The sequence below is a fragment of the Hemicordylus capensis genome, chromosome 2 (assembly GCF_027244095.1).
Source record: "Hemicordylus capensis ecotype Gifberg chromosome 2, rHemCap1.1.pri, whole genome shotgun sequence".
NCBI classification, from domain to species: domain Eukaryota; kingdom Metazoa; phylum Chordata; class Lepidosauria; order Squamata; family Cordylidae; genus Hemicordylus; species Hemicordylus capensis.
Window position 1 is genome coordinate 260005482 of NC_069658.1, and position 61296 is coordinate 260066777.

The window sequence follows — 61296 nt, forward strand, 5'->3', positions numbered from 1 at the left end:
ATGTTGTTTTCCCCTGTGTGTGTACATGTACTAGGAGCAGCCCTCTACCCTGCCCAGTCACTCACCCGTAAGGAGGAAAGGTCTATGTCCCCCACAGGAGAGTCGTTTGCCATTTTCTCCTTTGGTTTTATTTATTGTGTTCTTCTCTATCAACAGGAAAAGGGAGGAGGGGGAAGCGCTACTATTCCAGATTGAAAATATAAAGCACTCCCCAAAATGCTGTCTCCCCCTCTTTTCCTCTTGCTTTCTCTCTCCCCGCCCCCCCCCATCCAGAAGCGTATCTAGGGGAAATAGCACCTAGGGCAAGCACTGAAATTGCACCCCTCCAAACATCTGATACTCATCTTTCAGATAACTTTACCATAATATCAGCACAAAAATACATCAAGCCCGTGACCCCATCCTTAGTAATATTATCAATGTTCTCTTAAAATTATTTAGTGTAGTTGTCTCGTATATAATCAATCACCTTTCTTTCCATATTTTTATCTATGAGGACTTCCTGTATATGAAATGGTTTATCTTCACCAAAAGCACTGATAATAACTACACCATTAGACAATTCAATGGAACTAACTCTAAATGAAATGCAATAATATCCAAGAACTCATACTACACATTTCTTGTTACTTTCTCAAAGGATCACATTTGCTGACTCCAACTGGGAAGAAGGCGACGTTTTTGGATTTTTTTTAAAAAAGGAAAAGCTAAACCAGTGAAGAGAAAGCAAAGGCAATGAGGAAATGTTTACATAAACTGATTTGAACTCTGGGGGAAGCAGAACAAAACTGTTTGTGCAGATGAAAGATATTGAGATACAGTAGTTTTCTGCAAAATTAAAAGGTAGCAAGAAACTCTGGGGAGTTCCCAGAGACTACAGCAACAGGCAAGAGACTTGCCTAGTAACAAAGCAATAGTTAGCAGAGGAAGGATGCATGTCAACTAACAAATGTGCCAGATTTCAAACTTCTTGATTACAAGGTTCACTAGGGCTCAACCCTGAAGACTTATGGTCGGTTTCAGGAATCTGATCTGAGAGATGCAGCTAAATGAAGAGGTACAAAGTTAATTTCCATGCCTGCTAAGAAGCCACAGCTTCTTAGTCACACACAAACAGGTGGTGGGATTCATGAGCAGGGGTTTCCGGTGCTAAATGAGCAAAGAAGCACCTTTGGAAGTGGTGATTCTCTTTATATTTAGCAATGGGAGAGCAACTGACCCTCATCCAGACACCAGCAAGCCACGGGTGGGATGCGATCTTATGTTTTTGTTTTCAAGACTATGAATCCTTTGGGACACAGAAGAACCCTCTTTTTCTTTGTTTTTCTGTGTAAAACGCTTTGAGAACTTTGGTTGAAAAGTGGTATGTAAATATGCACAGTAGTAACTTCCAGGTGGAGTGTGGGACTTCCAGACTGACCTGCTCACTGGCACCTCGGCCTTCTATAAGCTACTGGCACTGTGCAAGGTTTATTCTAATGTGCACCGAGACATCTTTCATGCAGTGCAAAAAATAGATATTGTGCAGTGGCAACCATATTCTTATTATAGGGAAGTAGGTTGTTAAAAAAGAAACAGAAAATAAAGATGAACACACTTGCCTTTCAACCTTAATACCCTTTTACAAAAGCAGTATTAGTCCCTAGCTTACCCTCTTTCTTTCCCTTCCTTCCTTCCTTCCTTTTTTTCTTTCTTTCCAGGGGGATGTTGCCAAAATAGGCCCTGGCCTATTCTTAGGAGATCAAATCAGCAGTCATTCCCCCGCTGAATATTTACTTAGGATCTCTAACGGGGATCATCATAGGGCTCTTTCAGCGACTAAACTTAACGCCCTTCATACAGCAGTATTGGAAGGACGTTTTGGGAAGGTGCCCTACGATCAAGAATTATGCATGCCCCTGCCAGAAAGGTGAAGTGGAGACTACGGAACATCTGATGCTGAAGTGCAGATTTTATACTGAATTAAGGGGAAAGCTTCTCTCCCCACTACTAACTCGTTACAATTCTAATTGCCCTTCTGATGGGGACAAAGTCCTTTTCCTGCTTACTGCTAAGTCAGAGTATGCTTACAGGAGGGTAGCAAAATTTCTCTTCATAGCAAGCAAGATTCGATTTAGAGTGATTGAGGCATGAGATGCTGGGCTGTGCACTTCAGATTAACCGGTTTTATTTGAATGAAATTAGCCATGTATATGGTATCTGAGGTATTAATGTTTTATGTATTTTATGTATTTACTGCTGTTGTTGGGTTTTTATCTTTTTGTATTTATGCTGGCCTTGGGCCGAAATAAACATATACATACTGCACCTTTTACCGTGGTGATTCTCTTTATTTAGCAGGGGGAGAGTAACTGGCCCTATCCACCCCCAGCACAGTACTTCCAGTGACTGTTGCTGGTGTCTATCTTATGTTTTGTTTTAGAATGTGAGCCCTTTGGAGACAGGGAGCCATCTTATTTATTTGTTATTTCTCTGTGTAAACCGCCCTGAGCCATTTTGGAAGGGCGGTATAGAAATCGAAATAATAATGATAATAATAATAACAACAACAACATCCACAATAATATCAGCAGCCAGTGAAGCCGTTTCAAAACAGGCATAATATGGTCTCTCCAAGTGGCCCCGGAGACCAGCCTGGCTGCTGCATTTTGAACTAACTGAGGTTTCCGAACTACGTACAAAGGCAGCCCCACGTAGAGCGCATTACAGTAGTCAAGCCTGGAGGTTACCAGCTGGTGCACCACTGTTCTGAGGTCATCCTCCCCAAGGAATAGACGCAGCTGTTGAATCAGCCTAAGCTGATAAAAAGCACTGAGAAACCTGAGAAAGCAGGGTGAGGTCTGGATCCAGGAGTACCCCCAAGCTGCGTACCTGCTCCTTCCAGGGGAGTGTGACCCGTCCTGCACAGGGAGATCTAACTCACCCCTCAGATTCTGAGCCGCTACAATGAGCACCTCCGTCTTGCTTGGATTCAGCTTCATTTTGTTATCCCTCATCCAGGTAAAATATTGTTTAAATCATGAGGATCCATAAGCATTTGTTACTTAGATCTTCAAATCCATTCATATTTTATTTATTTATTTATTTTGAAATTTAACATATTTTTATATGCAGTTCACACAAGGGAAATAAAAATAAAATAAAATAAAATAATATGCTTATAAAAATGATAAATGATAAATTAAGATGATAAAATAAATTAAATGATAAATTAAAATGAAATAAAAATGATAAAAACTCAAGAAAAACTTCTATAAAAATAGTAGCTTATACAACTTCTAGTACACCATGTATAGGCATTATAGCATAGACAAAGCTTAATACATTAAAACATAGCATCTATTACACAGGGCATTTCATGAAAAATAATTTCAAGGAGCATTGGTCAAAAGAAGTATTTTACTCACTTACAGACTGTAAAGTAAGCAAAGAATCAAGTGAAGCAGCCCAAAGGCAACCTGAATCTGGATTTGGATCTCAATTTCTCCCCCTTTTTATCCTAAAATTTATCATCACTATACAAAATCGTGTCAACATTCTCGCCCTTTCGTAACAGGAAACTAGTGGTTAAGTACAAATTTGTTCATTGCTTCTTCTTTGATCTATTGTTACTTTAACTGAAATTTACATTAGCCTCCTCACGATCCTTATGTTTGCAAAACAAGAGCAAACTTAGATCCTAAAAACACATCCTGAAAAACAATTAAGTTGCAGGAGCAAAAACGTAAGTAAAAGGTTTACAGGCAGGTCATCATTTCTAGGCCTATGTGAATCAAAGAAAAGATGAGAAAAGGTTAGAAAAGGTGGGGTGATTTTATACCTAATATCCATGACACAAGTTTTGCCTTGGCCTTTCAGCTCAACTTTGGGCTAGAAAAGGATGTGTCCAGACAGAAATTCAACAGATGCAGTTTCCCCAGACACTTGAGGGGAGAGCTGCAACAATGTATATAGGTCTCTGTGTTGTTATATTGAAGTATTAATGGGGATGAGAGCCAACCCAGGGAGTTCCTGATCCGTAGCCGGGAGAGTAGCTACAGTTGAACAAAGGGGGACAAATGTCCCTGGGCTCTGCCAGCTAGATGGCCGCTTCCCCTTTGCCCTCCCCCTTGCCTCTCTGAAGAAGAAGGTGGGAGGCAGGTATCATCTTAACTTTTTGAGAGGAGAGCTGGTCTTGTGCTAGCAAGCATGACTTGTCCCATTGGCTAAGCAGGGTCTGCCCTGGTTGCATCTGAATGGGAAACCACATGTGAGCACTGTAAGATATTCCCTTCAGGGGCAGTGGCGTAACTAGGGAAAACGGCGCCCAGGGCAAGCACTGAAATTGCGCCCCCCCGCCGCCACCCCCGCCACCCCCCTCAACATACATCTGACTGACACACATGTTTCAGAAAACTTTTATTTTAAAAATTTAAAAAATTACAAAAATTACCAATATCATACATGTGGTCAAGCTCCTATCTACCACTTCAGATTTATTTTTTAAAACTATCCAAATTGTGGGGCTATCATTAATTTGTTTGGATAGCTCAGGTTAAAATGCTGGAAAATGACAAATTTCAGTATGCTGGGGCTCATGAAATCCCCAAATATTATACGGAGTTGTACTTGGAAAAACTAAAAGAAGTGCCTGTCTAATTCTCTGCTATGCATTGTAGCATCACCATTACATAAGTTTTAAAAATAAATGGAGAATTTGACTTTTCCCAGATACTCTGAAAATAATTAAATGATATGCAGAGTAAACTGTGTCACTGCTTGGAATATATTCTAGTATTTCAGAAAGACAGTAAAAATGAGAGAAAGAGAAAGAAACTCCCAGTGGGCCTTAATACTAAGGATTTCACATTGATTCAAAGACAAACTGACCATTAATAGCCATATTATTAAGACATCACATTTAACTCACTTATCACAAGAAGCAAAGTAAGAGCAAATGGATACAATCTTAGCTCATAAACTTCAGCTCAGTATTCACAAGCCCTTATTCTCTGTACATAGTGCCAATCTGAATATGTGTACAGTGACATATTATTATTATTATTATTATTATTAAAAAAAATTACCTGTAGCCCCTTTGGGGGACATCTTAAAGGCTGTGCGGGGTCTGCAAAGTTTCCCCCTCCTCCCACTGGCCTCTAGGGCCTCACAGGCACCATTTGAGCATGTGCGGTGGTCATTTTTAAATATATATATATTTTAAAATGGCCGCTGAAAACAAAATGGCCACTGTGCATGCTCAAATGGCCTCTGTGAGGCGTTGCATGCCCTAGGGCCTCACAGAGGCCATTTGAGCATGCCCAGTGGCCATTTTGTTTTTGGTGGCCATTTTTAAAAATTATTTAATTTTAAGAAATTGCGCCCCCCTTCAAGTGGCGCCCGGGACACGTGCCCCCCCCTGCCCCCCCTATAGATATGCCCCTGTTCAGGGGATGAAACCTCTCTGGGAAGATCAGAAGGTTTCAAGTTCCCTCCCTGGCTTCTCCAGGATCGGGCTGAGAGAGATGCCTGCCTGCAACCTTGGAGAAGCCGCTGCCAGTCTGTGAAGACCATACTGAGCTAGATAGACCAATGGTCTGACTCAGTATATGGCAGCTTCCTATGTTCCTAAGTATGTCACTGCTAACTTGATTTTCTGACTTAACAATTCCCCAGAAATGAAGTTCCGTAGGTACTTGCATTCCAGGGCCCTTGGATAATTGTGGTAATTGAGAACATTGTTGGAATAATTTAAGAAAATATTTGAAATACTGCTATTTTTACTAGGCAGCAAAAGGCGTGTTGATATTTGTATATTTAATCTGCTGCAGAATGGTGTTAACTTAGATCAGGGGTTTTAAACCTGGGTTCCGTGGATTCTGGGGAGGTCATGGGGTAGGTCCAGGTGGCCTGCGGAAAATTAAATACCTAATTCAAGGCATCTCCATCAAAACATCATTTATAATTAAACATGCCATGCTCTTTATTTTTCTGGAATTTTAATTACATCTTCATTATTGACGAGAGATTCCAGGCTATAAACAAGTTCTACTGTTCTCAGCTTTTCTCAGCAATGATGTTGTAGAACAAAATAACTATTCTGAGTATTCCCGCCCCCCCTCTATTTTTTTCTGGAGCCTTATAGATATGCTTATATGAATGGGTTTGGGTCCATGCCTAATACTTGAGGATCTGTGGAGCAGGCGTAGGTGCAAAAACGCAAAGACCCGCTGGGTTAGATTGTCTGGAATGTCTTGGTCACACCATAAACTGAATTTATGCAATTGGAGGATTTTTTTTTTTTTAATCGCTCTTTTCTTTTTCTTGTCTCCTTTCCGCTCATTTTGTAGTTTATTTGCAAACTTGGCGGGGGGCGGGGGAGGGCGAGAGCGCATAGATTTACCTTGCAGACCCGCAACTAACAAGGCTACCCACAGAGTACATTGTGAGATCAGGCACTTCAACTACAGAAACGCACAGATCCGCAGCGAGCCGCTTGGAAACGTCTTCGTCTTGTCCGAGAGTCGAGCGTGCGAACTTAGGTAGCCCGCGCGGTGGAAACGTACCAACCAGTGTAACAGCAAAAAGTTCGGTACTGCTGGAGCGTCCGCAAAGTCTGCTTTTCTTTCCTAATCCACATCCCTTCTCCGACTTTTTCAGAAGTGAGAGATGCTGCCCAGAAAAACCACTGGCAAAACCCAGGATTTCATTTCACACTGTAATATACAGGGAACACACAAGCGCTCGCTCCGCGCCATGGCGAAGAGGCTTCCTCCACGCCGAATGAGATCCGAAGCCATTTGGGAAACTGTCCGGTTGGAATGTATTTTAGTTGCTTCTGCACTGGCCCGGTTGGTTGTTAGATCGAGCAACCCGACTGCGGTCCTGAAAGAGAGAAAGCCGCTGGGAAGCGCCTCCTTCCTCACAAGCAATCTTCGTTTTTACCGAGAGAGGCTAGTGAAACCTGGAGGGAAACTGTGCCGAGAACAAAGAGAACAGCTCGGATCGGCTTCTCCGAGGAGCTCCGGCAGCGCTCGTCGCCCCCCAAGGACGCCCATCGGCACAATGCAGCAGCCTGACAAGGCAGAGCAGGCCAGGAATCCGACCACTGCAGACAGATCCGGAGAAGACAGAACAACCTCTTGGGATTAATCCTCGGCTTCAGGCTTTCAGGATGAAGCCCAAGAGGTGCCAGTGTAGCCCAGCGGATAGGAGGGGAGACTCGGGCGAGGGAAGACGGTCTCAAAGCCCCTTTCCCTCATGTGTATTTGTTTAATAATAGTATTTTATACGAAGGTTCCGGTTTTTAAAATATTATAAGAAAGACAGAAAGAAAGACTGCTCATCTAAGGTGACCCTTGCTTGCTTGCTTGCTTGCTTGCTTGCTTTCTCTCTCAAAATAATAGTATTTTATACGAAGGTTCTGGTTTCTAAATTATTTGAAAGAAAGCAAGCCAGCCACTCGTCTTATATTAAAGGTAGGTTCCAGTATTTACAAAAATCTTGCTTCTTCCACATACTATCATGCATTTTTATAAATATGCTACAATAATTTCAAAAAGTTATAGCTGTCTATTGATATCATCATCTCTCTTGCATGCGATCCCTTCAGTGGCAAATGGGCAGTTCCCCCTAAATCACTTGAAAATTTTCTGCTTCCCTGTTTGCTGTTGCTTTTGAGGGGGCGGGAAGATTCCCAACATTGCAAAGGAATAAAAACAAGAATATGGTTCTGTGTCTCAGACAGGCTCACAGTCACACAAGGTAGATGCCAGCAGCAGCTACTGAAGGGAAGCTGTGCTGGGTTTGAATGGAGACAGTTGATCTCCCCCTGCAAAACATAAGCATGAGAGAACCATTTTAAAATATATCTTTTGGGAAATCCTTTTGGGGGGGCGGGGGGGGGTTCCAAGGACACTCATCCTCAAAGCATAAGTCCCTCTCTGTGCCTTCTCTGCAGTCAGGGATCAGGGGTCCATTTAGTCCAGCATCCTGTTTCCAACAATGGGCAGGCAGCCTGCCAGATGCCAATGACCATTGCCTTAAATACATTTCCCTCGAGTGAAGTCTAGGAGTGAACTCCCTGTCTTCCATTTCCCATCTCAGTGCTTTCTCTTGCTTATTGGGGCCATGTTTTGCACAACCCTCTGCCGCTTTAAGGGGGGCAACAAAGAGGTCATTCTGCCCTGTTACTTTTTCTTTAGCTGTAAAGAGCTTCTCTTGCCAAGCTCTTCTTTTCTGCTCTCCCAAGTTTTCTACTTAAGAAACGTTTGTATAACTATACGTTCTTTTCTCTTTTTTTAAAGTCAGCAGGGCAGGGTGGGGAGTGAGAATTACGCAAGCAACCATGTGAACTGATTCCAGCCAGTCAAGATGAAGCAGCACTCCACCCCACTTTGCAAGCAAAACAACCATTTCCAGGAAAGCAGATGGGAGACTTGAAATAGTGCCCTGGCTCTGAACTGTTCAGTGTTAGCAGATTGTTCGCAAGGACGGAGTGGCATAGTCTAACAAAGTCCTGTAGAAAGAAAACCAAGAATCTGTGTGGGTTGCTGTCAGACCTACAAACGAAAATAAATTAAACATCACAGAAGGCCATTAAGTCACAAGAATGGTTCATAATGGAGCAGCCCAACAGTTACAAAACAAACAGCAGCATTTGTGATTTAATAATGTAGACTTCTGGCTCTGCCCCACACCCATGAAGCATTTAAATGTAGCCTCATAGCAGTCGAAAGACATTCCGTCAGCTCTGTATTCTGCAAAAGGCACCCACAGCATATTGTCTCTTGACATGCCTGGCTGGAGCTGATCAGAAAATGGCTCCTCCTCCTGTTATAGCTGCTGTGTGACTGTGTAATGGCGGGGCAGGATATGAATAAGCTGTATGACTACCACTTACCGGACAAGATGCTATTTACACACATCCAAGCAGAGGTGCACCTAGGTAATTTGGGAGCCTGGCCCTAAAGGAAAAGTCAGAAATACTTCGCAACGTTTTGTAACTGCTCTCCTTCTCATGCTATGTTTTGAATGACAGTACCCTCCCTGCCCTGGATCTAATAAGCAATATCAGCTTCACAACGTGCGCTGAAAAGTCTCTCTCATCTCTTGGTTTACTATAGAGATTATGATTCAGAGTGCCCTGTTGATGCCCCAAGTGAGAAGGGTTGCCACCATATTCAAGCTTCTCAAATCCGGGTGGCCTAGTCTGCGCACAATGCAAATTATGCTGTAACTCATTTGCATCATTTGGTTCACGCATGTGAGCCAGTGTGGTGTAGTGCTTAGAGTGCTGGACTAGGCCCGGGGAGACCCGAGTTCAAATCCCCATTCAGCCATGAGACTTGCTGGGTGACTGGGCCAGTCACTTCTCTTTCAGCCTAACCTGACCACCCCGTCCCAGAACCAGCTTTCAGCTGCAGCAGAGCAGTTGAAAAGGCAAAGTCACATGACAAGGGGGCGTGGCCTGGGCTGCCAAGAGCCCGAACGAGCTCTTGGCGCGTCATTTCAGGCAGGGTCGGCTGCCTAATAGGACGTCTTCCCCTTTGTCTCCCTCCAGAGAGGGAGAGGAAGGGAAAAACGTTCTATTGGACAGTCGGAGCTGCCTGAAATACTTGGCAGAGAGTTTGCCCGCTAGCTCTCAGCAGCCCGGGCATGGGAGGAGGGAGTTCACTCTGGGCTCCTATGGAGCCCAAGCCACACCCCGTGCACGCCACGGGCATATCGGAAGGGGCCGCCGCTCGGCTGGCTCCGCGCCTGCCCTCAATGCCTTGTGCTTATGTTAAAAATAGTAACTTTGGCTAATTTTCCTCATCATGCCAGCTAGTAATAACCATCAGACAATCAGCTGTCCCTTTAGCTTGTGTGCCTGCTGAGCTGTTTCATTACTCACTCTCCTATATGAACTAATATCTTTGTGAAACTAGGGATGTGCACGAATTGATTGTTTTGTTTCAATTTGTACCCAAATCAAATCACCCCCAATTTGTTTTGGGTCTGAATCTGCCCCCATAAAAATCACCCCAGATTTGATTTGTACCTGAATTTTCCAAATCTGAATTGATTCGAGGCAAGGGGTCCCGGGGGCAAAAGAGTGGGATGGGTGGTTGGGCCCAATGGACATATGGGAAGCTACCACGCATATTTCCAAGAATTTGGGCAAAGGGGTGATTTTTAAAGATTTTTGAAGTTGGTGCATCTTTAAGCTTTTCCCCATAGAGAATAATGGGGATTTCAGCTGCCTTATAGCTTCATGTGGAGGGCACCAGAGTGGGTTGTGGTGGGTGAAAGTGCCCAATGGGCGCAAGGAATCTACTACCTAGATTTCAAAGAAATTGGCCAAAGGGCTGATTTTTAAAGCATTTCTGAAGTGTACACGTCTTTAAGCTTTTCCCCACTGGGAATAATGGGGATTTCAGCAGCCTTACTTATAACTCCCCAGGGTGTGTGGCAGCAGGGTGGCCCAGAGAGGGTTGTCATGGGTGGTAGCGCCCAGTGGGTGCAAGGAAGCTACCACCCAGATTCCAAAGGAATTGGGCAAAGGGATGATTTTTAAATGATTTTTGAAGTTGGCATGTCTTTGGGGCAGATTTGGGGCAGAAAGGGGGTTTCTGGAGGAGAAGAGTGGGTCAGGTGGTAGTGCCCCAATGGGTGCCTGCTACCATCCAGATTTCAAAGAAATCGGTGAAAGGGGTGATTTTTAAAGAATTTCTGAAGTTTGTGCGTCTTTAAGCTCTTTCCGATAGGGAATAATGGGGATTTCAGCAGCCCCATAACTCCACTTGGGGGGCACAAGGGTGGCCCAGAGTGAGTGGTAGTGTAGTGCACATAGATTGCCAACCACCCCCAAACCTACAAGCCCATGGGGCACTGGGGTTTGTTGTTTCTGAGGTCTTCTATGAGTAGATTCTCTGGTAGCAAATGATAGTGGGTTCAATGACAAACATAAATAATCATAACTTATTGGATTTATTATTCGTTAGTTTTCTCCACCATGGATTCCCCTGACTGTATTGTGTTGTCTGAGATCCAGTTCGATGCCATGCCGACTGTCCTTTCCCATTCTTGGGATCTGTATTTCTGATGTGTATGATGGACATGGTTTACCCCCCAAAATGTCTTCATGCTTAATTCAGAGGCAATGTGCCTTTGCATGCAAGTTGCAGGGGAGCACGGCAGCAGAGCGGGTATAACTTCATCTCCTGCTTGTCGTCTTCCCAGAGGTATCTGGTTAGCCACTGTGGGACACAAGTGGATGCAGCAGGAGATGGGCCATGACCTGATCCAGCAGAGCTATTCTTGTCTGTTCAACTAGCTGTGTATGTGTGTGAAAGAGATCAACTAACTAACCAATCACCAAGTCAGAAAGAGTGTCCAGCAGCAGTGAAGGCATAAGAACTTATGAACATAAGAACAGCCCTGCTGGATCAGGCCCAAAGCCCATCTAGTCCTGCATCCTGTTTCACACAGTGGCCCACCAGAAGATGCTAGGAAGCCAAGAGGCAGGAGGGCCCTCTCTCCTGCTGCTACTCCCCTGCAACTCTTATTCAGAGGCATCCTTATAGCCTCAGCTATAAGTGGCTTATAGCCCTCAGACTAGTAGCCATTGATAGACGTCTCCTCCATGAAGTTATCCAAATCCCTCTTGTTGGCTATCACCACATCTTGTGGCGATACATCTTGTGTAAAAAAAGTACTTCCGTTTGTTGGTCCTCAATTTCCTGGTAATCAATTTCATGGGATGATCCCTGGTTCTAATGTTATGGGAGAGGGAGAAAAAATTCTCTCTATCCACTTTCTCCACACCATGCATGATTTTATAGACCTCTGTCATGTATCCCCACAGTTGTCTTGTTTCTAAACTAAAAAGCCAAGTTAGTAAGCTTTGTGGCTGCAAACCATAAGAGAACTGTTAGACATGGTGAGAAACAAAATATTCTTGGTATGACCTTTCTCTCACTGCTGTGCAAATATCAGGAAACACATAACTCCTTCCCCTGGCAAGTGTGCATGGAACTATGCAAATAGAGGACAGCTGATTTGTTACTTTTTGTTACTTTTTCCTCACAGTGAGAAGAAGGGGTGCATAAGGTTTAGAATTCACCCCACAAATTTAAAAGGAATAACCCATCGTGAAACAACTGGACATCAGTCCAAGAAAATAATGAAGAGTCTTTTGGCACCTGAAAGACTAATATATTTATTGTGGCAGAAGCTTTCATGGACTCAATCCCACTTCATCAGATGCAACAGGCTCCACACAAGTACCTCTGTGGAAGTTGCTAGGAAGAATGGCTGTTGCTGGTGTCTATCTTATGTTTCTTTTTTAAGCTAGTGAGCCCTTTGGGGAACAGGGAGCCATTTTATTTATTTATATCTATGTAACCCACTTTGGGAACTTTGCTTGAAAAGCAGTAATAAATATTCATCATCTTCTGAAGAACAGCTCTGAATTCACAAGGAGTTTTTGGCTTGTTTGAAAAAAGTTGTATTGATCCAAAATGTTCCTGAATAAGTTTATCTGCATATGCTGTTATGTTGACACCATCCAAGTAGGTTGACACACATATGTTGTTGTGTACAAAGCCAGTGTTTTAATGACACAGTGGTTGAGTCAACTTGCTGTACACCTCCCTTTCTTTTCTTCTCAACATATGCTCTGCTTTCAGATTCTGTAAAGATTAGTTCTTTTTAGATGAAGCTTTAAGCTCCTGGAATAAAAACTCCAGGGAAATATCAGAGCCTTGTAAAAACAGTGGCAGGTGAGTTCAACCATGTTTGTTTGTTTTTAAAGAGAAAACCTGTCTTAAGGGGAAAAGCACTTGGAAGCACACTTGCATGGGTGCATTTTCCTGGCTTAGAAACATTTCTTAACTAATGCACTTACAATTGCCTCATATTCATGCAACATCAGCCATGGAGAACCAAAAGTAAGCCATCACCCAGCCAATGCCCCCCCACCTTTCCTCACAAGCCAAGGGACATTTATCCCACACTCCTTGTTCAATTCTAGCTATGCAGCAGCATAGCAAGGTTGAAGTGGGCCCAGAGACAAGATTTTAAAATGCCCCCCCACCCACTGAAGCTCAGCTCAATATATATAAAAAACCTATATGCCACAACAGAACATCATCCTAAATTATTTTTTAAAAGGTTTTGTAAATTGTGGACGATGCAAGTCATTTAATGGTACTAGAGAAAGACATGCTGTTGTGGTAGCTCCAGATCTTAACACTCACATCAATTTCAGAGGATGAATACAACAGAAGGAAGCCCGGGCGGCTACGCGCCTGGGAGAGTCAATCATGTGACTTGCCTCTGCCACCCCCCAGGCAGTGGGCCCCCAGACAATGGTCTCCCCTTGCCCTATTATAGTTACACCCCTGTAGCTATGGCCGTGCCCCAACCCTGCTTTGGATTTGTTTGTTTGTTTTTATTGGGCGTTTGTTTCTGCTTTGTTTAAGAACCACTATGATGAAAACTCGAAAGCTAACTCCTCATGATTTGGACTTGGTTCTAACAACAGTATTAAAGGACTGTGGACTAGTTCAGATGATACAGTTCCCCTATGCATATTATCAAGTAGTGATTGCGCCAAGAGCACATCTGTTGCAATGACCTCCTGGCACGACCCTTTATCATGGGGAGGGCTGGGAGGGCTGTTCATCCAGCTGAGGGGGAAGGTCAGCCCATCTAAATAGGTGGCTTCTCTTACCAACAAGAAAGGTCAGCTACAGGTCTCTATCTCTTCTCCTCCACCTTTATACTTTTCAGTACGTAAATCAAATCTGAAAATGGTAAGGAATGCGCAGAGCTGCTCTGCCTTGCACCCTGTCCCTTTCAGTCCATCTGGATTGGAGTGCACAGGCTTGTGTATAGAACTTGCATATTTCCATATATAGTATCAGATGCTTAGCCAGCCAGTCATATTCAGTGGGAGCATTCCCAGATGGCTTGTAGCTTGCTTCTCCACTGGAATGGAGGGTGAGTGTTCGCCCATCGGCTAGATTCATGCCAAAATTGTGCAAGATATTAGGGAGCACTTCACACAAGATTTGGGTTTTTGATTACATGTTAAAGTCTAACCTGATTTAGGTCCGGGGTAAAAAAAATCCACTCTTTGCATCGTTGGGGGGTGGGGTGGGGGCAAATTTGAACTCACAGTAAAGCCTCACAGTAAACCAGAAGAGAAGCCTGCTGTCTGGGAAAGCTCCAAGCTATGCTGAAGGTTGATGTTCTGATATTACATATGGTATTTGGAAGCAGAAAACAGGAACGGTGGCTATGCTGAGAGGTGCTAACAGGGCTAACAGGAAAAACAGCAGTTTTGTAATAAGTGCAGTTTCAGCAAGAAATGCAAAAATAACTGAAATTATGAGCACAGCTTTTGACACAATCTGTATGTTTGTCTATTGATCAAAGAGTTGTGCTCACTGAAAGCACTGTAACACATAGCTACAGTACAATCTAGGAAAATCTCAATTCAAACCTTTAAAATAAATAAATAAATAAATTAATAAACAAACAAACAAACAAACAAACCTGAGTGGGGGAATCACACTAATGAACTTTTCCTTTGCTGCCTTCTCATTTCTTCAGCAACCAATTGTTACACTAACACAGAATACTAAAGGAGCTGCTCAAAAGGGGTACAATTTTAGATTCCACTGCAAATGTTTAATATGCAGAAGGTCTCGGGGAAATCCCTGGCATCTCTGCTGGCACCTTCATAGCAGGGCAACTTTGTTCTCAAGGACAGGTGAGGAATTCTAGGAATTCCCTGAAATTCTAGGTCCATTTAATGAGCAGAGGCCACACCGTCCATCAGATCCAAGCTGTTTATTGATCAAGGCATACCGGGTATCTCCCTTTAGAAAAGTTAGAGCACACCCCAAGCATTTGGCAAAAGACTCTTATACTGTAGATATAATAAACCGATCAAAAAGTTACAGGCTAGCAAAAATGCTCCAATCAGCTTTAACTACACTCATCTCACACCAGATAGTTTCAGCTACATCTATTTTTAAAAGCCAGACAAGGCAAACTACTGTCAACAGGAAAGGGGCCCAGTGATGGTAAAGTACCGGCCACCTGTGACCTTTTGAACTTATTCAAGCAATTTCAGCTAGGTTTGAGGGGACAGCCGAATTTTCCTTCATCACAGGTCAGTTTAATTAGCATCATGCATAAGATGGCTGTGTGGCTGAAAGACGACAGAAGACAACAGTGATGATGAGTGAGAAAACACTGTGTGTCTGTTCGAGGTGAAACGGCTTTCCGAGCCAGATTTAACAGTGGTCTATATTTGCCTTCTGTATGAAGCCATCACCATTTCAAGCTTACAGGAGACCATAAGAACAGCACTGGTGGCTCAGGCCCAAGGCTCTACTCCAGTATCTTGTTTCACACAGTGGCCTACCAGATGCCTCTGAGATGCTCAGAGGCAAAAGGTGAGGGCATGCCCTTTCTCCCGCTGTTGCTCTCCTACAACTGGTATTTAGAGGCATCTTGCCTCTTATTTATTTATTTATTACATTTTATATCTGGCTCTTCCTCCAAGGAGCCCAGAGCGGTGTACTACATACTTGAGTTTCTCTTTTCACAACAACCCTGTGAAGTAGGTTAGGCTGAGAGAGAAGTGACTGGCCCAGAGTCACCCAGCAAGTATCATGGCTGAATGGGGATTTGAACTCGGGTCTCTCTGGTCCTAGTCCAGCACTCTAACCGCTACACCATGTGGCTCTTGTGGAGGTGACCTATATCCCTCAGACCCGGCATGGTCCGTGAACACACCTCCAATGGGGGTGGCGGGAGGCTTCTTTAAGTGTAAATGGAGCCAGTGCTCCATGCCGCCCAGCAGCCCCCACGGCGGGGAATCGCCTCCGCCACTCACCTGGCTCCCACAGAGACGAACCCCCGCCAGCAGCCAGGTGAGTGGCGGAGGCGATTCCCTGCCACGGGGGTTAAAGATGCCACACCTGCCTCAGACTAGTAGCCATTGAGAGACCTATTCTCCATGAATTTGTCTAAGCCCCTTTTAAAACCATCCAAACTAGTGGCCATCACTACAACCCTGGTTCTAGTGTTGTTTATGAAAGAGAGAAATTTCTCTCTGTCCACCCTCTCCACTCCATGAATGATTTTATATACCATCTATCATGTCTCCCTGTAGTCATCTTTTTTCTAAACTAGAAAGCCCCAGGTGTTGTAGCCTTGCCTCATAAGGAAGGTGCTCTAGGCCCCTGATCATCTTGGTTGCCCTCTTCTGCACCTTTTCCAGTTCTATAATGTCCTTCTTAAGATACTGTGACCAAAACGATATGCAGTACTCCAGATGTGGCTGCACCATAGATTTGTATAAGGGTATTACAATGTTAGCATTTTTTATTTTCAGTCCCCTTCCTAATGCTCCCTAGCATGGAATTAGTCTTTTCCCCAGCTGCCGCTCACTAAGTCAGCACCTTGAATGAGCTGTCCACCGGGACCCCAACATCTCACTCCTGGTCAGTAACTGAGAGCTCAGACCCCTTCAGTGAATATGTGAAGTTAAACTCAGCCCTCCCTCCTCAATATGCATCACTTTATACCTGCTAACTTTTAACTGCCATTTTGTTGCCCACTCCCCGTTTAGAGAGATCCTTTTGGAGCTCCTGGCAATCTCTTTTGGATTTCACTACCCTAAATAGTTTGGTGTCAAAAGAGCCAGCATGGTGTAGTGGTTAGAGTGCTGGACTAGGACCAGGGAGACCCGAGTTCAAATCCCCATTCAGCCATGAGACTAGCTGGGTGACTCTGGGCACTTCTCTCTCAGCCTAACCTACTTCACAGGCTTGTTGTGAAAAAGAGAAACCTAAGTATGTAGTACACCGCTATGGGCTCCTTGGAGGAAGAGCAGGATATAAATGTAAAAAATAAAATAAAATAAAATAAATCTACAGATTTGGCCACCTTGCTGATTACCCCAACTTCTAGACCATTTATGAATAAATTAAAAAGCACTGGTCCCAGTACAGATCCTTGGGGGAAGCCCACGTCTTAGTTCCCTCCACTGTGCATAAGTTCTGTATATTCCAACCCTCTTGTTTCCTGTAAAGCAACGCTGTTCCTGAATCCTGGCTGCTCGCCGAGAAAAGTCCGAGTTAAGGTCTCTTGGTCAGTTGCTTGTTTGTTGGCCCCTCCTCCCTCCGACTCTCCTATAGGCTACGCCACAAACTCTTCCGTGCCCTGTAACTGTAGCAAGAAGAATTTCTGCTGCTGCAGCTCCGACTTTGTTTCACTATTGCAATGCAGATGCGCAGAGCCGGCCGCACGTAGTCCGCCAGTCCCACCGTTTCTGCGTGTTGAGTCTGACAACGGAACGGTGGGCAAAGGACTTGGTGAAAAAGCGCGACTGCCACTTCATGAGACGGACGGAGTGAGTGAAAGCTATGGAAAGAGCTGGGCACAGGAGGGGCAAAAAAAAAAAAAAAAAAGAGGGTCACGGGCAAGGGAAGTGGGGAGCGGAGGCCTAGCAAATAGGAAAGCGAAACTGCAGCTCTCTGCTCGGCATTTATCGGCGAGGAGGTGCCCCTCGAAGCCACTCCCCCCGCTGCCCCGCCCCCCATCGGTTCAGGCTGCCAACCCCACCCATTCCGTCTCACAACCCTGTGGCGGCTACGTGGCCCTCGTGTGTTACCGCGCGCTGCCTCTTGTTCTTTGTGGCTCTCCGTGCTGTCCTATATTTATCTTAGCGCTATCGCCTCCATTTCGGGAGCAGAGTCAAGAATGTGCCTGGAGAGCATAGGCGAGAGAAGGGCCGGTGTCTGCCATCTGCTCCCGGCTAGCTTCATTGCTTGCTGTAGCACAGTCCGGGGGTTCTCTCTCTCCCGCTATAGAGTTTTTACAACCATAATTTCAAAACTGCTGTATTGTAATGTAATAGAGAGGAAAGAAAGTGGTTAAACCTGCCCCCTTCTTGTCCCCCAAACGTTTAGGCTGGCTGTGGGCCTGCCTGGGGGGCAATAGACACCTACTTTCTCTTGCCTGAGCATCTTCACCCCCCCTCCCCCCAAAAAAACCCTGCGAGAGAGTTGGGGGTGGGCAGCCAGGCAGTGTGGCCACCACCAGAGAGACTGGGGCCTCTTATATATCAGCTTCTTGCTACAGCAAGCAGTGACTCTGGAGGAAGGCAGCAGGCACAGCCAGCTGCTGTCTTCCTTGCACACGCAGCCTTTCTAGACGAGAAGGTGTTTTTGCAGCAGGATCGGTGGTTCTATCCAGAATGACTGCAGACTGTGCAAACACTAAAGCGTTTCCTTGTTCCACCTTCAGACTTCTGCATTTAAAAGCACTCTTAATGCTTCCTCTGCCCACCACAGTAACACCCCCATTTATTCTCTGCCCATCGAGGCTGCCCCCTCTTTTGCTGCCTACAGGCAGTGTTGCATGCATGCCATGGGCAGCTTGGGCAAACAGTATTATTGCTAAGTAACAAGAAAAGGTTTTCTTGATTTATTGTTTGTACTTGTTAGCCTGCTTTCCTTAAGGGAAAGTAAGCTTATGAGATCACTCAGCTTTCTGTGTGTGCGCCCGTGTTTGTGAGTGTGTGTCCCTATGCAATGCCTGGACTCATTTGGACCAAGTTCAGAACTGTTCTGGGAAATCTCAACAGCGGTAGTTTGTGATGATGTCACCCACCCCAATTCGATATGGTGGACATGTGCACATTTGAGGTGCACGTGAGCTAACTTGTGAAGATGGTAATCATCATCAACAGATATTTAGATACTGATTTTCAACAAGTTTCCAAAGTGATTTAGATAGATAGATAGATAAGATGGGTCCCTGTCCCCAAAGGGCTCACAATCTCAGCTTCCTGCTACAGCCAGCAGTGACTCTCTTTATTTAGCAGGGGGAGAGCAACTGGCCCTGTCCACACCCAGCACAGCATTCCTCCAGTGGCTGTTGCTGATCTCTGTCTTTTGGTTTTTTTTAAGATATAGAAGGCTCATGTGCTCTCTCCTCTCCAGCAGCAAACTCCTGTGCTTTATCTGCTCTTAAATGGAAAAGACAAAGCAGCATAAGTTTGCTGAAGAACAGAGAGGGTGAGTGAGAGAGAGAGAGAGACAGACGAGCTAGCAATATTGGAAAACAGTGCTGAATGCAGAGGGAAGAAGAGAGACATTGATTGGTGCTGGGTGGGGTAAAGAAGTGGGAAGGTGTTGAGATGGGGATAGGGCAGCCTAGGCAGCAGCAAAGCTAAGGTAGGGGAGGTGGCAGCAGCAAGGAGGTGAGGTGATACCTATGGGGAGGGGGGTGAGGCAGAGGTCCTGAACTCACAGCATCCTAGTGTAGTCACTTCCTGACGCCATCATCTCAGAGAGCTGTCACTGCTCTTTATTTTATTTTTAGTTCATATTCATATTTTATTTTCCTGGATGTTTTAGTTGGACTGTTTACTGAGCTAGGTGACAATGGTCTGATTAAGTACAAAAAGGCTCCCTGTGTTTGTATGACCAGCAAGAACAGACCACACAGCACAGACTCCGAGACTATTAGACCAAATCATATACCAGTTCTAGCCCATATCTACTGTGGCAATAGGTTTACAGGACCTAATGTCTGCCAGAGTAGCAGGGACATTTACTTGCTAAACTTCCACTGTCAGCAGACTTGTCAGCAGTCTACTCTGCTGTCCTCTTAGGTCAAACAGAACAGTTTCTATGCAAAAGAACAAATTTGACATCAAATGTAATGTTCACAAACCAGCTGAAGAACAAGAATCACTTTTACACATTTACCTGCCTGGGTCCTAAAATCTTAATCTCAGGCTCTGCTCTCTGGTATATTGTGGATGTTTCAGATCTGACTGACTGGGACCAGGGACAGAGTCATTTCAGTGGTGGTGCCACATTTGTGGAATACCATAGGTAGGGGATCCGTCAGGCCAGCAGTTGTGGTTTTCAAACAGACTGTTAAGACACTTATTAAGGCTGACAATTAATATAATTTTTAAATGCTGGTTTTACATTGTTTAATGTTTGTTTTGTCTCTGCCACTTATGCTGTTCTTTTTTCTCTTATGGCTTTATTTAGATGTTTATGCGCCACCTACTTTCCAGGCATAATTAATTTCTTGTTTTATGCTTTAAATTTAAACAGCTTGGACAATTACATTTTTAGAAAAGCTGTATAGAAATACTTTAAGTAGTAAACAACAGTTTTTATCTTCCAGGACACTCTGTGGACGACCTGAAAGTAATCATTCTTTAGCAGAGGAAAGTCAAAGGAAGACTCCTGTGTAAGACTGCTGATTTGGAATTTTTGAACAGGTTTGATTCTGATCCTCAAGCACAGGCTTGAATTTTTTCTCTGCTGCGGGATGAGGACATCTCACTGGGTTATCCTTCCCATGCGCTCTAGAAGGCAGGACTATGCAAATTAAGTCTTTAAGAGCCTGGGAAGGAGAGACCCACCCAGTTCTTCTAGACCTGCATCCAGCTCCAGAGGCAGCTTCACTTCCACCCAAGCTTCTCTTTCTCTTTCATTTTCCATTGAGCCTACTTTACTATCTCTTGCCTTTCTTCTGCATTTATTCCAGTTGGTTTTTAACCTCTTGCTATAGTTTTTCTCTCTCAGCCTTATTCATTCCTGCTATCCTTACAAAAACAAACATTTTAAAAAACAAACACCTCCTAGCTTTTCCCTCCTTTCTTTCTCAGCCTCTGAGGCCCAGAAACCTAGGAGAATGCAAAATTTGACTAAAGGAAGAACCACAATGAGTCCTCTACTTGTTATAACCGTGTGGTCTCCCTTAGCAGTTCTCACCCACTCTGCTGCCCTCAGCACATCGCCAACCACTCGGTCCTCCCGCTGCTGCTCCAGAGGCTGGACAATGCTGCCTTACATAGTGCCACACAGGCACCAATGGATTTCCAGCCCCCAAAGGCCCAAGCCCCTCTGGAGGCCTGGACACCAGCAAATATTCCCACCGCTGCCTCGGTTGTCTCTGCTGTCCCTACCGTCCTTGGCACCTTAATTATAAAAGGTAAAGATTACCTTTTCTCCCCCCGCCTATCCCATGTACTGTAGGAAATCCCCCTGTACTTGGAAAGAAGAATCCTTGTCAGATTCCCCTTTACAAGTATACCCCACCCCCGAGCCAACCTGAGCCAATTCTTTGAACTGGAGGTCGGTCTGGTTCGAACTCAGACCAGCACCCCCACTTTGGGGGCCGATCCGATTCAAACTCAGACCGCCCAATCACTTGATGTTGAGCCTGGCTCAAAGCAAGCAAGCTCTCACATCCCTACTGACAAAGTCAAATACTCTTAAAGATTCAAAAGTCACAGACTTTCATAACTGATGCCTCCTTCGATTCCATCTGATTATCCCCTTGCTCTACAACAGCCATGGTCCTCACGAGAAGAGAAGACATCTATGGCTCAAGCACTGCAGGTCAATGCAGCCTCTCGCATAAACCTGACTGCAGTTCCTTACACTTCAGGGAAGTTGTTTGGAGATGAAGCCCTCAAAGACATCCTTGTGGAAACCAAGGAAAAGTGAAAGGTTCTACCCTACGCAGGGAGGACAGGTGCAAGACAGTTTTCAGCCCTTTTGCTCCTCTTTCCAGCCACATGATGGGGACCTGAGACCACAACGTCCATTCTGGAATCACCAACACAGCAACAACATCAACAGGCCTGCGACCCAGCAACAACAAGCCTTTAATAACCAAGCCAAAGCAAGACAATCTTCTTTCACACTTGGGAGGCCACCAGCACTAACCAGTGGGTCTTCGACCTCCTACTTCACAGCTACAGGACAGAGTTCAGCTCCCTGCCTCCTGACCATTTCCTATCTACACCCCAGTCTCACTTACCTACCAAGCACTCCGGTCTTCTCCAAGCAATTCAACACCTCAAAGCAATGAACGCCATAGAACCAGTACCCTTCTCATAAAGGTGCAGGGATGTGTACTCTATCCTCTTTACCATTCCCAAGAAAGAAGGCTCTCTTCAGGCAGTGCTCGAGTCTCTTCACCATCTCGATTTCATGGTCTCAGTAGATTTGACAGAAGCTTACCTACATGTCCCAATCCATCCACTGAGTTGCTCATTCCTCCGGTTCCAGTATCCGGGCTGATATTACCAGTTCCAGGCTCTGCCATTCAAGGTAGAATCAACACGGAAGATTTTCACCAAGTTGTAGTACCTCTGATCGCCCATCTATGTCTGCAGGGCATTCAAATATTTGCCTATTTGGACTATCTCATCATCAAATCTCCATCAGACACAGCAGAGATAGATGTTCACATCATCTTACAAACTCTGGCCACACATGAGTGAACACTACCAAGAGTCATCTGCAGCTCTGCACCTGATTGCGGCACCTGGGAGTCTTCACTGATACTTCCCTGGATCAGTTGATTCTTCCACCAGACCACTTACAGAACATCCACCAACTAACATTTTTATTTTATTATTAATTATTATAATATTATTAGTATTATTATTTATTTATTTATTCACTCACACAGTCAGACAGATGTTATTGACTGGTTTGTTTTATCCAGGCATCGAGTCCTTCCCAAGGACCTGAGATGGCTGAATTTTATTGTTGTTGTTATAAATATCGTTGCAAAATGTAAGCTGTTCCCAGTAAAGTTGCTTTTTGTAACTGGCTGATGGTAGTTTCCATGGCCTCTATGGTATTGAGGTGCTCTTTAAGGTGTTTGGAGTTGCACCTAGGGTGCCAATTACAACTGGGATTATTTTGGTCTTCTGCCACAACCTTTCAATTTCAATCTGAAGATCTTTATATTTTGTTATTTTTTACTGTCACCTGGTATTGCTATGTCAATTATTTTGACTTGTTTTTCTTTCTTCTTGACTGCAGTTAAATCTGGTGTATTGTGTAGAAGATGTTTATCTGTTTGTAGTCTGAAATCCCATAATATTTTTTCATCTTCATTTTCTACAACTTTTCAATGTTGTGGTCCCACCAATCTTTGGCTACAGGTAGCTTGTATTTTTTGCAGATGTTCCAGTGCATCATTCCTGCTACCTTTTCATGCCTTTGTTTGTAGTCAGTCTGTGCGATCTTTTTACCACAGCTGTTTAGGTGGTCCTCTGTTCCATCTGCTTCTTTACAAAGGCAGTGGCTTATTGTTCCATTTTTCTGCTTGGTTCTTTACTTGTTCTTTCTTGTAGGCCTGCTTTGTTTCATTGGTGTTGACCATTTGAAGTGCATCTTCTTCACTGTCCTTTATATATTCTTCAAGGCCTCTTTTCTCCTCTTCTACTGTTTGATGGACTTGCAGCATTCCTCTTCCACCTGAGCTGTGAGGGAGAAATAGCCAACCTACATCACTGTGGATGCAGTGCATGATTGATGGTCATCATTTTCTTGGTCTTACGATCTAACGTCTCTTGCCCTGCCTGAGTCCAGTCTATTATTCTTGCAGTGTATCTAATGATGGGTATAGCCCAGGTGTTTATGGCTTGTATAGATGTATTCACTTCCAATTTTCCTTTTAACTTCAGTATGTTTGATGTTATCAGCCTGAAGAATTCCTAAGTATTTGTAGTGTTCTTTCTCTTCCAAATTCTTGATGTTGTTTCCATTGGGCAGTTCTATTCCTTCCGTTTTTGTTATTTTTCCTCTGTTCATTATTGATACTAATAGTGTTCTAACTACTAATTAATACTATTAGTAGTTTTCTCTACTAATAGAGAAAGAACACTAATATGCAAACAGTATTTAGCAGTGATTCAATTTCTAATTGGGTCTTTCCATACAACTTCAAATCATCGATATAGAGCAGATGGTTTATTTTACTTGCTGTTTTAGATGTTTGGTATCCAAGGCCTGTTTTGTTTAGTATTTGTGAAAGTGGAGTCATGGCGATTACAAACAACAGTGGGGTGAATGAGTCCCCTTGGAAAATACTTCTAATGCTAACCTGTCCAAGTGTCTCGCCATTGATTGTTAACTGTGTACTCCACATGCTCACTGCTTTTTCAATAAATATCTGAATGTTTTTGCTGACATCAATTATCTCTAAACATTTTAGTATCCATGTATGAGGCAATGAGTCGAAGGCCTTCCTGTAATCAATCCATGCAACACTTAAATTGGTTTTTCTTCTTTTACAGTCCTGAACTGAAAATTGATGTGTGCCCCCCCAGCCTGGTGGACTCGAATGCCAAGCCTGAGACCAGATCTGTCAGCTCATTTAGGGACTCTGTTGGGCAGCATGGTACACCAACAGAAATCCCAGTCTATCCCTGGTCCCCAAACCCAAGTACACACATGGTCAGACTCTTCAACAGGGATCCTGGTAAGGGAGATGTTATTCTTATAGACCACAGCCACTCCACAGACAGTCCTGCAGAGACTCCCCCATAAAGCAGTACCACCACCACGTCTCTTCCATTCCACAAGTCCCAGAACTTCTCCTGGCCAGTCTCCTAGACCTGATGGTTGCATCCTTGGAGACTATCCCTTGGGCTCGTTTTCACCTATGACCATTAGTGTGGTACCTGCTCCCCACCAGAGCACCATTCCAAGCCAGAAGCTTCTCAAGGTCTGGATTCCATCACAGGTCCTATGTTCATTCAGATGGTGGACTCATCCGACCCTCCTTTCTTGCAGAAAATCCTTCCTGGACCATCCCGGGATCATTCTCACGATGGATGCCAGCCTTTCCAGATGGGGAGCCCATTGCTTACACCATGCTCAGCCATCTTCTCTGCAGGGTCCAACTCCTCAGAGACCTGGTACTTCTAGTTGCACCACATTGGCCTCACAGTCCTTGGTTTGCCTAGATACTACACCTCGCAGGAGAAGATCCATGGTTCCTCCCAGTGACCCACAACCACCTCTCCCAAGGTCCCATGTGACACCATGGCCCAGCTTGGTTTAAACTTGCTGCCTAGTGACTGGGCAGAACAAACTCCATGGCTACTCAGCAAACATTTTGAATACCATCTTTGCCTCCAGGCAAGCTCTGACTAACAGGATTTGGCAGTCTACCTGGTGTGTATTTCTGCGGTGGTGCAGACATAAAAAAGTAGCCATAGACAAATACACACTACCTGAACTTCTGTAGCACCTTCAAGATGGCCTTGAGAAAGGTATCAAGGCCAATACTCTGAAATGACAAGCAGCCTCCTTGATGCATCTTCTGTCACCATCATCCAAGAAAGGCCTTCAATCTCATCCTCACTTAATACTTTTTAAGAGCAGCCTTTTCTATGCACACACCACTTTCAGAAATCTGCCCATCACTACAAGCTGGACCTCCATCACTCTAAAATGGCATTTAGCAGATGGGTTAGGGTTAGGGTTAGACCCTGACTCTCCCACCTGGGATTTTTTTAGCTGGGGAATGTCCCAGTGAGATGTCCTCATCCAGCAGCAAAGAAAGGAGCATTGGTTACTCACCATGCAGGCTTCTTGCTGCTGGATTTGAGGACATCTCGACCCCCTGCTTGGGTTGTCAGTGTCTGCTGATGTACTTTGTTTTTTCTCTTCTGTTTTACTACTGTTTTGTATCTCTGCCTTCATCTCTTCTCTATATTATAGACTTGCTATTCAGAACTGGGTGAGTTTCTCCTTCCCAGGCTCTTAAAGATTTACTTAATTCGCATAGTCCTGTTTTCTGGAGCATGTGGGAAGGATAGCCCTGCAAGATGTCCTCAAATCCAGTAGCAAGAAAGCCTTCACAGTGCATAACCAATGCTCCTATTAATTAAAATATGTATACTTATTTATATTTATTAAAACATAAAAATAAAAATATTTATACTCTATGTTCCAAAAGGAATTCAAAGCTGCTAACACAGGATGTTAAAACGATTTTTTTAAAACAGCAGCCAAAACACATGCCAAAACCCAGAAAGGAGAAACAAGCACACCACCCTAATTACAAGTCAGCCCATATTTGCAAATGCACAGATAAAGAGGAAAGTTTGATTTCCATTTACAGTAAATGTGGACCAAAGAGGTGCCAATTGCACCTCATAGGGGGTGCCATAGGGTGGGGGTGACTACAGAGAAGGTTTTCTCTTTTGTGGCTGTCAACTTTTCCTCTGATTGTGGGGAAACTGAAGAGCAGCCTCCTGAAAATATCTCATGGACCAGACAAATGCTAGCAGGAATAGGCATTCCTTCAGATATTTTGATCCTAAGTTATTTTGGGAGAATAACTAGCATCTTAAATCATACCTGGAAGCCTGTTGGTAACCAGTGCAGCTAATACACCTTTGTTTTAACATGATTTGATTGCTGTATGCCTGTCAACAACTCTTACTGCTGCATTCTGAATCAGCTGCCGCTTCTGAAAGGTTTTCAAGGGCAGCCCCACATAAAGCATGTTATGGTAGTCTAAGTCTGAGAGGAGATTAAGGTATAGGTCATTGTGGACAAGTCAACCCAAGCTAGAAACAGCAGCCAAAGCTGGGCAAAAACTCCCAAGCACAGCTACCACCTGATCCTATAAGTCGGGGTGGGGAACCTTGTCATCCCCAGCCGGTGGGAGTTGTAGTTCAAAAACAGCTGGAGAGCCAAGGTTCCCCACCCCTGCTCTAAGTTAAAGGATCTTAACTAAGCAACCTTGGCTCTCCAACTGTTTTTGAACTACAACTCCCATCATCCCCAGCCAAAATTTATGGAGTTGTAGGTCTGCAACATCTGGAGAGCCAAAGTTGCCTACCCCTGCTCTAGCAGAAAGACTGGATGCAGGAGTACTCTCAAGCTACTCTTTCAGCTTGAGACAATGGCTTCTGGTCACATTACTAACTGAGCATAGCTAGAAGACTATTATTGCCAATAACTGCTTTTGCAAATTGTTTCTGTGGAACATCGTCAAGCTGCCTTATACGGAGTCAGACCATTGGTCCAGTGTATTGTCTACACTGATGGGCAGAAGCTCTCTAAGGTTTTAAGCAGAAGTCTTTCTCAGAGCGGCCAGGAAGTTTTTCACATGGGGCTTCTAAAGCCCTGTCACTTGCATCTCCTCTGGAATGGAGGGGGTGCGTTCACATATCAACCAGGTTTACCCAGAAGTCCCTGTGAGTTATCGGGGAGCAGTTCACACACAATTCAGGTTTTTCACTGCGCATGAGAGTGTAGCCCGATTTATAGCCGGGGTAAAAAAATCCATTTGCATCGATGTTTTGAGACAACCTCGAGTTCACAGAAAAGCCTCCCAGTAAACTCATGGTAAAGCCTGCTGTGTGTAAAAGTCCCTGGAGATGCTGCCAGGGATTGAACCTGTGGCCTTCTGCATGTGTAGCAGGATGTTCTATCACTGAGCTGTGGCCATATCTCCTAAGAGTATGGCAGACAATGCTCACAATGTCACCCATCTAAATGCAAATCAAGGCAAACTGTGCTTAGCAAAAGGGACAAATCATACTTACTACTGCAAGGCTGCCACTCCCCCCTAGTCTTATGTTTAAACTTTACATAGAATTGTCAAAGGCTATGCCTCTTGCATTCTGTGGCTGTTTGTTCTCACTGTTTACAGTGATTTTCTCTGTTCTTCATGCATTTCTTCATGCACTTATGGAAGCTTACGCTATGATAAATCTGATAATATTTAAGCTTCTACAAAACCCTGTGTTGTCTTTGCGGTAACTAACACTGCCACCTCCCTCAAAGGAGTAGAGAGAGCCCTTGTATGCTTGATACCCTGGGCACTCCAAAGCAGAGAAAGAGGACTTGCACTTCCTCTCTACAAGGTCAAACTGCATGCAGCATTAAGCACATGCTTAACACTGCTCATTTATTTTACACTAAACATCAGTGGACGGCGGGGTGGGGTGGGGTTCAACACAATCCCCCATCTTGCTTCCACAGTTCTGATCCAGACTGAACCCTCCCATGGGGCTTTTTACCTTAAATCTCATGATGTGGGGTCAAAACACACCTTTCCTGGGGGGAAAGCATATTTCCTAGGGATGTGCGAAACGATTTGGGTACAAAACAAATCACTCCTGTACTCAATTGCCCAGATTCAGGTACAAAGCAAATCACCCCAGATCTGGACCCAAAAAATTCGGAGATTTGGACCTGCATTTTGTGGCCAAAGTGGGTTGGGTGGTAGTTCCCAATGGGTGGAATCTACCACCCAAATTTCAAAGAAATTGGACAAAGGGGTGATTTTTAAAGAGTTGTTGAAGTTGGTGAGTCTTTAAGCTTTTCCCCATAGGGAATAATGGGGATTTCAGCAGCCTTAGTTAGAACTCCCCCAGGGGGGGCACCATGGTGGCCCAGAGAGGGTTGTGGTGGGTGGTAGTGCCCAATGAGTGCAAGGAAGATACTACCCAGATTTCAAAGGAATTGGGCAAAGGGGTAATTTTTAAAGAATTTCTGAAGTTTGCATGTCTTTAAGCTTTCCCCCATAGGGAATGATGGGGATTTCAGCAGCCTTAGTTATAACTCCCCGGTGGGCGGGGGGAGGCACCAGGGTGGCCCAGAGCAGGTTGTGGTAGGTGGTAGTGCCCAACGGGTGCAAGGAAGCTACCACCCAGATTTCAAAGTAATTGGGCAAAGGGGTGCTTTTAAAAGAATTTTTGAAGTTGGCATGTCTTTAGGGCAGAAAAAAGGTTTTGGGGGTAGAAGAGTGGGTCAGGTGGTAGTACCATAATGATTCTACCAGAGAATCTACTCTCAGAAAATCTCAGAAACAACAAAATCCAGTACCCCATGGGCTTGTGGGTTTGGGGGTGGTTGGCACCCTATGTGCACTACACCACCACTTGCTCTGGGCCACCCTGGTGCACCCCAAGTGGAGTTATGGGGCTGCTGAAATCCCCATTATTCCCTATCAGAAAAAGCTTAAAGACACACAAACTTCAGAAATTCTTTAAAAATCACCCCTTTCACCGATTTCTTTGAAATCTGGGTGGTAGCAGGCACCCATTTGGGCACTACCACCTGACCCACTCTTCTGCCCCTGAAATCACTTTTCTGCCCCAAAGACATGCCATCTTCAAAAATTATTTTAAAATCACCGCTTTGCCTAATTCCTTTGGAATCTGGATGGTAGCTTCCTTGCACCTATTGGGCACTACCACCCACCACAACCTGCTCTGGGCCTCCCTGGTTCCACCCCCCAGAGAGTTATAACTAAGGCTGCTGAAATCCCCATTATTCCCTATGGGGAAAAGCTTAAAGACACACCAACTTCAAAAATCATTTAAAAATCAGCCCTTTGGCCAATGTCTTTGAAATTTGGGCCGTAGCTTCCACCCATTGGGCACGAACACCCACCTCACTCTTTTGCCCCTGGGATCCCTTTTTTGCCCTCAATCAATTTGGATTCAGATTCAGAAAATTTGGGTACAAATCAAATCTGGGGTGATTCAGGGGGGCAGATTCAGACCCAAAATAAATCTGAAGTGATTTGGTTTGGGTACAAATTGAAACAAAAAAAAATCATTTTGTGCACATCCCTAATATTTCCTTCATCCCTTTGCAGCAAGGCTGGAAGCAGTATTGTGAACATTGATTGACTGATTGATTGATTAAGTGCTGTCAAGTTGGTGACTCTTAGCAACCACATAGATAATCTCCAGGATGATCTGTCTTCAGCTTGGCCTTTAAGGTCTCTCAGTGGTGCATTCATTGCTGTCGTCATTGAGTCCATCCACCTTGCTGCTGGTCATCCTCTTCTTCTCTTTCCTTCAACTTTTCCCATCATTATGGACTGAGAGGGAGCTAGGTCTCCGCATAAAGTGTCCAAAGCATGATGGTTTGAGCCTGGTCATTTGTGCCTTGAGTGACAATTCTGGATTGATTTGTTCTATGATCCATTTGTTTGTTTTCCTGGCTGTTCATAGTATCCTCGAGTTTTCTCCAGCACCAAAGTCCAAAAGTGTCAATACTTTTTCTATCTTGCTACTTCAAAGTCCTGCTTTTGCATCCATAGAGTGTTATGGGGAAAACGGTGAACATACATATGAAAATTGCAGTTTGAAAACAGCATCCCTGAATAAAATTGAAAGAGTTGTACAACAGCACCATTGTGTGGCTTGACAAAGGATGTGTAGAGATTAGAGATCCTTGACATCTGAATCATCTATACCCCCAAAATAAAAGTCCATAATTAATTATTAGTTTCTGCATTTAAAGATATTGAGAGGCACACTCACTCAGCCTCTTGTTCTGAAGATAAAATAAGAATCAAAATGAAATAAATCACCAGTTTAGTGACTTTAAAACACATTTAGTGTGTTGTAATGCATTGCAGTTGTCACTTCCTCATGCCCTGAAATAGTCTCCAAAATAACTCTAGGACAATGCACAAGTTATTGCTTAACAATATATTCAACTGTTCATGTGAGTAGTAAAACAACAGAGAGGAGACAGAGGGAAGATAGTCTCTCATCTGATAGAAAAACCAGATGGAGATGCTGAGGTTAAAGAAGTACAGTGATGTCTACTGTGCTGGGTCCTAGAGTGTCCTCAAGTTTTGTGTTGGACCAGTTAAATATGATGAGGCTTCCCTGAGGTCCTTCTTCACTGTTGCACTCTAGAATCAACTTCATATATTTATTAAAATACTTACACCCTACCCTTCTGCCTCATAAAGGGGCCTTCAAAGTGATTAGAACTCAAAGCAAGAACAAATAAAACAGTGAGGTCATTCACACAATCGAAAACTGTGTTCCAACCAGGTTTGGGAACTGTGTGTATTCCCAATTTTTGATTGTGTGGAAGCAAGGTAGGAGAAAAAGCTACCCAGGTTTTCCTCTAACCTTGCTTCCACACAATCAAAAATTGGGAGTACACACAGTTCCCAAACCCAGGTAGAACACAGTTTTCGATTGTGTGAATGACCTCAGTAATTACTACGGAAAACAAAACCACTGCAACAGTAGTTAGCAGACTTAAGTATCAGAGCAAATACCAACAGATTTTCAGAACACTTCAATTGGTTCTGCATACCAACACATGCTTTTTAAAATGTGGCTTTTACCTGATGCTAGACATCAGGGTGGAAAGAAATCAGTTGGGTTTAGGGCAGCAGATTACATAGCCTGGATGACAATACTGAGAAGACCTTGTCCTCATTTCCCCATCCACCATGTATCAGATTTTAGGGGTATGCAAAACAAAGCCTTCACTGATAGGGCATGTGGACAGGCTGAGGAAGCAGAACTTTAGATACCTTGGTCCCAAACCATTTAGAGCTTTAAAGGTCAAGACCAGAACTTTGAATGGTAGGAGCCATTAAAGTTGATATAATATTTTGTTGTGTGATTTGAAAATTGGGTTCCTGCCAGAAATCTGTCTTCTGAATTTTGCACCAACTGCAGTTTCCAGATGTGTTTTGCATGCAGAATTATGCAGAAGTCGCTGTAGGCTAATCTGGATGTAGACAACGCACATGTAACTCTGGCAAGATCCGCTTTCTTCAGGGAAGGCCACAGGTGATAAGCTAGTAAAAAAGTGAACTTGTAAAAGTTATCCTGACCACAGCCTCTACCTGGTGGTGGCAGGGAAGGTTTACAACCTCATCCAATATGCACTAAATACTATTCCCAGATCAGCCACTCCTCCAACTGCCCTTCAGTCTTGTCTGGATAAAGCTTCAGTTTGTTAGTTTACATAGAGTCCTATATTGATCTCAGACAGTCTACTTAACATCAGATTTAAAGGAAAGAGAGAACTGGATATCATCTGAATGCTAGTGGCATTGCAACCCCAATCCCCTGACACTTTCTCCTAGAAGTTTCATGTAGATGTTAAATAATATGGTAGACAAGATAGAACCTTGTGGGACCCTGTAAGAAAATGGGTCCCCAGTGGTCCCCAGCACCATCTCAAATGTACTCCAGAAAAAACCAGAACCACTACAAAAACTGTGCCCATACCCAAGAGACAGTCCAGAAAGATTCTGTGGTCAATGGTTTTGAAAGCCACTAAGAACTAGGGATGTGCACGGAACTGGCAAGGGCCAGTTCGACGGTGAGGTGGTGGCTTTAAGGGCAGGGGAGGATGCATTTTCCCCGCCGGCACACGTTTCCCTAAAAGCCCACTCTGACGTTATCTGGAAGTAGTAGTTGTGACTGTTCACATGCATGTCGTGCACACACACCTGACATGCGTGCACTGCACACAGTCACAGCTACTACTTCTGGATAACGTTGGAGCAGGGTAGCAGGGAGGTATGCTGCCGCCCCGATGGGCTTTTAGGGAAACGTGTGCTGGTGGGGGGGAACACGGCTGGGGTGGGGGTAAGTGCATCCTCCCCCACCCTTAAAGCCACTGCCACCCCCGCTGTCGAATCCTCAAGCCGGCCAAGGTTCGAACTGGTTTGTGCACATCCCTACTAAGAACTCGAGCAGAACTAATAGGATGCACCACTGTCATTCATTTCTCAGTAAAAGCAATCCACCAAAATAGCCATGACCATCTGCAACTAGATCAGATACTAGAAGATTAAAAGAGATCTAGAATAGATTATTAGTTCCACTCTAAAAGCCTTGGAACTAAGATGTTTCCATGTAATCATAAAACCTTACCCAATAATATTAAGTTATAACCTGGCTGGTAGTTGCTGAGAATGATTGGCTGGATCCAGTGAAGTTTTCTTCAACAGCATCTTGTCCTTTAAGTCTAATAGTGCCATGCCTTCCCTGAATGAAGTATATAAATACACATTTGACCAGGAAGTGGTGCTTTCATCTTTAAGAAGTTGTTCAAGTAAGAACTAATCTGCCTCCTTATGTTTCATTATCCTAACAACTGGACTAAATTTGGTTCAAATCAGTTAGGTGGTCTACAAGTTAGACCTCTTGCACCTCAAACGTTCACACATCTGCCATCTTGGACTGGGGGGATGACATCATTACAAACTACACCATTAAGGAACATCTACATGAAACCTCTGGGTGAGATCATCAGGAGGTTTGGGGGCAGGGTGTTATCAATGTGCTGATGACACCCAAATCTATATCTAAATGACATCATCAGGAAATGGCATACACACACACCCCCAAATGCCTGCCTGCAGGCAATAATGGACTGGAATAGGTTGACTTTTATTAGAGAATGTTTAACATATGGTTTACAAAAGCAACAGTGAATAGAATTTTCCGATAAAACACGGCCGCGTACTAACAAATGCGTGGTTGCAATGGTAGAGAGAATATAGCACTGTACGCGAGTTCCTACGGGTTTGGGTAGAGTCCGGTTAAAAGAGTTCAGTGAGAGGAATGTCCAAAAGGTCCAAGGGAGGGTCAGATCCCAGCCTCACCTTGCATGTGACCGGCAGGGCTGTGCCAGTCTTCTTCTGCCAATTGCAGCCTCTGGGCGTGGGTCCTTGATGGCGGAGGGTCTTCTCCAGGTCCAGGGGGTCCTCCAGGGGTGTTGTCAGCAGGAGTTCCTGGCATGGTCAGCCGCTGTCCTGGCATGGTTCGTTTAGCATGCAGATATGTTATAGATCACGTTCCCGAGGCGGGAGGTTACATACATACATACATGCAGGTCAAGACATCCATAAGAAAATAAGTGTCCATCTGAGTTAGTCGCGAGCTGCAAGGCATCGCCAATGTATGTAAGTCCTCCTTCGGTTCCAAGTGTATGTGAGTCTGGACAGAGTCCAGGGTAGAGTCCAAGCCAGGAGAGCAGGGGAACCCGGTCTCAACTTGTGGGTGGGGGGTGGCACATTGTCCAGGGTGGCCTCTGGGGGTTTCCAGGTGGTCTGGCATCCTCCTGCAGGGAAAAAAGGAAACCTCACTGGGCTTGTCCGCAGCTCTGGTGGAGCTCCTCCCTACCAGGGTATAGTGGAGTGTGTGGTGGCTTGCCCCCTGTGGGCGTAGTGGGGCAAGCCGTGGGTGGCTCCCCTCCTCTGGGTTTTAGGAGGGCGAGCCATTCCCCGTGGGATGTGGTGGTTTGGCTTGCCCCCTGTGGGCGTAGTGGGGCAAGCCGTGGGTGGCTCCCCTCCTCTGGGTTTAGGAGGGAAAGCCATTCCTTTGGGCGCTCAGTGGCCCCTCCCCTCTTGGGTTAGGGGAGCGGGCTGGTCCGGCTTCCCCCCTGGGTCGTTAGGGGAGCGAGCTGGCTCCTGGTACTGGCGGTGTCCCGAGATGTGTTCTATGTAGATGTCTCGGGACCACCGGATGGCGTCAGACACCATCAGTTTGTGCATGAGCTTGGCATAGCGCTTGCCCACACCGCAGGCTCTCAGAACTGGCTCGTTGGCGGGGTCCCAGCCCCCCAGGGCCCCAACCAGCAGGGCATAGACAGAGACCTCATAGCCTTGCTCCCTGAGTGCCTGTGCAAGTGGGGCATACTTCTGGTGCTTCTTCTCTCTGGCCTCCGTCATGGCTGCTTTCCGGTTTTCAAAGGGGATGGTGACATCAGCCATGATGATCTTTTTCTCCTCATTGTGGACCACAATGTCAGGCCGCAGCTGGCTGCCTGTCCCGGGCACGGCTCGGTTGACAGAAAGTGTGCCTTTGGAGGCGGGGATGGCCTTGGCCAGGTGGTACAGCACTGTGTTGTGCCAGGGCTGCCAAGCAGCTGAGTGGGGTGGGTAGCAGCACAGCACATGGGGTAGAGTCTCATTGGGGTGGCTGCAGCGGTGGCAGCGCTTGTCTCTTGAAGCTGAATCCAAGGAAGATAGAGATACTCATGGTAAGAGGTCATACTTCAAGAGACACAATAGATATTCCTGTTCTGGATGGGGTTGCCCTCCCCCCGAAGAAACAGGTACATAGCTTGGGAGTGCTTCTGGATCCAAGCCTCTCCCTGGTTTCTCATGTTGAGGCCAGGAGCGCTTTCTTTCAACTTAGGTTGATACAACAGCTGCATCCGTTCCTTTAAGATAATGATCTCAGAATATTGATGCACTCTCTGGTAACCTCTAGGCTTGACTACTGCAATATGCTCTCCATGGGGATCTTGGGGTTGTGGCAGACAGCTCGTTGAAAATGTTGGCTCAATGTGCGACAGCTGTGAAAAAGGCCAGTTCCATGCTAGGGATCATTAGGAAGGGGACTGAAAATAAAAATGCTAATATTCTAATGCCCTTATACAAAACTATGGTGCAGCCACACCTGCAGTACTGCGTACAATTCTGGTTATCACATCTAAAGAAAAACATTGTAAAACTGGAAAAGATGCAGAAGAGGGCAACCAAGATGATCAGGGGCTGAGAGCACCTTCCTTATGAGGCAAGGCTACAAAACCCGGGGCTATTTGGTTTAGAAAAAAGGCGACTATGGGGAGACATGATAGAGGTCTAAAAAATCATGCATGGTGTGGAGAAAATGGATAGAGAGAAATTCTTCTCCCTCTCCCATAACACTAGAACCAGGGGTCACTCCATGAAACTGATTGCTGGGAAATCTAGGACCAACAAAGGGAAGTACTTTTTCATAATCCACTTGTGGAATTCTCTGCCACAAGATGTGGTGACAGCCAGCAACCTGGATGGCTTTAAGAGGGGTTTGGATAACTTCATGGAGGAGAGGTCTATCAACAGCTACTAGTCGGAGGGCTGTGGGCCACCTCCAGCCTCAAAGGCAGGATGCCTCTGAGTACCAGTTGCAGGGCAGTAACAGCAGGAGGGAGGGCATGCCCTCATCTCCTTCCTGTGGCTTCTGGCGGCATCTGGTGGGCCACTGTGTGAAACAGGATGCTGGACTAGATGGGCCTTGGGCCTGATCCAGCAGGGCTGTTCTTATGTTCTTATCCAAGCTCTGAGTCTCTGCACAAGCCCACAACAAGCAAAGGGAAGCATTGGGGTCGTCAAGCAGTCAGGTGCAGGGATTCGCCTGCAATGAACCCACTCAGAAAATAACTCAGCCTTAGAGACCTCTCTCCTGGAGTTCCAATCAAGGGGTCTGTATCAGGTCTGCTCAGGAAGTATAAGAGGCTCTCAGGCTGTCAGACAGAATTAATCCATGCAGGCCCATGTAGAGCATAGCCCAGAGATTCAGGTTTGCAAAGAACATCCCAGGCAGTACAGGGCAGGTTTTCTATGACTGTCCCACTCAGGGAGCAAAAATGAGTAATTTCAGCTTTCTGAGAATCTGGAATCTACAGTCCAGTGTTACAGCTTGGAGCTCGGAAGCACAGTGTTAAGGTCTAAGCAAGATACTTCAATTTTGGTGCATAAATAATTTAAATTTATTAATAAAATTAATAATCTAACCTTTTGATAGCAACATTGTATAAATGATGCAGAAATGAGGGTATATCCAACATTTCCTAATGTACATTTTATTTTAAAGGTAATCATCTGAGAGCTCTGACGAGATGGAATGTAAGAATCTTGAGAAAAATGGCATGATATCTCCTCATAACACTGAAATTCTGGAAAATGGATTGTGGAAAACTACTGTGGAGCAAGAGAAGCCTTTCTGCAATGGACACTTTGGAACAATTAAACCATATCGTAAGTTACTTTTCTTTTTTCTGTTAAAAGCATAGCAACAGAGATATTGGCCTTTCAGCAGCAGGGAGCCAAAGTCCTAGACAGAAGTAAAAGCTTACCCTGAACACACAGTTCGGGGGCTGCGCAGCGTGCAGAGCATGCTGGAGAGACCCACCAGCCAGGAGGCTGCTTTTTAGCCTCCCGGTCGGGGGTCTCCTCTGTTAAAGACTAGGCCTGACTTATACACCAAATATGCTCATTAGCTAGTATACAAAATCAGGTCTGGCCCACAATGTCATCAAGTTCTTTATATGGTGACCCATGTTGGATCTGGGCGCAAGGAAGAAAGGAGATCAAACTAGGTTCAATGGGCTTTATTGAACATAAAGGCTTAACAACAACCTAGCAAAGTAGAATTGCTAACAGTATTAAAACAGAACATCTAGCCAATACCAATATCCCACCCAGTGTGCCTAACTAAATTTATGTGTGTGTAATTAAATCTTCCTAGAGTCTAGTACAGTTTAGATACAGGCGGAAAAAGAAAAAGGGGGGGGAGGCTGCGGGTTGATAAGGTTTTGGGGGAGATCAGAGATTAGTAGAAGGGAAGAGGGGAAGGGAGCAGGAGAAGGGGAAAAGATGAAGGGAATTCCCAAAGTTTGTAGCATATTACCAGGATCCGAGGCTGGAGGCTGGAGAGAATCACTTCAGTTGAAGGAGTGAGGCACTGGCAGAGACAGGAGCTGTGCAGTTGCTTCAGATCAGGCAGCTAGGGCAGCGGAACTCAGGCATTGCTGTAGTTTCTGTCCATGAACAGAGTTCCTGCTTAGCCCTGCAGCTTTAGCAGCAAACTCTGGGAAAGTGTGTGAGCAAAATGCCCGTAGGCACAGAACTGCTGCTCTCTGTCTCAAAGCCCCAATCTTTATAGGGTTTTTCTCTTTGATCCTTGAGTAGATCTGTTCAAAAATCTCCTCTTTTCCTGTATGTCCAAACAGGTGTCAACTTCCACCTTCTGAACAAAATCTTAATTATTCAGGATATCAGCTAGTCCAGGGATATCTTTGGATTTCATCTCTGTAAACTGCGTGCGCTCAGGAAGGGAGGGGTGGGGAAATCTGCATCTTAAGATGCTGCAAATTACATCTTGGCAGTCTGGTCCCCAGAAGGTGTGAAAATTCAGGGTTAGTACATGGAATTTGTGGAATTGGTCCTATTTGGGGGTGTCAGACGGCAATTACACATACCTCTTCCTAGTGTTTTTCTTGTAATTGAAAACAAGATGATATTTGCATGTGTGGGACATTCAGAATCATCAGTGAGAAAATAAGTATTCTCTCAGTATCCATTTGGTTATTCCTATAGACAGCAATCTGTGCTAATCACTTGGTCATTGAAGGGCCATTCACTGAAGATGGAAGGAGGAACTAAACATCCACAGCCACCTTGGTAGCTAGTTGCAACTTAGCATAAGAAAGCTTTAGGCCAAAACCTGTGTGTGTTTCTTTGCATATCCATTTAGCAACACAATGCCAGGTTGCTGCCTGCTCCTCACAGGGCAAGGAACAGTATGTCAGAGTTCAGATATTATTTCATTTCTTGATATAACATGGAGTCACCCAGGCCCATATATTTCACCATACTTCTGAGTTGGTACCTCTGGTTATGATGGGTTATGACCGTCCACAACACCTCGTGAGTTGCTGTGGCACGGAGCCACGCCGCAGCAACACACGATCCGCTAACCTGGGCTAAGGGGAGGGGTAGTTAGGGTGGCTTGCTGCCGGGAGCCGCTCGGCTCCCATGGCAGCACACCGCCAAAAAGCAGGCTAGGCTCCCTTAGCCCACTTTTTGGCGGTCGTGAGAATCGCCTCATTGTATGGAAGCGAGGTAGGAGGAAAAGCTACCCAAGTTTTCTTCATACCTTGCTTCCAAACAATCACTTCTACCCTGGTTCTCCTCCTACTTTGCTTCCACACAACTGTAAATTGGTAGCACACACAGCTCCCAAACCTGGGTAGAACACAGTTTTTGATGGTGTGAATAACCTCCACCAGTGGTATTCACCACTGTGGATGTTAAACATGAACATATGAAACTGTAATATTCTAAGGTGCTGATCTTGATCAAGAGGCCCCATACAGTAAAAAAGGATTTTCACAGAAAGGATATTGAATATACAAACACACACAAACTTAAGATTTGCATATATAACCGCCTTGAGATTGTTTTTAATGAAAGGCAGTATATAAATCCAACAATCAATCAATCAATCAATCAAGGTAAAGTTGTAAAAATAGAATAATTTAACACATATGTCTTACAATATGTAAGGTTGCTATCTCCCCTGGATTTCCAGGTATTTACTGGATTTTAAGCCTCTTCCCCAGCACCTGGTTAGTCCATTAGCGTGTCCAGATTCCCAGTTTTCTTTTTCTTTTCTTTTTTAAAGACCTAAGCTCTAGCCCTTGTAGAAGTGGAGATGGAACAAAATGTGATGTCACTATTCTAATAAACCGCTGGACTTCGAGTAAGGCGGGTAAAGCACAGGAGGCTGGCTGGGAGAGGTTAGAACATAAGAACAGCCCTGCTGGATCAGGTCCAAGGCCTATCTAGCCCAACATCCTGTTTCACACAGTGGCCCACCAGATGCCTCTGAGAAGCCCACAGGCAAGAGCTGAGGGCACACCCTCTCTCCTGCTGTTGCTCCCGTACATCTGGTATTCAGAGGTACAACTGGTATTCAGAGGCTGGAGGTGGCCTATAGCTCTCAGACTAGTAGCCATTGATAGATCTCTCCTCCATGAATTTGACTATGACTAAGCCCCTTTTAAAGCCCCCAAGGTAATAGCTGTCACCACAATCTGTGGCAGAGAATTCCATAGATTAATTATGCACTGTGTGGAAAGTACTTACTTCACAATAACTAATTCCCTCAGGAATAGTGCCTTTGTTTTTTGTCAGCAGGAGATCTGTATAGGGCAGCTGAGAGGATAGCTTGATTTTGATGTAAATCACTGCCTACCTGTGTTTTGTAATAGTTGTGGTTTTTGGCTTTATAGTGCAATCCGTTCTATGCATACCTACTTAGAAGTAAGTACCAATGCTTTCAATCAAACTTTCTCCCAAGTAAGTGTGTACAGGATAGTAACCTTAACTGAAAAGCTCAGTGTATTTTTTGTTCTATTGCTGCTATTAATATCTCAAAGTTAGTGTAGCTTTCATCTATTTTCTATAGATATTGTTTTGTTTTTGTGGTTTTTAAAATTTTGCTTTAAGCCACCATGAATTCTCTCTACCCGCTGCTCTTTTCTAGGGCTTGGAGGAAGAGCAGGATATAAATGTAAAATAATATTGTTGATGATGATAAATATCTGTCACCAGAAGCCTTGCAGGGGGCTCTAACATCTGCTCTAACATCTGCTTCCCAGAGACCCACCCACATACAGCTACAACATGCAATGAAACAAACAAAAAACCTACTCCATCTTACGAGTAAGAGACACAAAATGAGCAGGCAGGGCTATTGCTGGGGAATCTCAAGGTTAGGGCACGGAAGAGAGATAAACTAATAAATTAATTCATAAGGGGTACACTTATGAACAATTCTGGAATGTTAATCAAACTGTCCCCTCCTTTCCCCTTCCAATAAATCAGAGCAAACAGCAGAGGAAGAGAGATTTCGTTTATCCTTCTGCAACAATCAATACCATGTGCCCATGAGCTGCTGGAAGGGCAAGCCAGCACAGCTAAGTGCCTACTCCCCTCCCCTCTAACCCCCCTCCAACCACAGAGCACAGAGCAAAGCCCACCCAAAGAAAGGAAAATTGGATTTGAGCGGGATGGGGAGAGGGGTTTGTTTGTTTAACTTCTATACTGCCCAAACTTTCATCTGGGCAGTTAACATAAAAACAATTAAAACACATATAAAAGTTAAAACAATGCAACAATTTAAAAACAGCCATAAAATTAAAGACAGACCGTTTTTTAAAAGCTGGGAAAGCTTGGGTGAAAAGATGGTGTTTTTTAAAAATTGCCTGAGATGGCAATTTTACTAATAACAAACACATTTCTACTATGGGCTTTGTTTGGTCTTTGCCTAATTCCCTTGGGTTGAGAATAAATGTTGAAGAGAATGAAAAGAACAGAAAAATACATAACAGGTGCTGTCTTTAAATCTAAAATGATCCCTCACTAGTAGCCATCACATGCTGGAAAATCTCAGGCCAGGGGACTGCTTAGTCTGCATTCTCATGACTTAGGACAAGTTATACAGCCAATTATTTTCACTCTTCATTAATGCATGAATATCAAATGGTTATGTGCCACAACACCTTCCTTATAATGAATCTGACTTAGAACCAAGTTAAATAGAATTTAATGCAATTTCCATAGGTAAGGCCTGAAATTTAACTGGGTAATCCTGAGCAGTTTTATGATCACACATGAGATCTTAGATCCTCATGAAAGGAGCTGTTCCTTACATAAGTCATTCCCAGCCCACTTACACCTATCCTCCTAACTAGAATCAAATAGCTACAGTGAGCCAACATGATCTAATAACTTAAAGAACACACCTTGGATTGAAGAGCTGCTTTCACACAGCTGCCCTCAAATCGGGAGTCCAAAATATCTCCAAGAATAGAAGCTAAAAGAAACTTTTTGGAGTCCCCAAAAAGACCAGAAGTAAACAACAAACTGGAACCTCAACCAAAAACCAGGATGCAAACGTATTGTAACATAAAGGTTAAGTTTGTGCCGTCGAGTCGGTGTTGTTGACTCCTGGCAACCACAGAGCCACGTGGTTGTCTTTGGTAGAATACACAGGAGGGGTCACCATTGCCATCTCCTGTGCAGTGTTTCAGCACCTTTCTTTATCACTGCTGCCCGATATAGGAGTTTCCCATATCCTGGGAAACACACCAGTGGGGAGTCGAACCAACAGCCTCCTGCTCTCTAGTTGCTTCCCCACTGTGCCATTAATGGTTCAAGTAACTCCAAATACAAATAGTAACCATACATTTTTTTAATTATTTAACATATTTTTATACCATCCACTACCAAAGTCTCTAGGCAGTTTACAGCTATAAAAACATATTAAAAGATCAAATTAAAATAACCATGAAAACTATCATATACATACATATAAAACATATGTGATGAGTTTTCTGGATAATGACTCTCTTCTATGGTTTATCAAACATACACAATTTTTGTTAATACTAATACATTAGTAATACTAATACTAATACAAAATTTTGTTAATAATAATACATAGAAAAACTCAAGTGAAAAATAGGGACATATAAGATTGCCAGAGTGCAAATTGACCCAGATGAATCTACAGTTCAAAGTAGATAACATATTTTGCTAAATTCTTCAGCTTAATAAGAAAACTCTTTCAAAATTAAAGAAATCACTGATGGCAAATTTGCACTAGGACCTCCCAACTACCTAAGAACTAGATTCTTCTGCCAACATTGTGCCCATAGATCAGAAAATTGTTTTTAGCTTCCATATTGTGCATATTAAGGAATCTCATTCTACATAACACAAAGGACAAGAAATACAAGGCCAAAAATCCCATACATACTTCAGAGTAAGTTATATTGTAGTCACTGCAATTTATTCTCAGGGAAACATGCATAAATTTGAGCTATACTGACCTGAAAGTCACCAAAGGATATTCAAACAAAGCCATAGAAATAGCTTAAATAGAATGTATCAGGACTCTTTAGAGCTCTAGGCCACACCCCCTTTACATGTGATATGTCACATGATGATATCACATTCAAAGGGTGTGTGGCCTCGAGGTATAAATTGCCAGAGCGAGCTCTTCAGTCTCATTGTAGGGCAGGCTTGCTGCCTGAAAGTGTCTATTTTCTCTTTCTCTCTCTCTCTGAGAGGGAGAGAAAGAAAGAGGAATAGACGCTTTCAGGCAGCCAACGCTCCCTGAAATTAATGCAAAAGTAAGTGCTCATGGAGGCTTCTGGGGGGTGAGTCTGGATGGGGGTGTGATTAAAAAAAAAATTTAATCAACTGTGGTGTTTGGGGTGGGGTGGGGCATGGCAGGCACTTGGTGCCCCTCTGTAACTGGTACCTAGGGCATGTGCCCTGCCTGCCCCACCCTGGTTATGCCTCTGCCCATTCAGATGCAACCAGGGCAGACCCTGCTTAGCTATGGGGACAAGTCATGCTTGCTACCACAAGACCAGCTCTCCTCTCCAAGAGCTTTTAATAAACTTGAAAAGCTGGAGCTTTCAGAACAATTTCCCCCCACTATTACTGAATGTATTGTTGATGTATTTTTGTGTCTCTGCTCTAGTTTCATCACCTAAAATACAGTTGGGGAAGACACAGGTTGTTGGTGCTGCCATATCCTTTATACTCTTGGCCATGTTAGTACTGGTCTTGATCGGTGTCATCATTGTCCAGGATGGTGAGTTTCTAATTTCTACCTTATTCTCATCTTCCTTTGAAATAGTCAGTTTTTTTTGCCAGCCTCCTCTCTGGACGGAAATGTATTCACATAGTAGGGCTTCTCTGGTTTCCAGTGAATCCCATCTTTTAGGGAAATCTGCCTACCTGGTTCCTTCTCTTTTTAGAACCCTGCAACTTCTATTGCCTAGTCTCTCTATTATATCATTACCACACTTTCTTCTATCTTTTCTATTTTCTACAGATGAAATATATAGGAACCAGAGGGTGACACCAAGTACCTCTCTAGTCTATGTGATAATATAGACAGGATGGCCAACATCCTGACTAAGCCTGTGGGTGTGACTAAGTCCTGGAAAGAAGCATCCGTGTTGTGAAGGGCTTTCTTAGCTCCACATTGCTGGTGGTCACACAAGGTGGGAGGGCAAATTTCACTGATATCTCCTCCACTTGGAAGTGCCATGTACTTTACAAAAATATGTCCCTAGGGGCCGCACAGTCCTCAAAGTATATTTACACAAGGCACAGAGTGCTTCTAGGGCAAGGAAAAAAACCAGCCAAATTCTTACCCTCCCCCTCCTCAATGGGTGTTGATGCTGTGGTAATCTGAAAGGCTTCAGCAGCGTGGATACTTCCTGGTGTGTTTCCCCTGCTAACTGGGCAAAGAGGCACCTTTTTAATGTAGTGATTCTCTTTATTTGGGGGGGAGTAATTGGCCCATTCCTCCAGTGACTGTTGCTGGTGTCAATCTTACGTTTCTTTTTAGATGGTGAGCCCTTTGGGGACGGGGTTCATCTTATTTATTTATTATTTCTCTATGTAAACCACTTTGGAAACTTTTGTTGAAGAGTGGTATATAAATATTTGGTGATGGTGGTGATGGTGGTGTGTGCTCATTGGCTTAATCAGGATATTGGACAATATTTAATGCTTTAAATTATTGTGGTTTTCAGGTACAGACATCAGAGTAAAAATTAACAGGTTCTTGCATGTCTAGACCAGTGTCTTTCCTGCTCAGTTTGCTACTTTCAGCATATAAATTGGCATTATCTGCCATCAGAAAGTAGAATATTTGGGTACATAGCAATGGAGATCCTGTTACTAGCCATGCTTGCTATGCCGTTCTGGGGGTACTTTGGTGTGCCTCTAAAACTCAGCCTTTCAGTCACATTCTTTCCTTACCCTGTTTGGAAGAAAAATGCTGGCTGCATTCCAGCCAAAGATCATTCTGGCAAGGTTTTCCCCCAAAAGTGCTTTCTAGGATCATTTGCAAGGAACTGCAGTAAGCCAGATAAAATGTCCCTCTCTGGTTGGATAGAGCACAGGCAGAGAGATATGCAGAACAGACCCAATTAAGGTTGAAAAGAGACAAATGGGAAAGGAATGCAAGCCCCCTTGGACTTTTGATAAGTTAAAGGTTGCACAGACCTTATCTTGTTTCTTTCCTCTTGTTATCAAAGCTAAGCAAGTATATGCCAGAATGCTTGATGTGCCCTTCCCAAAATCTATTACAGTGATTGCCCTGGAGAATCACTATTTTCAGGAAACTTTCTTTGACTGTAGAAGTATATGGGGAGCCACCCAACATAACCTTATCAATACCCAATATTCATTCCTTATCAGGAACTAGGGATGTGCATACAGGTTCAATGTTGAACTGGTTCGGTTCGATATCAAACCGAATCCCCTCCCTCCCAGTTTGGTTCACTATCAGACCAAAACTGCCCCGCCCCCCGGGCACAATTAAAAAAACATTTTTTAAAAAACTTCTAAAAATTAAATTTTACTTACTGCCAACTGGTCTGTGGGCTTCGATTCAGCCGTGGGGGTGTCTCCAGAAGTTCCCCCTCTCCCCTGCCATCTTCCATTCATGTCCAAATCACCCAGTTTGGGTGGTCTTCAGCCCATTCCAGGACTGCCCTCCACTGCGGCAGCCATTTTGGAGGCTGCCAAGCATGCTCAATGTGCCTCTGCATATAATTTGTAATAAAATAATTTTTTGAAAATCGTGAAACCCCCCCCAAACTGAACTGGGGTGGGTGGGTCCGGGGGTGCCAAAACCAAACATGCCCAGTCAAGTTCGAATCCTGTCCGGACTCGAACCAAACCAGGCAACCCAGTTTTGTGCACAGCCCTAACAGGAGTTCCTGAAATGTGTAAATTCTGGAAGGAGACCATCTACCAGTCTCATCTAGCCTCCAGTGAATGCCTTAGGGTATATTTTTGCCTTGAGCTATAAAACTCCCCTCAAACAAGGAATCACATTTTTGCCACCTAGCCCTGTTACCAGAGTTTTTGCCCCCTGGAGCTGCCATCACACTTTTGCTTTTTACATGTGCATCTGCAGCTGCTTTTGCCTTTTGGCTTTTGCCAGCCAGGCTTCTGCCTCCTGCATTTGCCACACTTGCCAATGGATTATTCACCCAATGTCATCTGGGTACACCCCAATGATCTTGCTTTATGCTTGAGCTTCCCAGAGAGAAGGTTTCCTGATAGCTAGATTCAGGTAGCTATGAAAAATGCCTTTTCTCTTTCTCTTTTATTTCATCCTTAAGCCTCTTTCCCCCTTCTTAGCATAGCAACTTGGTAACATGACTAATCAACATTTTTTCACTTCCTGTGCCCCTATTAGCCCTCAATAACTCATTGTTTTCAAAGATATGTCTTCATTTTCTTTATTCTCCTTCCATTGTGTCAATGCCACAGCCATAATGGTGGGGCCCTGGTGGCACAGTGGTAAAAACTGCCGCCCTGTAACCAGAAGGTTACAAGTTCGATCCTGACCAGGGGCTCAAGGTTGACTCAGCCTTCCAGAATGTTGGGGGGCAATATGCTAAATCATTGTAAACCGCTTAGAGAGCTTCCAGCTATAGAGCGGTATATAAATGTAAATGCTATTGCTATTGCTATTGCTATAATCCCACAGGACTGAGACTATTTTATTGCTATTCACAGGTCCGTACCCTTTTGACGCTAAGCAAAACATTAAAAACAGGCCATGGTAGTAAACACATGTCCAGCAGACCCTGGTAACAATCCCACCTCCAGCATAGGCCCTCTGGAGACTCTTATTTGAACTGGGAGTCAAGAAATGCTATTTAATGGAGGATGTTTGACTAACTGAAGTGATTTTTCATTTGTCTCTCTTCTCCTGTCAAAGCTGCAGGAGAAGGTGCTGGATATCATGCCTATCATTGTGATTATTTTCTTTCTTTCAACAGCAAAGATAAAAAGCTTTCAAGCTCTATGCCCCCAAGGATGGCTTGAGAATGAAATGATGTGCTACTACTTTTCTGATGCTGAAAATGATTGGAACGCCAGCCAGAACTACTGCATTTCATATGGCGGCTTACTGGCAGCAGTAGACACTCAGCAAGAAAGGGTGAGAGAGCCATCCAGTTGGTGTAGAATGGACCTGGCAGTAGTAGGTAGATATTTTTTGCCACTAAGCAAGGCTAGGAACAGGGGCGGATCCAGCAGGAAATTACAGGGGATGCAACAGGAACTTTCCCCCCATATATAAAAATATTGGGGCTTGGGTTTTATTTCTCATGCAAATGCACTATGCCATGGGGTGTCAAACTCAAATCTGGTGGTGGGCTGGATTGGATTCCGATGCATCCCTGGGGAGCCACACATAGCCTTGCGCCACCTTCTCTCGCCTTGCACCCACCTTGCACTACCTTCTGTCTTCCTCCTCCTCCCTGCTCTTTCTCTCACTCCTTCCCTACCCCACTTGCCCTGCCACTTAAATTAGCTGAATTCACTGCTTTTTACATGAAAATACACTCAGGGAAAGATTGATTTTTTAAAATTATTATTTCTAGAAGAAATTCTGGACATATATGCTAATACCAGATTTTGTGTGGACAATCCTGCCACTCTTCCCTCTTCTTCTCTCCCTAACAGAGATGTTGCTAGGTGCTTAGAAGTGGTTTGAGCTCACAGCCTCCCCACATTTTGATTATTAAACCCTTTCATGCTCTCTTTAAGGTATTCAGCACTCTCCTCCCCACTAGTTTGCTTCACCACTAAAAATGAATCTCCTTTTTCTCCTGCATCAGATTCTTCCTGCAATCAATATATACACACACAGTTGAGAACCAGTGTGGTGTAGTGACTAGAGTATCAGGACTGGGGGACTTCCCTTCCTCCTTCAGTCATGAAACTCACTCTGGGACCTTAGCTGAGACACTCTCCTCCAAACCTGCCTCACGGGATTGTTGTGAGGATAACAGTGGGGAGGAAGAACATATACACTACCCTGAACTCTTTGGAGGAAGAACAGGATATGTGTCATAATAAAATATATGTATATGTTGACTTTTAGCCACATGCATGCCAATCCTAAGCATGTAAACTCGAAGCCAATTCAAATAGTGTTTTTTACACCTATCACAACAGCAAGCAGTCCAGTTTGATATCTTCTATGAACTACATTTCATTTAAGCAAAAATCATATGCAACTATAGTATATGTCTATACACTACAGAAAGAAAAACCACCAATTTGATTTCAAACAGGACAGCAGTATGCCATATATGGAGTTACCCCAATTTCTTATTGTTTCATGGGCAAGGGAGTTTTTAAAATGAGTTTCTTGTGATCTGATTTACAAAGTCTTATTTTGAAGCAAGCGTATAAAAATGGACTTTTGGTGAGGGAGGGGAAATGCTTAATGTTCATTTTAGCAATTTGTGAAGCTACTTTCAAGAAGTTGGTATTTTAGTACATAACAAGCTTATTAAAAACAATATGCAAGTTATTTATATTTGAACTACTGTTACAAGCACAGAGCAAAATAAAATAGTAATGATTATAAGGGAAAACATGTTGGAAAAACATGTTGTTCTCATGTTCTTTCTCATATTTTGCTATTTAAGCCATTTTGAGATATTTGTTGCTAAAAAAGCAGCATATAAATATTTTAATGGGGGCGGGGGGAGAAATAAACTCACACAGAGAGACCAGATTAGAGCAATGAGCAGTTTAGTATCTTCAGGAACAAAAGGGGAAACAAAAACAAAAACAGATCCGTTTTGTAAGAGCTTTTCCCCCCTTCCCTCTTATTCTTTATAAAGCTTTTAATACTTTTGCACTGACTAATTTCCTCACAGAAGGCATGTTGTTGGGATGGAGAAGGTTTTTCTTATAAGGTTGTACTAGAACAATTTTAGCATACTTTGAAAAGGATTGTGTTGTTTTTTTTTAAAGTTTAAAACTCACTCTCAAACACACACACACACACGGTGGGACTTCTCACATGTACAACACAAACACGATTCATGGGGGTGTGGGGTGGGGAGAGAAACACAGTGGCTTAAGCAAGGGGAACAAATCCCACACCAACAAAAACAAACAGCTAAGGATTGGTTTTTAAAAAAATGTTTTACTTTCCTTCTTCGAGGGAGACAAGCCCAACAGCCAGCTCTGCAATTACAGTACATTCAAGTGCTGACTGGGGGAGGAGCACAAGACTCCAGGAAAACTGATAAGGCTGGGAGACAGCAGGACTAGCAGCAAAAGGAAGTTAACCCTTTAAAAAAAAAACCTCTCTGCTACTGCCAGTGTCAGTGAGACTCAACAAAAATTCACAAGGGGTGCAACTGCACTCTTGCACACACACACACACACACACACACACACACACACACACACCTGGCTAGGAATGAAGTGACATCAGTATGCTGCTGACCCTGGCACTGCAATCTTCTCCCCCTGCATTTGGATGTGAGCAAACCAACTGAAGATTAATTCAGATAGTGCCAAATTGAGGATGGTTGATGGGCTTGTAATATAGAAGAGTCCAGTGCTCCAGTCCATTAGTCAAATTCAGCATCTCTGGGCCACTCAGACTCATAATCTTGAAGGGTTCCTGGATCTATTCCTATGCCTAAATTTCCATTTTCTGGTTTGTCTTTTTTTCCAGCAGCCAGGAACATTTTTTTCTTCAAGTCCATGTGATGGATTCATACTTGGCTATTCATGCCCTTGTAACCTCAAGACTTGGTCCTGGGGCTGCCCCAAATGACTGGAAGCTTCATTTGGCAAAGAACGTGGTTCTCATTCTGGGGACAGCTCAAAGTCTAATTTTGGTCTTAGCAACTTAGCACCTATATACATCAGAGACCCTACTCTTTCCCCATTCCTTTCCATTACCCTGTGTCAACCTTTGCGTGCAACCAAAATAACAGTTTCCTCCCCAAATCAATAAGGCCAGAGAGAACCACCCAATAATTCAGCCAGTGCCCACCCATTTCCTCACTTTCCTAGTGTTACCAGATTCTCCAGATTGTTCTGGCTGTTTCTACATTGGTTTGCTTACTTTAAGATTAATGGCTGACATGGTGCACAACACAACACTGGTGTTGCCAACCTACTGGGGTTGGCATGTGAAAGCTAGCCCTGGAGGTGTTGCTTAAGAATGAAGTTGTGCAAGTGCTTAAACCTGTGCATGTGCAATGCTACTTCCATTGAAAATTTGGCTGACATAATGTATAGCATTAGGATTACATTACATTTATATACCACCCAACTCACAACAACTCTGGGCAACTCAAACCATAACAAAATTTAACAAACTCACAATAAAGTCATAATAAAATCACAATAAAAATGAAACAATGTATTTAACAATCTTGAAAGGCTAAGCTATTTCAAAGCAAGGCCTAACACAATCAACAATATATGGGGGATAGATACAGAAGCCCAACATGTCACCTTAGCCCTCAGTCCTACCCACAAAAACCGGCCAGCTTCAGGCAGCTGCCCCACTGCCCCAGCCCCGGCTTTATAGCTGGGCCAGTCACACACCCCTGCTCTCACCAGCAGGGCCCAGCTGGCCACAGTGACCCACTCAGCCAGGGAAGCCTGCAGGCTTCAGGTAGGAAGGAGGTAGCAAGGCCTAAGAGGTTCAGCTTCTGCAGACCCAGAAAGATGATCCCATGCCAAGTCTCTCAGGTCACACAGCAGGCAGGAGGGAAGCAGATGTTCAGAATCCTCCAGCAGCTCCTACAACTTCCCCCAGATCTTCCTCTTCAATTTACACAGTTGTGCAAAAGCGCTCTTGTGCAAGTGCAAAAATAGCACAAAAGGAATTATGTGATGGTATGGCTATACCACTGCAGATCTGCATTTGCACAAATTTTGCACTTGCGCAAGAGCACTCTTGCACAGCTGCATGAATGCAATATTACAACACACATTTAACATTGCACAGTATGTCATTCTATAGAAGTAGCACTGTGCAACTACACGTACTGGTATAATTAGTTGCACAATTTCACTTTTGCTCAACACAGCTGGTAACAGACCCAGTAGGTCAGCAATGCTGGCATTGCATATCATATTAGTTAACGGTTATAACATTAAACTTTATAATATCTCATATCATCTCATCCTCAGACTAATTGTATTGTGTCATGGATGGGGGAAAATTCCTTTGTCCACCAAATGCAGAGAGAGAATTAGATGCAGTTAATGGAGAACCTTAGTATTGAGGGAATGTATATAACCTCTCTCTACATTCCTAAGTTCAGTATGGGTAACAAACTCTAAAATGTGGAATATGACAATGCTTAAAATGGTGCTTAAAAATACATTTAAAAGACACCAGATTTCTCTGTTTTCTAAATTAAAGGATTTTGTGAAAGGCAAGAAAAGCTCTGCTGAATATTGGATTAATCTCCGGAGGGAAAAAGTAGCACAGCCCTGGAAATGGTCAAATGGTACAGTCGTCAGAAACTGGTAAGCCTTGACCTTCTTGTGGACTTCAGTCAGTGACTTTGGAAAGAGGGGCATTTAAGAACTGGATATTTTGAGATGTTTTCAATTAATATTTTCACAAAATCATTGCAGCCAGGTTGGGACAGTGTGGGGGAAAGGCAAGATCAATCTTACCTTTCCCGCAGGTGATTGACAATTCACTGTGTGGCGTGCACCACACATGCCCACATGATCCACGCTGCTCTGAGGAAAATGAGTCCCAGCCTCCAGGAATCCCAAGATGCACCACACGAGCACCTTATCCCTAACTAGCTCTAGGCACCTGGTTCTGTGTATGCTTGGGCTGTGTGCAGTCGAAGCATAAACACAACCTCACACCTTTTAACTCAGGTAAAAAACCTGATCTACTGGGGAAGGCAACGCCAGGATAAGCCTCAGTCTTGGCACTTCACTTGTGCAGCCTACCTAGGGCTGTTCAAGTCTGGGTAGAGCTGCTTGTGTGAACAGCATCACTATATATTAAGAGTTTGACTATATATTAAGAGCTTTGGGGTAGGGAAGGCCCCCCCACCAGCTTTAGTGTCAGTTCTTGACAATAAATCCTGATTGACAAATAATTAGTGTGGAAAATATAGCATTTTTTTGCAGAAAGCAAATTTTGACTTTGATATTTTAAAATAATGTACTAGAAACATATAAATTTACAACTAAAACTGTCTAACTTTCAGATGTTTAAACATGTATTGGGAATTGGACATTGACCACATCTTGCATTGGTTAAAGCCCAGTAGCAGAAAATTTCCATTAGAGCCGTGGATTTCAAATGGTGTTCTGGGGAAGCCTAGGGTTCACCAGACCAGTACTGGCGAACAAGTATACCTGAAAGACAGTTTGCTTACTCATCCCAGTGTTCTTCTGCATTATGAAGCTGCAGAGGAATGCTAGATGTGCACAGTGGCACACTCCGTTCTTACAAGGCAACCATGGGGAAGCTGGACCTTGCCACTGCTCTATAATGTTTGCATCAGCAGCCTTTCCTTCTGCAGCTCAGAAGAGGTACAACTGTATATTTATGTTAGTCTGTCTCAGTCTTGGGCAAATCAGTTCTGCAAAAGGCACCTCCATCTGGGTGCTGGGCTTATCAGCCAGGCTGTATCAGGTTCACAGTTTGGGAGTCCTTAATCCAACATTATTATTGGATTTAACAGTAATGCACTGCTAAATCCACTAACACTGATGCATCAGCTGTAAACCTTTCTAGGTAAAGATACTCTAGCCACCATGTTCTGGTGACCTTCCAGTTTGATTACTACAACGCGTTGTATGTGGGATTGCCCTTGAAGGCTTCCCAGAAAGTGCAGTTAGTCCAGCATACAGCTACTGGAGTACTATCTATTTCTGAAAGAACTCCATTGGTTTTCAAATCAATTTCCCAAACACAATTCAAGGTGTTTGTGTTTACCTATAAAGTCCTACATGATGTGGGGCCCAGGTACTTGAAGGAATGCTTGCATCAATCTTCATGTACAGCAGGGTCTCTTGCTGGGCTCTCTGTTGAGTGCCCTGATGTACAAGAGAAGGTGGGTTGCAAGTGGGAAGTAGGGATGTGCACAAAACCGGTTTGCCCGGTATGGCTTGAATTTGAACTGGGTTCGAACCAGGAGAGAGTGGTTCGGTTTTGGTTTTGCTTGGAAACCCCCCCCCCAGTTTAGTTCGAATTCAAACTGGTTCAAACTGGTCTGAACCTCCCAAAGTGGGTGGGGTGGTAGTTGGCACCCATGGGTGCCTACCACCCAACCCCCAAAGCAGTCGGACACTCATACAGTTTTTTATGAATTTTTGAAAATTTCTTTTATTTTTTTCTCATAGGGTATAATGGGACTCAAACCAACCCATTATTCCCTATTGTGGAGCACTCATGGGTTCCAGCTACCACCCAAACCCCAAAGCAATCGGACACTCCTATGATTTTTTAATGATTTTTTGAAATATTTTTAATTATTTCTCTCATAGGGTATAATTGTAAACTGCCCAGAAATTGTAAACCGCCCAGAGACACAAGTTTTGGACGTTGTAAAAATATGCAAATAAATAAATAAATAAATAAATAAATAAATAAATAAATAAATAAAATGGGACTTGAACCAGCCCAAAGTGGGGTGGGTCGTAGGCACCCAGGGATGCCTACCACTCACCAAAACCCAAGGCAACTGGACACTCCTCTGATTATTGGTGAATTTTAAAAATATTTTTGAATTCCCCATAGGGAATAATGAGGATTCCAGCAAATGTATAGCTTCACATCAGGGGGGAAAGGGTGGCCTAGAGCAGAGTGTGGTGGGTGGTAGTTCCCAAGGGGGGCAAGGAAGCTACCAGAATTATTTCAAAGGAATTGGGCAAAGGGCTGATTTTTAAGTGATTTTTGAAGTTTAACCTTAAGCATCTTTAAGGTTTTTCTCCATAGGGAAGAATGGAGGTTTCAGCAGCCCCATAACTGCACTTGGGGGGTGCTGGGGTGGCCCAGAGCAAGTGGTGGTTTAGTGCACAGAGGGTGCCAACAACCCCCATGGGTTGCTAACCCATGCAGTACTGGGTTTTGTTTTTTCTGAGGTGTTGTGAATGTAGATTCTCTGGTAGCAAATGAGAGTGGATTCATGGTTTGTCATTGATAACAGGGTTTGCCTGTAAATATGGGGAACATAATGATTTTGAAGGCAGGAGGCAGTTCAAGTTAGTGAGATGGGTTTTGCTAAAAATGGGTCATTGGAAGCTTGGAAAGGAGTGTTCCATTGGGAAACGAGGGGAGGTCAACAGCCAGAGGATAAAAAAGCAGAGTCAGTAGATACAAGCCACATGAATGAGGCATTTCAAGAGGATGGAACCAAAGCTCGAGGGCTTTAACTTTAATTTAACGTAAGAAGAATTTTGCATGGGGGAGATCTTCGTGTGTTTGAATGAAGAGTGAAAGAAGATGAAGAAGAAATATGGTTTTTTTGCATTTCATAACAAAACACTGTATTATTTACCTTATATATTATTATTTTTGCAGGTTTCAGATTAGGAGTGAAGGCCTTTGTGCTTACCTAAATGAAGATGCAGCCAGCTCGACATTCTGCGAAAATCTTCGACACTGGATATGCAGCAAACCTGTTCATCCCAATTAAGAGAAAGTGAACATGACTTTCTGAAAATATATTATAATATATTATATTATATAAAAAATATATGAAAATATAAACTGAGTACCCAGTGGCTTGTGGGTTGCGGGGTAGTTGGAACGTGGGATGCCACTAATTCCCCACCCCCAACTGCAAAGCAGTGGGGTCAAAATGAACAGAAGAAATGAAGGTGTGCAATGAATCCTCATAGAGATTCATTATGAGGAAAAGTTCTTATGCACCAAAGAACCCAAATGCTTGAAAAATAATGACTGCACATTTTGTTCCATAACTCCACTTCTACAAGGGCTAGAGCTTAGCTTTTTTAAAAAAAATGAAAGCTGAGGATGCATTTTAGGGTTAGGATATGGCAACTTCAAATCCCCATTGTTTCTTATGGCAGAAATGTTCAAAATCAGTAAAAACTAAACAAAATTCATTAAAAATCAACCAAGTGTCCCATTGCCTTGACATTTGAGTGGTAGGTGGCACCCATGGGGACCTACCCACTACCCAAATTTGGTGCCCCTAGGACCTTGTTAAGTGGTCCGAATCAGTCTGAATCCAAATCAAATCAAATACAAATTGAATCTGGGGTGATTTGGAGGGGGTAGGTTTGGATACAAAATAAGTCAGGGGTGATTTGTTTGGGGCACAAATCGAATTTTAAAAAATCAATTTGTGCACATCCCTATTGTTGGAATCTATCCCTTCTTTGATATACAGTGCTGCTGCTCCCCCAATCCTCCCCTCCCTGTCCCTTCTGTAGAGTTTATATCCAGGAATAATAGTGACCCACTGGTTCTTACCATTCTGCCAGGTTTCCTTTACACCCACTATATCTATGTTTTCATTAGTAACCAAGCACTTCAGCTCACCCATCTTCACTTGGAGGCTTCTGCCATTGGTATATAGACATCTATACGCCAGGTCCCTCACCTGGTGTTGGTGTGTGCTGTCCCACTCACCATCGTTTGACCTATTTGGCAAGCTGCCCTGTGTTTCCTTCTGCTCAACTCCTCGCTCTACTCTATCCCCTTCTGGTTTATCTGAAAGGTGTGCACCCTCGCACCTTAGGGGATTTTGCTGACTAAAGCGGATACCACCCAGTTCCGGTAGGCCATTCCCCAGGCATCATTTTAATAGCTGCTCAGGACCCTCATGGAGGGCATCTTTCCCTGGGGGCTTTAAATTAAAATCATCTTTAATAATAATAAACTGAAACTGAATCCAGATAAGACGGAGGTACTTATTGTGCAGGGTCAGAACTCTAGAGATTATTTTGATCTCCCTGTTCTAGATGGGGTTACACTTCCCCAAAAGGAACAGAGTCGCCGTCTGGGAGTACTTCTGGATCCACGCCTCTCCCTGGTTTCTCAGGTTGAGGCGGTGGCCAGGGGTGCTTTCTATCAGCTTCGGCTGATACACCAGCTGCGTCCGTTTCTTGAGATGAACGACCTCAGAACAGTGGTACATCTGTTGGTAACCTCCAGACTTGACTTCTGCAATGCACTCTATGTGGGGCTGCCTTTGTACGTAGTCCGGAAACTTCAGTTGGTTCAGAATGCGGCAGCCAGGTTGGTCTCTGGGTCATCTCGGAGAGACCACATCACTCCTTTGTTGTTAGAGTTACACTGGCTGCCAATAGGCTTCCGGGCAAAATACAAAGTGCTTGTCATAACTTATAAAGCCCTAGATGGCTTAGGCCCTGGGTATCTAAGAGAACGTCTTCTTCATTATGACCCCCACCGCCCATTGAGGTCATCCAGAGAGGTCCGTCTCCAGTTGCCACCAGCTCGCCTCGGCTTTCTCAGTTGCTGCCCTGAGACTGTGGAATGCGCTCCCTAATGAGATATGATCCTCCCCATCTCTGACAATTTTTAAGAAGCATTTATCTTCTCCTTTCAGCATCTTCTGTTGGAGTCTTTGACCAGGGGCTCCAGGCGATCAGGCCAAGCATACACTGGGACTCAACAGCATGGCAGGAGTCCAGTATCAGGACAATCCACAAAAGAAGGGGTCTCCAGGCAGCAGGCAGAAGCAGAGAAGGGTTCCAGAAGGAAAGGGGTCCAGTGGTCCAGTGAAGAGGTTTCCAGGCAGCAGGCAGAAGTAGAGAAAGGGTCTTCAGGCAGCAAAGCAGCAAAAGGCTGCAGAATAGCCGGGAGAGCCATTTCTATTTTATTATATGTGGATAATGCGGCAATTGTATCTATCATGCCGGTAGGAATGAGACGCACTTTGAGAGCCCTTGTGAAGTTCTGTGAAGAGGAGGCGCTGTCCATCAATACCCAAAAAACAAAAATAATGGCTTTCAGTAAGCGTAGGAGATCTTATAAATGGTCAGTTAATGGTAGGAGCCTTCAACAAATCAAAACATATAAGTATCTGGGCCTCATATTCCATTCGAAGAATTCCTGGAGACCACATTGCGAGTTTGTGACTGCAAATGCTCAAAGATTCATTGCAGCTATTTTTAAAAAAACCCTACTTTAAAGGCACTCAGAAATCCCGGCAGCACTAGCAATAGCAATAGCAATAGCACTTACATTTATATACCGCTCTATAGCCGGAGCTCTCTAAGCGGTTTACAATGATTTAGCATATTGCCCCCAACATTTCTGGGTACTCATTTTACCGACCTCGGAAGGATGGAAGGCTGAGTCAACCTTGAGCCCCTGGTCAGGATCGAACTTGTAACCTTCTGGTTACAGGGCAGCAGTTTTACCACTGCGCCACCAGGGGCTCTTAAGGGTATATCAGGCAAAACCTTGGGCTCAGATGCTGTATGGTACCCAGATTCTTTTAGCTGGGAATCCAACTCCCCAGTTGTGTTTGGAAGCAGGTGTTATTAGATTAACTGCTCAAACCCGGCTGCAAGCGGTCTTATATTGGCTTAAACTTATTAGCTGTCCCCAAGAGTTAGACTCACTAACTTTGGTGGATGATTTGTGTTCCACTTGGAGGAGGAATATACATGACACCCTGGGTAACTGTGGCCTCGGAGCAATATATACGTTCGTTAAATTATGATCAGGCCAAAAAAAAAATTACACATTGGGTAAGAGATATAGAGAAGCAGAGTGACCGGCCTTAGCCTGATTGCTTCCAGATATAATTATCTTAGCTTTTTAAATTACCCGAGGCCAGCTACGTACTTTACTCATTTGCCTACACCCAGGCTGAGAAGGGTCTTCTCTCAAGCCCATTTTAATGTCCTCTGTTCAGCTGTTTTGGAGGGCAGATTTCGAGGGACCCCTTTGGAGGAACGTTTGTGCCCATGTGGAACTACTGAGGTGGAAATGTTAACACATATTTAATTATTTTGACTTGTTTTTCTTTCTTCTTGACTACAGTTATATCTGGTGTATTATGTGGTAGATGTTTGTCTGTTTGTAGTCGGAAGTCCCATAATATTTTTGCATCTTCATTTTCTATGACTTTTTCAATTTTATGGTCCCACCAATTTTTGGCTACAGGTAGCTTGTATTTTTTGTAGATGTTCCAGTGTATCATCTCTGCTACTTTGTCATGTCTTTGTTTGTAGTCAGTCTGTGTGATCTTTTTACAACAGTTGATTATGTGGTCCACGGTTTCATCTGCTTTATTATTATTATTATTATTATTTACATTTATATCCCTCTCTTCCTCCAAGGAGCCCAGAGCGGTGTACTACATTCTTAGGTTTCTCCTCACAACAACCCTGTGAAGTAGGTTAGGCTGAGAAAGAAGTGACTGGCCCAGAGTCACCCAGCAAGTCTTATGGCTGAATGGGGATTTGAACTCGGATCTCCCCGGCCTAGTCCAGCACTCTAATCACTACACCATGCTGGGTCTCAGCATGAAAAAGTTACTCATAGGATTGCTTCTTTTTATTTGGAGGCATGTAAACTAAGGTGTCTGTAAACTGGCTTTAAAATTTTTACTTATGTTATTGTATTATATTGTATTATATTGTTTTTTACTATAGTGTTTATTTGGTCATTGACCATAAATAAATGAATGAATGAACAAGCCAACCAAGATAAAGGAGATCACTAGCTATTCAGAAGGCAATGACAGAAAACCTATCAGGTCTGCACACACCCTACTCATGACGATTAAGAATGCAGAAAAGTATCCAACTTGATAGATTCATTACTTCTAGCAAATAGGATTGTGAAATTTTTTTGTTCCACCTTCCCTGCTAACTGAACAGAGAGGCACTTTTCTAAAGTGGTGATTCTCTTTATTTAGTAGTGGGAGAGCAACTGGCCCTACCCACCCCCAGAACAGTTTCCCTCTAGTGGCTGTTGCTGTTGGTGTCTATCTTATGTGACTTTTTAGATTTTGAGCCTCTTGGGGACAGGGATCCATCTCCATTCATTCATTCATTCATTCAGTCCTCTGTGTAAACTGCTTTGGGAACTTCTGTTGAAAATATTTTTGTAGTAGTAGTAGTAGTAGTAGATATTTCTGGATATTTTTCTTGCCATCATTTAGATTTCTGAATATAGTAACCTGCCAAGGAAGCAAGAGGTTGCTGGTATGAATCCCTGCTGATATGTTTCCCAGACTATGGGAAACACCTATATTGGGCAGGAGCGATATAGGAACAGGCGTGGAGCTAGCTGAACGGCGGCCTGGGCCCAGCCCTGCTCGGCAGCCCCCTCCACATACACCCGTGCGCATGATGTCATGCGCATGGGGGCATGGCTTGGGCTCCAGAGGAGCCCAGAGTGAACTCCCCCCTCCAGCCTGGGCTACCGAGAGCCTGAACAAAACACATTCCCTTGCTACTGAGCCTGCCTTTCCCCCATCAGATAGTGGTTCTACCTCCTGCTGGGGTCCCACTCCCAAGGGGAAGGGTGGGCTTCCTTGGGGGCGGGATTCATCAGGCTGCAATCTCAGCAATCGGGAGCTGAGCGCTGAAGTGGGGAAGGGATAGGACATCTTCTCACCCTGACTGAAGAACATTTGAGGCGGCACTACAGCCTCTTTAAAATTGTTACAGAAATGTCTGTCCCCATCACCACTGGCTCAGGGCATTTTCATGCTGCTGTTTAACGTTTGCCAATGAGCTTATTGGTGGAGGCCGGAATTCCCCAAATATGCTTGAATAGTCATCTTTATTTCCAATGCAAGAACATGCTTTGCAAAAGAATGCTTCTTGAGCTCACGAGAGAGTAGATGCTTAGAGTGCTCCTTCTGCAGCTTTCATAGTATATTTAAGAAGTAGTTAATATTACTTAAGCAAGAGGAGGGAGGGTCTTTGTGGACATTTCCTCCCAGAAGAAGGACTCCTGACTGCCTGCGTTGCAAGATAACAAGGTCCATAATGTGAAGCGCTAATAAATCTTGACAAGAGCTCATTCATTCCAAGGCAAATTCTGCTGGTGTAGTTTTAAGCCCTGTTTAAGTCCACTATTCAGTCATAGACGAGATTCTGGCAAACCCCACAATTCACAAAGTAGCTGAAATGGAGTTGCATTTTCAAGTTATGTTTTGTTAGCAGCTGCTGCGTTTCCACTGAATAATAATTCTTACCATTTATGTGGCACTTTGGAGTGCCTCGCACTGTCTCGGGAATCTGCATGACCACCCTGCCATGGAGGTCAGAATAGTTATTCTTTCACTGCAGAATGAGGCTGAGAGCTGCAAGATCATATGGGGTAGAGTTGCATGTTGTGCAGCTCTATGGGGCATGGGGCAAACATGTGTTCTTCCTCCTCGCATTAATGCAGGAGCAGGTAGGGCTGGGGAAGAGGAGAACTGCTGTTGTGACTTATGTGTACTCTAACCTGGAGAAGGATGCCTCACCCCAACCATGATAAAAGCCCCTCAAAGCCAGCTGTCTCAGAGCAACCCGCACTTGTCAGCCCCCTCGGAGGAGCTCTGCAACTCTGGGACCACCACCACCCACCCACCTCCGTGAAGCTTCTGCCCCATCCTTAGAAACCCATCCATGGTACTTGAATCCTCGGGAGCAGTAGCAATGCTGCACCAAGGCTGAGCTCTTTCTGTCTGCCTTTGTTTGTTTAGAATGTTTAATATTCCAGGTACACTATTGCTTGAGGAGATGAGCTGAGAGTTCACTCGGGCTCTCAGCAGCCCGGACCACACCCCTTTATGTGTGTCATCATGCGCAAAGGGGGTGTGGCCTGGGCTGCCAAGAGCCCAAGTGAGCGCTCAGCTTGTCATTTCCGGCAGCGTCAGCTGCCTGATAGGACGTTTTCCCCTTTCTCTCCCTCCAGAGAGAGAGAGAGAAAGGAGGAAACATCCTATTGGGCAGTCGGCACTGCCTGAAATAACTGGCAGAGAGTTCGCATGGGCTCTCGGCGGCCCAGGCATGGGAGGGGGGAGATCGCTCTGGGCTCCTCTAGAGCCCAAGCCATGGGGCTTCGGAGGCCTTTTTCATTGGTGGCCTGAGTTCTTTGAACCTGTTTGCACAATGGTGACTATGCCCCTGTATAGGAAGGTGCTGAAAGGCATCATCTCATGCTGCATGGGAGATGGCAGTGGTAAACCCCTCCTGTATTCTACCAAAGAAAACCACAGGGCTCTGTGGTCGCCAGGAGTTGACACCAACTTGATGGCGCAACTTTACTTTATCATCTTTACAAATGAAGGCAGGAATGAAATGGTTCCCAATTCAAGGATCTTTTAAAAAGAAGAGAAGAAACATCAAACATATGAAATTCATGAACAGAGCTGACAATGTGCCCACTTTCAGCAAAGGGATCAGAGATTTAGGGGTGCTGAGCCAATTTGCTTCATGCTCTGGTAACTTGACTTTGCATTTGGTCATTCAGTTTCACTCTTCACTCACTCTGACAGGCTCTTTGTTAGGGTTGTGCATTTTGTTTTTGGCCCAAATCTGAAACACCCCCATTTTGTTCTTTGTTCAAAATCAGCCAATCTGAAAGACCCCAATTTTGTTCTTTGTTCAAAATTGCAAAATCCAAATCCGAAATGTTTTGGATTTTAAAAAATGGCCCTACGGCAAGACTAGTGGGTGGGGGTGGTAGTGCCCAATGGGTGGAAGCTACCACCCAAATTTCAGAGGAATTGGGCAAAGGGCTGATTTTTGGTGAATTTTGGAAGTTTTAAGATTTTCCCCATAGGGAATAATGGAGGTTTCAGCAAAGGTATAGCTTCACGTTGGGGGGGAAAGTGCCCAGTGCAGAGTAGGGTGGGTGGTAGTGCCCAGTGGGGGCAAGGAAGCTGCTAGAATTATTTCAAAGGAATTGGGCAGAGGGCTGATTTTTAAATGGAGTTTACGTGTCTTTAAGGTTCTTCCCCATAGGGAATTATGGAGGATTCAGCAGCCCCATAACTGCACTTGGGGGGCACTGGGGTGGCCCAGAGTGATTGGTGGTGTAGGGCACATATGGTGCCAACCACCACCATGGGTTGCTAACCCATGGGGTACTGGGTTCTGTTGTTTCTGGGATGTTTTGAGTATAGATTCTCTGGTAGCATATGAGAGTGGATTCATGGTTTGTTGTTGAAAATCTCATATGCTACCAGAGAATCTACACGCTGGGCTCAGGCTGGCAACAAGGCAGGCATAGGCAATGGCATGGCATCTCTCAAGGGGGTGAAAATATTTCTTTTGAAACAAAAAAGCAATGCAGCAGATAAATCC

General features: G+C 44.1%; 1 protein-coding gene and 1 long non-coding RNA gene across 4 annotated transcripts; both read left to right on the forward strand.

Annotated features, from left to right (window-relative positions):
* Positions 1-6133: 6133 nt before the first annotated feature.
* On the forward strand, positions 6134-12426 carry LOC128344909 (uncharacterized). The gene is made up of 2 exons (XR_008316118.1): positions 6134-7457; positions 8286-12426. It is a non-coding gene; the product is annotated as an uncharacterized LOC128344909 (long non-coding RNA).
* A 4797-nt stretch (positions 12427-17223) lies between these two features.
* Positions 17224-57688, forward strand: LOC128344908 (C-type lectin domain family 2 member D-like). Of its 3 annotated transcripts, none has more exons than XM_053295949.1 (7): positions 17224-17395; positions 20194-20290; positions 36212-36375; positions 42677-42790; positions 46011-46171; positions 50429-50535; positions 53564-57688. In XM_053295949.1, the coding sequence occupies exons 3-7, from the start codon at positions 36237-36239 to the stop codon at positions 53676-53678; spliced, it is 636 nt and encodes a 211-aa protein (XP_053151924.1). In that variant the 5' UTR covers positions 17224-17395; positions 20194-20290; positions 36212-36236; the 3' UTR covers positions 53679-57688. The 3 variants fall into 3 exon arrangements, with proteins under 3 accessions (XP_053151924.1, XP_053151925.1, XP_053151923.1); XM_053295948.1 differs by having other exon boundaries at positions 17226-17395; positions 20194-20259; XM_053295950.1 differs by lacking the exon at positions 20194-20290.
* The last annotated feature ends 3608 nt before the right edge of the window (positions 57689-61296 follow it).

Coding starts and splice junctions, on each gene's coding strand:
- LOC128344908 (XM_053295949.1), top strand. CDS start 36,237: ATGGAATGTAAGAATCTTGAGAAAAATGGCATGATATCTCCTCATAAC. Junction 42,791..46,010: donor TGTCATCATTGTCCAGGATG/GTGAGTTTCTAA, acceptor TTCTTTCAACAG/CAAAGATAAAAAGCTTTCAA. Junction 46,172..50,428: donor TAGACACTCAGCAAGAAAGG/GTGAGAGAGCCA, acceptor TCTAAATTAAAG/GATTTTGTGAAAGGCAAGAA.